This window comes from Muntiacus reevesi, chromosome 21 (genome assembly GCF_963930625.1).
Source record: "Muntiacus reevesi chromosome 21, mMunRee1.1, whole genome shotgun sequence".
NCBI lineage: Eukaryota > Metazoa > Chordata > Mammalia > Artiodactyla > Cervidae > Muntiacus > Muntiacus reevesi.
The window spans coordinates 50,265,602-50,337,373 of NC_089269.1; the positions used below are offsets into that span (position 1 = coordinate 50,265,602).

The following is a 71,772-nucleotide window of genomic DNA, read 5'->3' on the forward strand; positions in this document are numbered from 1 at the left end:
CTGGAACTGTGCAATCCCAGGAAACCGGGAAGCAGTGGACGAAGATGGGGGTGGGGTGAGGGTCGAAGGCTCCGCGCGGGGCCCACCCGGGGCTCTGGGTGCCCAGGGGTCTTTCCCGAAGGATCGCAAGTCGCAGCCCCTCGGCCCCAGCCCAGAGAGCGGCGGCTGGCGGGGTTCCTTCTCCCCCCGGCTCCTCTGAGCTAAGGTCGGGGCCGGCCGGCTCTGCGCTCGCTGGGTGACGCCGGCCCCTCGGGGAGACCCCGCCTCGCGCGGATCCGCGCGGGACGCTCTGGCCGCGGGAGGCCGGGAGACCCCCTGGGCCGCGGTTCCCGAGAGCGCCGGCGCGGGTTGGGGGCGCCAGGAAAGTCCCGGCGGCGGGCGGGGTGCAGGGGCGGGGCGCGCGCCGGGAGGGGCCGGGCCCGGGCGCGGCGGCCGCGCGGGGCGCTCCTCCGCCCCGGGACGCTCTGCCGCCGCCGCCGCCCGCGCCGCTCGGGAAGAGGCGGGCCCCGCGCGTGCCCTGGGGTCGCCATGGCCGCCAAGGCGGCGACGTGAGCGGCTCGGCGACCCCGCGCCGGGGCCGGGCTGCGCCCCCAGCGCCGCGGAGCCTGCGGCGCCGGGAGCTCTGGGCCATGCGGCGGCCGCCGCCGCCACTGCTGCCGCCGCTGCTCGTGCTGCTCAGCGGCTTCGGCGCCGCGGCGCCCCCCGCAGGTAAGCGGGGTCGGAGAGCCCCCGAGGCCGGCCGGAGGCGGCGTCTCGCGGGTGGGAGTCCGCGGGGAGCCCGCAGTAGCTGGGAACCCACGGGAATCCCGATTGATTGGGGGGGGGGGTCGGTAAACAGGGGTGTCCCGATCGGGTGTGGTCCGCGGGAAGGCAGGATCAGTGGAGGGGCTTCATGGCCGCTCCGATCGGGTGGGCTCCGCGGGGAGCCCTCGGGGCGTGGGAGCGCGAAGCGGGTGTAGGATGGTCGCGGGGGGGAATTCCAGGCAGTCTCGGGCGGCGAGCTGGAGCGGCGGGAGGACCCGCGGGGCCCGGGCCGCGCTGCCCTGCACGAGTCTGGACACTCTGTAGCTGCTTCCCTCCCATCCGCGCGCCGCCGGCCCCAAAGCTAGCGCGACTCGACTCCGAATGTCTCCAAATGAGCAGAGGAAAAACTGGATTCTGGGGTCGAGAAGAGGCCGCTTCCGCCGGCCACAGATTCCTCTTCCCGACCGCCTGAATGTAGCGCTGCCTGGCCTGTCCTCCCTGGGGGGGCCGCAGCCAGAACCAGGTCCTGGGCCTGCTTTCCTCGCAGCTTCGTGCCAGGAAGGCCGGCCACCGGCAGGGACCTCTGTCCTGGGGAGGGTGACTGTACCTCAGTCTTAACTGGGGCCAGATACATCTGATTAGCGGGTGTGAAGTCCAGGTGGTCATTCCCCCGGGATCGGATGGACTGGCAGGCGGAGGTGGGGGGGAGTGGGGCGGCGGCGCAGAACCCAGAAATGTTGCCTTGCGGTGGGCAGGGGATCAGCTGGGGATCTAGCTCTGTTCCCATCTGGACAGCCCCTTACCTAAGCTCAGCCTCCTGCCTACCTCTGACGCTAAGTGACCATACCTATGAGCCAGGGACAAACTACCAAGAGAGAGAGACAGAGACAGAGAGAGACAGAGACAGAGATAGTGAGAGACAGACAGAGACAGACAGAGACAGAGAGACAGTGAGAGACAGAGAGAGAGACAGAGACAGAGAGAGATGGAGAGACAGAGATGGAGAGAGAGACAGAGAGAAACAACAGAGGTGGTTGTGTGAGGACATTCTCTGTGTGCATGTCCAAGAGTTTGTGATTTGCTGGCTTCTTTCCCATGGAGTGACTAATATCATAGTTTGGGTAACACTTTAAAAGTCTCAAGAATTTAGAAGTTTTCTCCAGCTTTGATTGTCAAGGTGTTGTTTGGGTTTGTTTCTTTTTATCAGCATCCATTGCAAAGCCCTTAAACTCCACAGATCCTGGATAAGGGAAGCATTGCGTAAGGAAGAGTATGTGTGTATGTGTGTGTTTGTGTGTGAGAGAGAGAGAGAGTGTGTGTGTGTGTGTGTGTGTGTGTGTGTGTGTGTACTCGCGTGCTCCCTGATGTCCGGCTCTTTTCAACCCTTTGGACTGTAGTGTCTTTTGCATTGCAGGCAGGTTCTTTACTGCTAAGTCATTGTGGAAGCACTAAGAGTGTGATCAGTTCAGTGCAGTCGCTCAGTCGTATCCAACTCTACAACCCCATGGACTGCAACATGCCAGGCCTCCCTGTCCATCACCAACTCCCAGAGTTTACTCAGACTCATGTCCATTGAGTCGGTGATGCCATCTAACCATCTCATCCTCTGTCATCCCCTTGTGTGCTCCTAGTTAAATGGCTCTTTCCTCCTGGGAGCTGGACAGATAGGTTTGTATCTTTACTCTGCTCCTTAAGCTTCGAGTCTTGAACAACCTACATTTGCTCCTTCCCTAGGCTTCCTTCAAATGAGATTTGTGCTTAGTCACTCAGTCGTATCTGACCCTTTGTGACCCCATGGACTGTAGCTGGCCAGGCTCCTCTGTCCATGGAACCCTCCAGGCAAGAACACTGGAGTGAGTAGCCATTCTCTCCTCCAGAGGATCTTCCTGACCCAGGGACTGAGCCCAGGTCTCATGGCTCCTGGACCGCAGGCAGCTTCTTCACTGCTCAGATGAGAAGGCAAAGGGCAAGCCCAGGGGAGCCCTCAGATGAGGTTCGGGCGTTGGGAATTGCCCAAGGTGGACCTCTATACTGGGCTGCTTCTGACTAGTCTGTGAATTGTTTGTGATTTGTCTGCTGTTGTCCAGACGTTGACAGAAGTATTTAGAAAGTTTGTAATTTAATATTGCCACAACACCCACAGACAGGTCCATCTTTCTTTCTTTTTAATATTTATTTATTTGGCTGCACTGGATCTTAGTTGCAGCATGTACACTCTTAACTGCAACATGTGAGATCCAGTTCTCTGACCAGGGGTTAAACCCAGGTCCCCTGCACTGGGAGCCCAGAGTCTTAGCCACTGGACCACCAGGGGAGTCCCAGGTCCATCTTGCTAGTGATTATCTTTTACTGTATTCTGTGAAAGTTTGGGTCTGTGTGATGCACTGGAAATAAGCTAGTCCTTCATCTTTTTGCAAAGCACCACCATGCTATACTAATCTTTTTTTTGTGACTATTTGAAATTTTGCGTAATAAACAGTTAAAAACTAACTGGGATATTTTTAAGAGGAACTCTTTGTTAGCCCAAACACAAAGTGAAAATATTAACAGTGATTATACAGTAAAAGGATAGTTAAGCAGAAAAACTTCCAGACCTTTCCATAACTTAATCCTGTGTCCTTCAGTAGGCATGTAATCGCATTTATTGTCAGAGGGGAGAAAAATACAAGTATTGGAAAGAAAAGTTTTTAAAGGAAACTTGCGCTATCTACCCCTTAGAGCTGTTATGGGCTCCCTGGTGCTCAGACTGTAAAGAATCTGCCTGCAGTGTGGGAGACCTGGGTTTGATCTCCTGGGTCGGGAAGATCCTCTGGAGAAGAGACTGACTACCCACTCGCGTATTCTTGTCTGGAGAATTCCACGGAGAGGGAAGCCTGGCATGCTGCAGTCCATGGGTTCACATAGAATCAGACACAACTTAGCCACTGAACTACAACAGTAAGAGTTGTTATAAGGATGACATATGCAAAATGTCAGACCTGACCCAATTTGTAGTAAACGGTCATTTACTTTAGATAGTAATTTGCTTTAGATAGCATTTAAAGTACAGTAAGTCAACACACTCTTTAACAATTTAATTACCCAAGTGTTGAAGAATGAAGGCTTCTGTTTGTAATTGTTCTAGTTGCTGCTTATTTTCTAGTGGATCTGAATGTACTCAGGCCACAAAATTCTCTTACCGTGACTTGCTGACTTGAACATCCAAAGCTTCTCAGAACTTAGAGGCCACTGAGAAAGACAGTAAATCCCCAACCACAGAAAAAAAAAAAAACATTGCAAATTAATGTATATTAAATAACTTCTGTTTGTCCATAACCTCAACAATGGAAAGTAATACATAACAGAAATGTTTGGGGGCAAACTCTATAAATGAGCATAGTGGCCACCATTTATTGGGCTGCTCTTTTAACTCAAACAAGCTGTTAAGTATTTCCTATACATTTTCTCAGCCCTTCTTTTGAAGTAAATAATAGTCCCATTTTGCTCCCTAGGAAACAAAACCATTCTTTTTAGAAAGAGACAAATGGTCTAGGTAGATAAGCTGATATCCAATATTTACAGACAAGACCAACTTCCAGGTTATGGATGAGAATTCAGGGAGTTTTTTGGTTTTGTGTTTTACTTCTCCTCACCTGCAAGGTACTAATTGGAGACGGGATCACTGATGTTCATCATGATGACCCATCCATGGAAGGATCCAGAAGGGTCTTTTTTTTGTTTTGCATGTTTTTATTGGAGGGGAATTGCTTCACAGTGTTGAGTTGGCTTCTGCCATACAACAACAACACGAGTCAGTCACCCTTCTGGGGGAGGGGTTTCAGGAGGGAAGGGGTCTTTGATTGTCAAGATTAAATGATTAATTCTGATATTAGTAGTACTATATTATCTGTGTGTGATATGTGTTAATCAAACTATGCTATTAAGACTCAGGAGAGCCTGTTCTTAAAAATGTGTCAAGATTAAATGATTAATTCTGATATTAGTAGTATTTTATTATCTGTGTGTGATATGTTTTAAGCAAACTATGCTATTAAGACTCAGGAGAGCCTGTTCTTAAAAATGTATAAAATCTCAAATACCTGGATCCAGGGTGGATCGGATGTAGCCAGCTGGGGCAGGAAGGTGGAATAGGAGGTGTGATTTTACAGTAATTGTCCGGAAGATACATTTGGAATCTCCCCAGGTCCTCTCTTCTTACCATTAACAGCTAGTGAACCATTGCCCCAAAGACCATGGAGGAGGAGGCAGAGTGGGGCTGTGTACACCCTCCTTAGGACTGTGAGCTTTATCTTGTAGGAGCTGGGGTGCCACTAAAGCCTGGTGTCCCCCTCCCTGGACTGTGTTAGTTTCCTGTTGTTGATGTAACAAATGACCACCAACTTGGTGCCTTAATATAACACAAACTTATTTGTGCCTGGCATCTTTGCGTGAGATACCTTTGCCACAAGCATTTTCAACCTCAGACGTTTTCGCTGCATGACTAATTGGCCATCAGGCAATTTTGTCGTAATAGATAAAATAACTGGCTGACAGCTTGGTTTGACGGTTTGGTTTCAAGTGGTTGAAATGTGAAAGTGTATCTTAGTGAAGTTGCTGATGGCTTTATCAAGCTGACAGATGATGATGACGTGGGTGTCTTATGAAACACACTACCCTAGAAGAGAAAGAGGCTAATGGCCTTAATTAAAGGTGCAGAGTTGAACCAACGCTTCCCATAGAACTAAATATTTATCAACAGACATGTGACAATATGCCAGGACACACAGTCCAAAGCTCAGTTACAAATATGTGTCCTAGTGTTTAGAAGCTGACACCTTGCTTAATAAAAGAAGAAATGTCAGTGAAAAAGAAAAACCATGAGACAAATCAATAAGCAAAAATAAATTTATATCTGTATATATAATATGATAAACAAAAGACTTTGAAGACTAGTACTTCTTAAAGCCCACAAAATAAAATCAGTTGTTTGCACAGTATTGCTATTAGTCTACATACATTTTAAATGTATTCAAATATTTTTCATTTTGCAATAGTCTTTTAAATTTTGTTTATTTTTCATGTTTCATTATGTCCAATGTTATATCTCTCTTTTATTTTTCATTATTTTAGATAAAATTTACTTTTATCAAAGTAAGATTTGTCAAATTTACTTTTACAATTTACATAAGCTAAATTGCCTTATGGCCGATTAGTTATTCAGTGAAAATGTTTGCAGTGAAAATGCTTGTGGTAAAAAAGCTTATGGTGAAGATGTGTGTTACTCACTCAGTCTTGTCTGATTTTTTGCAACCCCAAGGACTGTAGCCTGCCAGGCTCCTCTGTCCATGGGATTTTCCAGGCAAGAATACTGGAGTGGGTTGCCAGTTCCTTCTCCAGAGGATCTTCCCGACTCAGGGATGGAACTCGGATCTCCCACATTGCAGGCAGATTCTTTACTGTCTGAGCCACCAGGCATATCTTAAAAATCACATTTAGGCAGCAGTGTATGGGTTGGTGTCTGGTTTGCCTTTCATTTGTGGTCCTATATTTGCCCCTCACTCCATCTCTAGGAGAGATGGTATCATTTCATTTTTCATGTGGAAACTGAGGCTTAGGTGTGTTGTGTGGCAGGATGCTGTGGCATGGCTCTTGGTGGCAGGATCAGGATTCCAACTAAAGCCTTTTGTCCAGAAATTCTCTTCTCTTCCCACAAATCCTTTGTTAACACCATCGACTGCAGGTGATATGGCCCTAAATATATGCACCCTTTAGAGCCATCCAGATAAGTCCAGAGTTATTCAATCCTTAAGGAAATCAACCCCGATTATTCATCGGAAGGACTGATGCTGAAGCTGAAGCCCCAGTACTTTGGCCACCTGGTGCGAAGAACCAACTCATTAGAAAAGACGCTGACGCAGGGAAGGATTGAGGGCAGGAGAAGGGGGCGACAGAGGATGAGATGGTTGGATGGCATCACCAACTCAATGGACACGAGTTTGAGCAAAGTCCAGGAGATAGTGGAGGACAGAGGAGCCTGATGGGGTACAGTCAGTGGGGTCACAAAAAGTCAGATACTTAGTAAGCGAACAACAGCAAGCAGATTGGACCCACTCCCTGCCCCAGCCTCTCCGAGACCAGAGGAAAGGCAGGACTTACACATAAAGTAAGAAAGAGAGCTTGAGCTTAGCCTGGGTTTCTCCTGGACAAATGCAGAAAGTGGCCGCTTAATCCCTGAAGGAGAGACAGCAGGTTACTGGCCTGCAGCCCCGGAGTTCCCCAGGCCCGAGGAGCCTGCTCCTCTAGCCCTGGGGGATGGGACAGCCCCCAAGTCTGGCTACACCCAGCCTCCGAGAAAGAGGAACCGGTCACGTGGTGCTCCTGCGGGTCTCGGCAGCGCACAAGAAATTAACCCGCTCGCTCCTCCTAAGAACCCTTTGAAGTCTGCACGGTGGTCATTGCCCTTTCTCAGATGAGACGCCCGAGGCACAGAGAGGTGAAACAAGGTTCTGCCGAGAGCAGGAGGTTCCGCACCCTAAGGCCCTGCAAAGAGCACGGGGCTTTGAACCCAGGCAGTCAAGTTCTGGTCCTCCTCACCCCCGCCGCCCCCCGCCCCCCGCACGGTGTTAAACACAGGACCCAGGTGGCGGGAAACCCAGGGGAAAAGGGAAGGGGGGATCGGGAGGTAGGAAAGTGCCTTGATAGGCTCGCACTTGCGCAGAGCACTGAAGGGAGTGGGGGAGAAGCGTGGCACAGGGAGAAAGAAGGCTTCAGAGAAGGGGGGTGCGAGCCCCCCACCCCCGGCCCCACCCCCGGCGATCCCCTGGAGCGAGGAGGGGCCAGGCGGGGACGGGCCTCCCTCCCGAGATGATGCGTGCGGGGCGGGGCTGAGGCCGCTGGTGTGAGTGAGTGGGCAGCCTCGGTGCTTCACCGGGAAACCCACAGCCCCGAGAGTCAGTTTCTTCTCTGAATGCGGTGAAACAGGGGATGCCAACAAACTCAAACATGAGAGCCAGCCTGCAGGTCCCCTGGCCACACCTCCATGAAATGAAAGGTGCAGAAAGCGGAAGGCTCTGATGGAGACTCCCGCCGGTTACTGAGAAGGCTGTCTTCCGGTCTGCCTGCCGGGTGGGCTGGAAGACATCGGTGGTCCCTGGTGCTCCGCTTCTTAGTTGACTGTCTAGGTGGGGACGGGGAGGGGCGTGGAGAGAGTGGGGACTCCTTCTGACTCCTCCCCAGGGAGGGGGAGACAGGCAGAATGGTCCCTAAAGAAATACAGGGCCTGACCATGTTGCCTTATGTGGCAAAAGGGACTTGGCGGACGTGATTAAATGAGGAGTCCTGGGCGGGGGGCGGGATTTTCCTGTATTATTGGGCTCAGTGGGCCCAGTGCAAGAACAGGGATCCTTGGAAGCTGGAAGAGGAACTCAGAACCAAAGAGATGGCAGCATAAGACACGCTCAGCCCAGGATTGCTGGAGCAAGAGGCCAGGAGCCAAAGAATGTGAGCAGCTTCTCAGCCAGGAAAAAGGCAGGAACCATTTCTCCCCTGGCTTCCGGAAGGACGGTAGCTTTCTTGACCTTAGCCCGTGAGACCTGTTGTCTGACCTGTAGGAACAGTTAAGAGCCTAAATCCGGGTTAAGACACTACATTGGCCTTCCCTGCTGGTCCTATGGTTGCGATTCTGCCCGCCTATGCAGGGGCCATGGGTTCAGCCCCTGCTCTAGGAAGGTCCCACATGCCGTGGAGCACCTAACCCACACGCTGCAGCTACTGAGCCCTGGCACCCTAGAGCCTGTGCCCTGAGACCAAAGAAGACACCACAGCGAGAAGCCCGTGCACCACAGCTGGAGAGTAGCCCCCTCTTGCCACAACTTGAGAAAAGCCCGTGCAGAGCAGGAAAGACCCAGCACGGCCGAAAGTAAATTAATAGATAGATAAACAGATAAAATGTAAGGCACTATGTTTGTGGTCATTTATTTCAGCATCAGTAGGAAACTGACATAGACAGGGCAATGGGGGGGCTTCCCTGGTAGCTCAGCTGGTAAAGAATCTGCCTGCAATGCAGGAGACCCCGGTTTGATTCCTGGGTCGGGAAGATCCCCTGGAGAAGGGATAGGCTACCCACTCCAGTATTCTTGGGCTTCCCTGGTGGCTCAGCTGGTAAAGAATCTGCCCGCAATGCGGGAGACCTGGGTTCGATCCCTAGGTTGGGAAGATCCCCTGGAGAAGGGAAAGGCTAACTACTCCAGGATTCTGGCCTAGAGAATTCCATGGACTGGATAGTCCATGGGGTCACAAGGAGTCAGACACGACTGAGCAACTTTCACTTCACTTCAACATAGACAGGAGAGAAGGTCTCTGAGATGCTTTGACGGGTGCCCAGCCCTAACCAAGCCCTCACCCCCTGAGACCCTGCACAGCACCTCCTGGAAGCAGGACTTCATTTCCTGAGCTCACTTTGGGATCCACTGGTCCATAGCAGCCCTGGTGAGCAGGTGGGCCAGTCTAGAAGAGCAGCCTCCCGCCACGCTGTGCCCTTGGGCCGGCTTCCATCAGGCCTGGCATGAGTTGGCTGGAGTGTCAAGGTAGCTGGTTGAATTAAGATCTGGGAGGAAGGTCAGCCCCAGGCTTGGCTGTGAAAGTGATGGGCATTCTGTGAGTGAACAAGTGACCACAGACTCCAGGCCAAACTCCACAGACTCCATGGCTGCCCAGAGCAGCCATTTCTGCTGCTCTGGGCATCCTTCTTTAAGACTGGATACATTTACCCAACATGAGTGGTTTGGATTTCCTGCTTGGAACTCTGGAACAGCCTGTTTTTCAGACTTTCCGGCTCTGGGTGTTTCTCAATCCTTTAGTCTCAGAGAAAGTCTTATCATCACCGTGTTTCCTCACGAGAGAAAAGTCTTCCCTGGTGGCATCTAGGCCCATCCTGTAAATCACAGGTCATCCCAAGGAGGGGGGATTCTAATATTGGCAGTGGTTCCCTGCAGAGTGTGTTCTTCTGTCATTTGTGGTTCTCAGACATCTCAACGTGCTTGGGAATTAGCTGGGAAGCTTGTTGAAAATTCAGAGTCCCTGGTCTCAGGTGGGGCATGGGAATCTGTATTTTAGCCTCAGTGGTTATGACATTGGGGGAGTCTTTGAGTAACACATGAAGCCCAGAAGACAAGTCCTCACCCTCCCAGGTGTCTTTGGGATTTGCACACCTGGTTTGGGATGTGTGTGTGTGTATACACATTTGTGGAGGTTTCCCAAATATTCCTTATATCAAAGTCAGGGTCTCATGCTTGTCTAGTAGCCATCAAGTTAATCTTCCCCAGAACCTTCTCCAGTGTACTATGGTTTATTCCCTATTCCTGAAGAAGAAACCAAGGTCCAAGCTCTTATGTTACCCCCACGTACTACAGGCAGTCTCACCGCTATGACCCGGGTTCAGTTCCCGGTCAAGGAAGCCTTTCTCCTTCCTCTCCCCCTGCCACCTACCAACTCCCCTGCAGGACCATACCAGCCTCTACTTCCCTGTAGCTCAGATGGTAAAGAATCTGCCTGCATTGCTGGAGACTCGGGTTCAATCCCTGGGTTGGAAAGATCCTCTGGAGAAGGGCATGGCAACCCACTCCAGTATTCTTGCCTGGAGAATCCCATGGATGGAGGAGCCTGGAGGGCTAGAGTCCCTGGGGTCACGAAGAGTCTTTTGTTGTTCAGTCGCTCAGTCGTGTCCGACTCTCTGCGACCCCATGGACTGCAGCATGCCAGACTTGCCTGTCCTTTACTGTCCCCCAGAGTTTGCTCAAACTCATGTCCATCAGGTCAGTGATGCCATCCAACCATCTCATCCTCTGTCGTCCCCTTTTCGTCCTGCCTTCGGTCTTTCCAGCATCATGGTCTTTTCCAACGAGTCGGCTCTTTGCATCAGGTGGCCAAAGTATTGGAGCTTCAGCTTCGGCATCAGTCCTTCCAGTGAATCTTCAGAGGTGATTTCCTTTAGGATTGACTGGTTGGATCTCCTTGAAGCCCAAGGGACCCTCAAGAGTCTTCTCTAACACCACAGTTCAAAAGCATCAATTATGGAATTAACAAATAGTTAAACCAAGATTAGAGAGTTGAGGGTACCCTTCATGCAATCTCCAGGGAAGAGAGCAAAGGGAACCCCCATGTGCCATTTCTGGGGTGAAGGGCTGTCTGTAGTCAAAGGCTAAAGGCATAGGGGACGTGCGGGGAGAATGGGTAATATCAAGACCCCAGCCATATGAATGACATATTTTTGTAATCGACTTTTCTCCCCTTGACCCTCCCTGTCTCTCCCTCGTCTGCCCCTTCTCTTATTCTTGGTCCCTTTCAAGACTCCCTGGCCCCACTGCCTGCTCCTCGAAACCTGAAGGTTCACCTGTACAACGCCCAGCAGGCGCTGAGCTGGGAGCCGGTGTCCCTGGACGGCGACCCGAGGCCCGTGGTCTACCAGGTGCAGTATAAATAGTAAGCGATGTTTCTGTTGGCCTTCTTCCTGGGAGCTGGGAGCGGGGTTGTTACGGAACCTGAGGCCAGCTGCCTGTTCTTGCTCCTTGGCAGGACTGTAAGCAAAGTCGTCGGAAGCAGGTAGTCCTCTTGGACTTTTTATTTTTTGGCCGCACCCTGTGCAGCATGTGAGATCTTAGTTCCCTGCCCAGGGATTAAACCCACACCCTCTGCATTGGAAGCCCAGAATCTTAACCACTGGATCACCAGGGAAGTCCCTCTCTTGTACTTCTCAAATCTCCAAGGATGGAGATTTCGCAACTTCCCCTCCAACCCCTCTGCTCATCCACAGGCTGAAAGGACATTGACCCTCAGGGAGCTCAGCTGTCTAACCGCAGGGCAGCTTAGTTCTGTGGAAGTTGATTCATCAGTTTAAGGTGGAGATTGTATGAAAGGGCATCCAGTCGGGAAAGGGCTTCCTGTCTGGAAAGGGCCAGAGGCATCTTTTGGTCTTCATCGTCTTTAGGCTTCAAAATCTGGTTTATTTAGCATTCTGGGCCAAATTTGGCCTAATAAGAAAGCTCTTCACTTAATGAACAATTAATTCCCAGCTTCTAAGCTGGTGTTCCATTTTGCATTTTATTCTGGCCCCTCATTCTGTCTCTCACCTCTTGTTCAAGCCTTCCTACAGTTGGCTATCACTTGATTTACAGTATAGACCCACAGAGGAAGGAGAAAGGCAAAATCCAAGTCCTTGTTTACCTTGGTAGATGCATTAAGTGAAGACCAAGTTAAAATTATTGTGAGACTCCCTTTGTGGTCAAGTGTCTAGGACTTCATGCTTCTAATACTTGGGGCAGAGATTTGATCCCTGGTCAGGGAACTGAGATCCACTTGCCCTGAGGTGCAGTCAAAACAAACAAACAAATTGTTGGCTAAGTCATTTTTAGATTACTAAATAAATAACAGTTTTAAGAGAGGGAATGCCTAGTGCTGGTAAGAATGTGGCTGGTGGACACATGCTGAGTCAGACTCAGTTATGAGCACAGCCCTCTTGAAAAGTCAATTCTACTCTTCATTTAGAATCGTGGGAATGTTCATACTACTTTTTTATCCTAGGCAGACAATACAACCTCCTATATCAGAAAAAAAGAAACCAAACAAACTTACATTCATAAAGATGTACATTGAAGTGTCTATTCATGTCCATTGGCTAGAAGTTGGCAAACTGTGTCAGGTTAACTTGTGAATGATCCCTTAGGCGACCACTGAAAAGGATAATTATGTATCATATGACAGCCGGTGCAACAGTATCCAATTTGGAATGAATCTATGGTCAGAAGAGGTAGGGAGTGTGGAAAAATTACAAGTGGTTAATTTGTTAGAGGAGGAGGTTTCCAGATGACTTCTTTTTCATCTTTAACTGTTCAGTGTAACAATATTTGCTTTAAAAAATGATGGCCTTCCCAGGTGTCACTAGTGGTAAGCAATCTGCCCACCAGAACAGGGGAGGCGAGATACCCTGGGTTGAGAAGGTCCCTGGAGTAGAAAATGGCACCCAGCTCCAGTATTCTTGCTGGAAAATTCCATGGCCAGAGGAGCCTGGCAGGCTACTGTCCATGGGACCACAAAGGTTTGGACATGACTGAGCACATTATAAAAATGAATTCTGAACTGAGATTTGAGGCCTGTCTCTGGATTGCATTTATCTATTTCTATATTTCTTTTTTTTTAAGAGAGATTTTTAAGGTGGTTTTAGTATTCTAAAATCTTTATTAAATTTGTTGTAATATTGCTTCTGTTTTACATTTTGGTTTTTTGGCCTCAAGGCATTGGGGATCTTAGCTCGCAGACTGGGGATTGAACCAACCTCCCCTGCATTGGAAGGCAAAGTCTCAACCACTGAACCACCAGAGAAATCCCTATCTACTTCTTAAGAGATTGTAAATCTCAAACATGCTGCTGCTGCTGCTAAGTCGCTGCAGTCGTGTCCGACTCTGTGCGACCCCATAGACGGCAGCCACCAGGCTCCCCGTCCCTGGGATTCTCCAGGCAAGAACACTGGAGTGGGTTGCCATTTCCTTCTCCAATGCATGAAAGTGAAAAGTGAAAGTGAAGTCGCTCAGGAGTGTCCGACTCTTAGCGACCCCATGGACTGCAGCCTACCAGGCTCCTCTGTCTATGGGATTTTCCAGGCAAGAGTACTGGAGTGGGGTGCCATTGCCTTCTCCTTTCAAACATGATCATCTGTAATAAACAGACCCGTCCATGAGGACCAGCTACATCATTTTGTACCCAGTACCAAATGAAAACGTGGGGCTCCTGGTTCAAAAACTTTTGGGAATTCAGGATGGCAGCTGCAGAGCTTCAAGTCAGGAGCCCTCTTAGGAGTACAGCTTCGTGCCGCTGCACAGGTCACATGCCTAAAGCTGGCCCTGCTCGACCTTCAGTAAACAGTCTCCTACAGCGCAGCCTGAAGACTTCAGTAAGAGGAAGTCCCAACTGATCTACTGACTAGTGTTCGTTAGCTTTGATTGGGGAAGTACATTTATGAGTTGACAGAGTGCCTCTAGACACTAGAAGGATTTGTTAAAGCCTTTGACAGTCTCACATCACAGACTAACCTGTTCCACTCTGTTTTCTATTGGGAAAGTGTTCTGTAAGATATTTTTTCAGGTTAGAGGTTGGTTTTGGTAAAGGAAACTGCCGGGGTCCAGCCCCAGCAGGATCCACAGGAACCCTCAGGATGAACGGCGTCGGCGAGAGAGGGAGAGAGACCAGACTGGAATGTGCAGCAGAGTCTGGCAGTTGCTTTATTTTTCACTAGCCTTTATACCCTAAGTTGGTACATTTCTAAGGGGCAGATAAGCACACAGACTTACTTTAACATTACATCAGCTCGTCCTTCCTGAAGCCAGGTGTGCTCTGTATATTTTTTGTTTATGAGAGTCTTTTCCCATAGATTTTTTGTACATTATCTTCTGGCCTTGAGCTTAGCAGAAAACAGAAAAGTGTCAGTCTCATGATACAGCAGGTTGTAACAGTAGAAATACAATCCTGTTAACATAAAAGTCTTTTTGCAGAAATTCTCAGCTAAATTTATCTAAGAAGTTTAGCACACAAGGACTCTGTGGCTCTGGTGAGGCAGCCCCTGTTTAACACTCCTGGTTAAAATTAACAATTATCTTATTGTTTTTACACTAGGGCTAAACTCTTGCTTTTCTAAATCTTTAACCATATTAACAATAGTTTCCACTGCACAACCTCAGCACATTAACAGCAATCAAACGTTGATCCAATAACCACTTTTAAAACAATATTTTTTGTGTTCTCTAATAGGGCTTCCTCACCCCCTGAAGGGCTCTGTGCCTATTAGGGCCTTTTTTATGGTTAATCTCTGTGTATAATATCTTTTGGCTATCAGGCCTGTTGACAATTTATGGCTTGCAACTGGTGCAACTTTAAGCAACTTCAGTAGCCGACCCTGTCTTTTTTGTGGTTAATCTATTTTCTTTCTATTAGGTGTCATCTCCATGGGAACTAGATAGGATTACATTTTTACAGAACAGAAATGCAAAGGATTGCAAAAACAGCAGATATGGCACAAAACAGGCTCTTAGTCTGAAAGTTAATTACCTGCAAGAAGTCGCCAGCTAATCTCTATCTAAAGTATTTTCTATTAGGCACATTTGTGGCTATAATATTTGTGGAGCCTTTCTCACCCCGCGGAGGGACCTATGCGTAATAGTTTCTTTTGTTAGCGTACTGTGCTTAGGATGTTTAGAACAATCATGAGCATTTTTTGCAATGGGAGCACATATTTATCAAACAGGCCAGAATGCCAGCAAAAAGGTTCGAATTGAAGCATTTCCTTCATCCCTGGCCCCTTCATAGGGTACCAGCGTCCAGGAGATTTCTTAATTAGGGTTTTCAGTTGGTCTTTAATCAGTGAAAGAGGAGCAGGGGAGCTCTCGGCAGGCAACACAAGAATCTGCAGCAGGGCGAACAAGAACAACAGCAGAAAAGGGGGGAGGATACAGGGTGGGGTAGAGGCTGGGGCCAACCTGGAGGGTCCCTTGTGTCCTGAACGGCCTTGCGTGTCAGGTCTTCTCCTCCTGACCTCGTCGTGGGTGGCATCTCCCACAAAGGCTCCCGGCAGGAAACAGAGTTGAATGTGAATGTCCCTCTTGAGGGCTCCAGTGGTAAAGAACCCGCCTGCCAATGCAGGAAACATAAGAGATTTGGCTTTGATCCCCGGGTCGGGAAGATCCCCTAGAGGAGGAAACGGTAACCCACTCCAGTATTCTTTTCTGGAGAATCCCATGGACAGAGGAGCCTGGTGGGCTGCAGTCCATGGGGTCACAAAGAGTCGGACATGACTGAGCTACTTAGCATGCGCACACAGGCACACATCATCCCTGTTCGAAAAAGCTGAGGGGTCCTGAAAACTCAAACAGAGGCTAATTTTCATGTTTTCTTTTCAAATTACAGACTTGGTTGTGGAAGAGGGCCTTTGATTTTTTTTGCTGGTCTGGTTTTAGATACTTTCACACGATTAGGACCTTTTAGTTACAGGAAGTAATTTAATTCTGAGGCTCGTGAAACTTTAAACTTTTCATTCTGTTTCTCTCCAGGAAACATTGCTATAACTTTAAATGAACATGCCTCTGTTTTTTTGACAGTCAAAAGCCAAAATTTGGCCAGCAAAGCCAAAATTACATAGAACACATTGTGGGAAAATTTTAAGTTCAAATCCAAGGTGGCCGATCCTCTGGCCTAGAGTCCGTGTTTGGCCCACAATGGTTTTTTGTTGTTTTGTTGTTGTGGTTTTTTTTCCCCCTAATTAATGTTAACATTTACGGAAATGGAGATTTCACTTAAAAAAAAAACAGAACTGAATTTCTGTTTTTTCTTAAAAACAGAGGCAGGCAGAGAGCCGGGACCTTTCTAGGTCACACCCCACCTGGCCTCTTGCCACGCCAGGGCCTGCCCACCCCAGTCTTCCCAACCCTTTTTTTCTTAACTCCACTTTTTCCTAATTTTAATAGGAAAGCACCTTCTTTATAGAACATCTGGAAAACCCAGAAAAGTAAAAAATACAAAATTAAAGCAACCTGGGGGCCAAGACAAATCACTCTCTCTAGACTTTTTTTCTAAATACATGGACTTGTTTGCAAATATGCCAGCAATCTGTGTGAGACTGAAACAAGACTGGAGTCACGCGTCTGGGTCCTGCTTCCTTGTTTTTTTTTCCCCTTTTAACTTAATGTAGTTAAGCTTGTGAACATTTTTTTCATACAGTTATTTCAGTGTGAACATTCTTATTCTGTTTTGTTATATGATGTATCACTCATGATTTTTTTTTTAACTTCTCCCCACTCATGAGTGGTGTAGTTGACAGTTTGTGACCATTAAAAGTAATGTCCTCAAACTGAAATCATCAATGATTGTTTTCATCCCTTTCTGGAAGAGGAGTTGCTGGGTTCACAGGGGACAGACTGACTTAGTCATTTCTGGACATGATGTAACAGAAGGTGAGCAGGGAAATCACTGGTTGCTCAGGTGTTTAATAAATATTTTTAGATGGTGCTTAAGTAGGCACCCCTACCTTTTCATTTGAAAAGACCCTGATGCTGGGAAAGATTGAAGGCAGGAGGAGAAGGGGACGACAGAGGATGAGACGGCTGGATGGCATCACCAATTCCATGAGTTTGAGTAAGCTCCAGGAGCTGCTGATGGACAGGGAAGCCTGGTGTGCTGCAGTCCATGGGGTTGCAAAGAGTCAGACACGACTGAGCAACTGAACTGAACTGAGTAGAAACCCCAGGGCCTGGTCCAGGCATTTTCCTCTTGTCCACCAGATCAACCTTCAAGACAACCCTAAGAATCAGATGCTATAGCTCATCCCCATCTTATAGATAAGGAGACTGAGGAACAGAGAAGTGAAGTAACTGGGTTTGAACCTGGGTAATCTGGCTCTAGAGTTCATGTGTTTAATCACGAGGCTGTGCTCCCCCTCATGATTGAGGTTGCTTTCAAAATTAGACAAATTCGGGGACAGAGGCTGTCCATATGAACACATTGCCAGGAGCCAGGACCGCTTCCTGGGTAATGCTTAGACTGGCTGATTCATCATAGGCTTGGGCAAGAGACTGGGGCTCCAGGCCTGGGTGGTGTCACGCCATGAGGCTGTGTTCATTGCATTATCCATTTAATATGGATAATTTGTGGGGCCCACAGCAATTTATTTTTACCCTTTGGAAATAGATGGGGAGCCAAACAGTGTCAGCTGTCATTTAAATTTGGATAGTTTGTGCTGTTTTAAACCCCCTTCTTAAGAAACGCTTTTAAAAAGTAGTTCTGAATATACAGAAATGCAACAGATTTCTTTGCATTAATTTTGTAATCTGCAACTTTACCAAGTTCATTGACGAGCTCTAATAGTTTTCTGGTAGCATTTTTAGGATTTTCTGTGTGTGATATCATGTCATCTGCAAACAGTGACAGTTTAACCTCTTCTTTTCCAATTTGGATTCCTTTTATTTCTTTTTCTTCTCCGATTGCTGTAGCTAGGACTTCCACAACTGTGTTTAAAAAGTGGCGAGAGTGGACATCCTTGTCTTGTCCCTGATCTTAGAGGAAATGCTTTCAGCTTTTCACCCCTGTATGTGATGTTAGCTGTAGGTTTGTCATAAATGGCCTTTATTGTGTTGCCATATGTTCCCTCTATGCCCACTTTCTGGAGAGGTTTTTTTTTTTTTTATCGTAAATGGGTGTTAAATTTTGTCAAAAGCTTTTTCTGCATCTATTGAGATGATGGTATGGTTTTTGTTCTTCAGTTTGTTGTTGTTGTTTTTTTTTTCAATTTGTTTCAATTGTTTATTAACGGACCAGGTTACAAAAATAATCCTGGTAGATACCTTAGTTCATCCTTCTAATAAGCCTGTTGATCTGGTCTTGTTCTTCAGTTTGTTGATGTGGCATATCACACTGATTAATTTGCAGATATTGGAAAAAATCCTCGCATCCCTGGGATAAATCCAAAAGGGACAAGTTTGGAGGAGAGGGGAGAGGTGGAACATGGTAGGTCAGTTCCCTGGCTAATCCCAGAGGGGGCCTTTGCCCTAGTTCAACAACTGGAATTGGCAGGGAGAAGGTGAGAGTACCTTCAGGTATCTGTGTAACTTTAAAAAAAAACCCACTCGCCCGCTTCTGTAGCACGTCCCCCAGTCTGAAGAGGGGGTGCTGTGGTTTGTGATCCCCTTCCCAGTTAGGTCCCAGGACTCCAGGGTATGGTGGTGTGTGAGCCTGGTGGAAGGCTTCCGTGGAAGCCTTGGGCACACGTGTTGATATCGCTTTCATCGGGTTACCTGCCACTTCAGCAGGAGCTGAGTCTCCAGACTGGGTCAGAGAGACCCTTAGAAGCCCACGTGGTGGGGAGACCCGGGGCTGTGACCCCAGCCTCATCTCTTCTGTCTCCCCGGCCCTGTTTTCCAGGCCAGAGTTGCTGTCCAGGGCACAGCCTGTGTCTCGGGGGGACACTGCCTGCTGCCCCCACTGAGGCTTCTGGAGTCCCCTCTCTGCCTTTCTCAAGTCTGTCACCCAAGGACAGAGCTCAGGGTCGGGGACTGTTACCAGAACCCCGTGTGGACACGTGGCATCGGAATTCAGGGGGTGCATTCTCACTTACAAGGACGCATGGCCTCACAGGCAGCGAGGCTTTCTTATTTATTCCTGTCTGGTTGCACTGGGTCTTCGCTGCTGTGCAGGCTTTCTCCAGCTGCAACAATCAGTGGGCTGCTCCTCGTTGCATCGCGTGGGCTTCTCATTGTGCTCGCTTATCTTGTCGGAGACCTCGGGCTGTAGGCTTGCACACTTCAGTAGTTGCAGCACGTGGGCTCGGTAGTTGAGGCTGGCGGGCTCCAGAGCTCAGTAGCCTATGGCACACACAGGCTTAGTTGCTCTGCAGCACGTGGAATCTCCCCAGACCAGGGATCGAACCCTTGTCCCCTGCATTGGCAGGCAGATTCCTATCCACTGTACCACCAGGGAAGTCCATGACTCTTTTTAAACGGGCAGCTGTGGGATGAAAACAAAGCCCTACACCAGCGGGAAGCTGGGGTGTGGCTGCGTGAACACAGTATCATTCCTAAGACACAGGCTGCAGAGGCTGAGTTTGAAGCATTAATATTGGCTGTGGAACAAAATGGGAGAAAATATTTGCAAACCATTTATCTAATAAGGGACTTGTATCCAGAATATATCCTATTAAAAAAACTCTTACAACTCAGTAATCAAAAGGCAAATAACCAAATTAAAGTAGAGACACAAGATTTGAGTAGACAGTTTTCCAGCAGATATGCAAATAGCCAGTAAGTACATGAAAAGATACCCAGCATCATTAGTCACCAGAGAAAATACAGACACTTGAATGGCTTCAATAAAAGAGTCATAATAACTAAGCCTTGGTGAGGATATGGAGAAATTGGAACCCTCACACACTGTGGCCGGGAACATGAGATGATGCAGCTGCTTTGCAAAGCAGTTAAAAAGAGAGTAACCATGTGACCCGGTAAGTTCGTTTCTGGGTTTACACCCCAGAGAACTGGAAACATAATTTCACAGAGAAATCTATACGTGAATATTCTTAGCATTATTTACAGTAACCAAAAAGTGAACAAGCCAAAAGACAAAGAGCCAAAAGACAGCTCACATGTCCATCAGCACATGAACAGATATTGTGGAATGTGCACACGGTGCGACGTTAATTTGGCCATAAGAGGGGATGAAGTACTGATACATGCTCTAACGTGTATCACACATGAAAACATACTAAGCAAAACAAGCTAAGCGAAAGGCACTAATCACAAAAGACCATATAGTTTGTGATCCCATTTCTGTGAAATGTCCAGAACGGGCAAATTCGTAGAGATAGGAAATAGATTGGTGGTAGCCCGGGGCTTAGGGGTTGGGGGAAATCGAGAGTGATGCTCTAAGCATGGGGTTGTTTAGGGGATGATGAAAATATTCTAAAATGGGTGTGGTGAGGGTTGCAACACCCTGCGTGTATACAGAAAGCCATTGAACTGTCCCCTTAAGTGAGTGCAGTGTGTGGTATGTGAGGAATATCTCAATGAAAAAATTGTTTTAAAAACTCAGCCCTGGGGGAACTGTGATATGGGATCAAAGAGAGATTTCTACCAAGTGAAATCCTTTTTTCCATTTGCAGCAGCACCAGTAGTAACTGGTATGATGTCAACAAAGAAGATAGCAAGGTGGACTGTACGAACCTCACCAGGACAGAGTGTGACTTCACCGCAAACAGCCTCTCGGAGGGATTCCCACGGCGTTTCAACATCTCTTTACGTGTTCGCGCTAAGCTGGGGGGCCTCATTTCTGCCTGGGCAACAGCGCCTTGGTTTGAACACTATCGGAATGGTAAGAGGACTTGGGTACAAATTCCTTTAACGTTTGCACGTTGCTAAGCGGTACTGACTCCATGCCCCTAAGTCCTGCCTCTCAGCCTAAATAACCAGCACCCAGATGGGTGTGATGGTCAAACCAGAGTACTGTCCACAGAGGCTGGAGCTTAGGGGAGGGTGATTTGCTACACTGGGGAGTCGCCAAACCATAGCCTGCAGGTCAAATCCAGCCATCGACCTGTTTTTGTAAATAAAGTTTTATCAGAACTGTGGTATATGTGTATATGCATACATAATTGACTATTACTCAGCCATAAAAAAGATTGGAATAATGCCATTTGCAGCAATGTGGGTAGACCTAGAGATTATCACACTAAATGAACTAAGCCAGACAGTGAAAGATAGATATTATATGATATTACTTACATGGGGAATTTAAATCTATAATACAAATGAACCTACTTATAAAACAGAAACAGATTCACAGACATCGAAAACAAATTTAAGGTTACCAAAGTAGAAAAGGGGGAGAGAGAAATTAGGATTGTGGGATTAACAAATACATACTACTATATATAAAATAGATAAACAGCAAGGAGCTGCTCTGTAGCACAGGGGACTTAAAATAACCTATAATGGAAAAGAATCTGAAAAAGAATATATATACAGGCTTCCCAGGTGGTGCTAGTGGTAAAGAACCCAATTGATACTGCAGGAGACGTAAGAGACACAGGTTCGATTCCTGGGTTGGGAAGATCCCCTGGAGGAGGGCCTGGCAACCCACTCCAGTATTCTCACTTGGAGAATCCCATGGACAGAGGAGCCTGGCAGGCTGCACCCCATAGGGTCACACAGAGTTGGATATAACACAGTATTGTAAACCAACTCTTTGCCAATTTTAAAACTTTTATCGGAACACAGTTTCCCCATCTATTCATGTATTGCCTATTGCTGCTTCCGTGCTGCAACAGGCCAGATGAGCAGTTTCGCTGGGGGCTGTCTGACCTGTCAGAGCCTAAATTCGCCCTGGCGCTTGACTGAGAAAGTTGGCCAACCTCTCTGCTGAGTGGGATACTATTAATAGCATATTGGCTTCACTGGTCACCGTCCCCTGGCACAGCTTCTTCTCTGCTCAAGAAAGATCTTAGTTCAGCCTTGACTGGTACCTGTCGCATAGCAGAAAATATCCGTGGAATGATTGAATGAACAGTGCTCCCGGATATTGGAAGGGGGCATCAGAGTCATCAAACACTAGTTCATAGATTTGTTCCTTTTGTTGTTCAGTCACTAAGTTGTGTCCGACTCCCTGCAACCCCATAAGCCACAACCCACCAGGCTTCCCTGTCCTTCACCATCTCCTGGAGCTTGCTCAAACTCATCTCTATTGAGTCTGTGATGCCGTCCAACCACCTCATCCTCTGTTGTCCCCTTCTCCTCCTGCCCTCAATCTTTCCAGCATTGGGGTCTTTTCCAAGAGCATCAGGTTTAGTGATTCATTTTTTACATGGTCAGCTATGATTCTCCTGCATCTACATAGACACAAAGTATGGAACTCCTTGGGATCTTTACTCAAGCTCAACAGAAGTATAAGACAGTTGAGGAAATGTGATCACTGTCTAGATATTTGATGACTTACTAAGCAGTTGTTGTTCACATACTGTAGGTGTTATAATGGTGTTTTGTTTATTTTTTTCAAGGGAAGGGTCTGGTCTTTTCAAGATACATACCTTATAGATGCATAGATGTAATGTCTGAGATTTGTTCCAAACCATCCAGAGAGTGGGAGGGTCAAGGTGGTCCTCACAAGGTGAAGGAGAAACAAAACTGGCCAGGCCTTAACAGTTGATGTAAACTTGGGTGACGAGTACGTGACCTTTGGCTCCAGTCTTCTCTACTTGCTGTGTGTTTGGAAATTTCCTGTAATAAGCAGCTAAGGGGGAAAAAAAAAATCAGTGGTTTTTGCTAGTGGTTTGAGGATGGGACGAGAAGGCAGTGTGGTCCCTGCCAGCTGGTCATCTACTGTGGACCAGTCCTTTGTGCTTGAATGGAGCACCGCCAGACCTCTGAGCTGTGAAGCCTCACCTCAGTGGGATTAGTAGGGAACACAGTAATGGTGGCGACAGAAGCAGGGCCTGTCGTGATGTCACCAGTCCCCTGCCAGCCAGCTGCTGCTCTTTGTCTTCCCGGCTGGAGTCGGTGGCTCTGTCATTGGTTACGTTACCGGCAGAGTGTCACTTCCAGCCAGTCGTGTTGGCAGAGCCCACTGCTGCTTTCGGCACTTGTGGTCGAGTCATGATGGGTAAACAGTGCGACGATGCTTTTCTGAAGGCTCAAGGGGAGAGGAGTTGGGACGCTGGCCGAAGGGGGCAGGCTTTAGCATCACGTAATCCTGGGTTCAAACCTCAACGCTGCCCCCTAACTGGCTGTTAACTCTAGGCAAGTGGTATCCCTCTGGGCTTCAGTTGCCCCCTCTAAAAAATGGGGATGGCCTTCCACGGTTGTTACATGCAGATCCGTGTGGACACACATGTAAAATTCATGCTGCCAGCTTTAAGAGCGATCGCTCAGGCTGTGGACGCTGCTGTCGGTAGTGACTGCACAGATCTATCAGGTGCTTCTGAGCCCCGAGAGGAGGCAGACTGTCTGCCCTGGAGAGACAGACTCATCTCGTGGGTATCAGATTCCTGGGTGCTGACCTCTCAGTTGTGAAGGGATGTAGTCATCCGGGCACGCACACCCACTCCCTCGGGTGAGTCACAGAAAATGCTCAGCGAGGTGGGGCCTGGCCCTGCACACAGACAGGCTGACTGGTGCGCTGGCGACCTCGCCGTCTAAAGGGCAGCTTGAAGATGTGCGTGCCAGCGTCCGTGAGCGGGTGTGATGAGAGCTTTTTCTGTTCCTCCTGGCCAGTCTGCTAACAGCGCTGGGGCCTGAGACGGGCCCCGCCCAACAGTGTACGTGTCTGGACTTACTTCCTCCACCAGAACAAAGGCGGAGAGAGGGCAGGAGCGCAGGCCCTGCAGGGACCAGTCACTTTTACCTGGAGAGAAAGGTGGCCAGACCGCATGCCTAACCCCCTCCAACCCGGGAGAGCCCGGCGGGGGGGGGAGCGTGGAAGCGAGAGAGAAAGCCAGCCCCGCTCCCGTGAACAGGTGACTGTTCCCAGCGATATGATCGTCTGCGTGTGTGTGTCAAACGTGCAGAAACAGGCCCCTAAGAACCTGAGCACACGACCTGTTCTTTGATCTGAGTTCCTGTGGTTAATTATACAGTTTAGATGCTTGCTTAATAAATGCTATAGTCTTTCTTCTCTAGTGTACCAGAATCACAGTACTTGACTCTCTGGTGATATGTATTCCAGTACATGGAAAGTCTTAACAAATAGATTTATGACAGTGTTGTTACTGTTTAGTCACTGAGTCCTCAATCCCCTGAACGGTAGCCTGCCAGGCTTCTCTGTCCGTGGGTTTTTCCAGGCTGGAGTGGGTTGCCACTTCCTTCTCCAGGGGATCTTCCTGACCGCACGGATGGAACCCACATCTCCTGCAAGCCTCCTGCATTGCAGGCAGGCTCTTTACCCCTGAGTCACTAGGGAAGCCTTATGATAGGAGTGTTTCTCAGTTACTATGTTTAAGTGTCCTGTTGGAAAAAGCTAAAAGAGTAATGTATTTAAAGTTTATAAACACCAGTTTTATTTATAGAGAAAATATGTAACAAAAAGAAAAGATATATAGAGGTAAGAGCTAACAAAATCTTTTCCCTCTCTTCATGAAAATTTGACCTTTGGTTAACTTTCCAGCTCTCTGGAAACCTGATAAAACTGGCACATAAAACATGTTATTAGCATAGCATATGGCAGAAAGACCTCTGGTAAAGAATCCACCTGCCAGTGCAGGAGACGCAAGAGACACAGGTTCATTCCCTGGTTGGGAAGATCCCCTGGAGGAGGAAATAGCAACCCACTGCAGTGGTCTTGCCTGGAGAATCCCATGGACCAGGGAGCCTGGTGGACTATAGTCCCACAGTCCATGGGGTCGCAAAGAGTCGGATGCGACTGAAGCAACTCGGCACTGCACAGTATGTATATACACGTATCTGTACACACATGTATCTACATAGATTGATGGATCTCGTTTGTACTTCTATTTCAGCTACCATCGGGCCTCCAGAAAACATCCGGGTGATCCCAGAAGAAGGTTCCCTTATCATCAGGCTTTCTGCTCCCTTCGATGTCGCTGCCTCCGAGGCCTTTTTTGTGTATTATGTCTACTACTGGGAGAAGGCAGGAGGTAGACAGGCAAGAGTATGTTCTTCTTTGTTTTTGACGTTCTTTTCTTTGGAATTTCTGAGTAGCAAACGAAAGGCCAAGGAGGGGATTTCCCTGGCAGCCCAGTGCTTGAGACTCTGAGCTCCCATTGCAGTTGGTGCGTTCAACCCATGGTCAAGGAACTAAGATCCCACAGCTGCTCTGCTCAGCCAAAAGGAAAATAAAATGGCCAAGGACACTAGGATATCCCAGTGCACCCTTAGAGGCCAAGACCCATCTGCAGGGCCCTCTCTGCCTCGTATCACACAGTCCCCGCGGTCTGGGTCTGGATTCAGCCGGTGCCCAGGGAGTCTTTGCCACACTCCGGCGTTTGGGGAGGTCCCGTGGACCTATTTCTACAGCAAGGAATTTTTACTCCCTCAGTCTGCAGGGTTAAACTATGTGACATCTCTGATCTGAATGGTTTTCAAAGAAGGTGATGCGAATAGGTGAGAAGTCTCAGTGAAGGCGAGAAGAGGGCGTGTTCCAAGGAGAAGGGCCAGTAGGTTGGAGAAAGCTGGGCACGTTGGGGACCTGCACATGCCCGGATCCATCAGAAATGCGGGCCTGGGACTCCCCTGGTGGGCCAGTGGTTATGAATCCACCTTCCAATGCAGGGGACACGGGGTCAATCCCTGGTCGGGGAGCTGAGATTCCCACATGCCGTGGGGCAACCTAGCCCGTGCGCCGCAGCAAAGACCCAGCACAGCCAAAATAAAACTAAATTAAATAATTTAAATAAAAAAAGAAATGGGGCCACGTGAGGGGCTCGGGCAGGGTGAGGTTGAGAAAGGAGGGGTCAGAGCAAAGGGGCCTGGTCAGCCCTGAGTGTAGCACAAGAAAAAACTGATAGCGTTTAGTCATCTCCAGTGTCTGATCATCCAAGCTACATGTCCCCCTATTTTTTGGCCACGCTGTGTGACAAGAGGGAGGGTGAGGGTGGGGTTTAGTTTCCCAGCCAGGATCGAACCTGTGCCCCCTGCCGTGGAAGCCCAGCGTCATAACCACTAGACTGCCAGGGAAGTCCCTCCAAGCTACATTTAATGATGTTTCACTATGTGTGTGAACTTCCTGATTTCCTAAGTTCAGCATATCTCTAATTTTTATAAGAACTTTAAGAACTGTATGTTTATCTGGAGCTTTCTTTGTGTCTGGCCCCGGGCTGGGCACTTTGGACGCATCCTTTTGTTTCGCCTTTCCACCGGCCAGTTTCACAAGCGGGAAAGCGAGCGTGAGCACCGCCCATGGTGAGCGGCGGTGCCGGCCCCGGGCCCATGCTCGCTCTGCTGTTTCTCTCCCAGCTGCTGATGTTTGCACTCGCTCTGTTTTCTTGTGAAAGTGAAAGTCACTCAGTCACGTCCGACTCTTTGCGACCCCATGGGCCATACAGTCCATGGAATTCTCCAGACCAGGATCCTAGAGTGGGTAGCCTTTCCCTTCTCCAGGGGATCTTCCCAACCCAGGGGTTGAACCCAGGTCTCTTGCATTGCAGGCAGATTCCTTACCAGCTGAACCACCAGGGAAGCCCCTGTTTCTTTATGGTGAGTGTAAAAACACCGAGGAAGGCAAAACTCACTGAAGGGCAGACTCTCAGCAAATAGGGAAGAAAGAAATAATCATTTCCTAAAATCTGAGTTCAAAGGTCTGGTCAACTGGAACAGAGGAGGTCTGGAAGAATCCAGGAGGGATTCCCCTTTCAACCAGAGCATCTATGCTTTGGACTTCCGTGAGCAAGAGAGTCTGAGGCTAAAGTGACTGTGAAAGCCACTGATATGGTCTCTATACCAGCTGTGAGTCCGTGTGTCAGTTCTCCCCAAGTCCAACCCCTAGATTTGCTCCAAGGATCCTCGGGGACTCAGCGTCCAGTTGTACTTAAGGCTGTGACTTATTACAGAGAAAAGACGCAGAACAGAGTCAGCAAAGGGAAGAGTCACAGGGGGCAGAGCCTGAAAGAGTCCAGGCAGAAACTTCCGGGAGTCTTCCCCTCATCACACAGGCTCCACTCAATTCCCCCGACAACACGCGTGACCAAGTATGTGAAACTGCATCTCCTGGAGAAGCTCCTGAGAGGCTCAGTGCCCAGGGCTCGTCCTGGGGGATGGTCACACAGGCACCCTCGACCCACCAGACACCAGAGCTCCTGACTCCCAGAGGGAGAGCAGATGTTCAGCATCAGAAGCATCATTTATACATTAAAACAGCCTTATCATTAGGGATCGTTGGGATGCTCCTCAATGCCGAGTTCCCAGATGCCAGCCTTGGGTCAGCCTTGCAAACATGACCTTTCTAACTAAGGACAGCAGTCTCAGGCCTGAACAGTAGCTCTTCTCTGTAGTTTGTGATTCTTCTGGAAAAGTCAATTGGCTGCTGAAATAAACTCAAAAAAGAATAGTGTTGGGACTCCCCTGGCGGTCCAATGCTTAAGAATCTGCCTTCCAAGGCAAGGAACCTGGGCTCCATCCCAGGTCAGGGAACTAAGATCCCATGTGCTGCAGCTAAGACCCAACACAGCCAGATAAATAGATAATTTTTTTTTAAGAAAGGCATATTGTCCTTAAAATTACCTTTTTTAAAAAAAAATTATTTTTTATTTTAGAAATATTTTTGGCTGTGCCACACAGCTTGCAGGAACTTAGCTCCTCGACCATGAATTGAACCCAGGCCATGAGTGTGAAAGCACCAAGTCCTAAGCCACTGGACTACCACGGAATTCTCTGAAATTGCTTTAGGAGGCGTCATGAGTAAAAGTTGTTTCTTTTCTGCCCTAGCAGTCATCATCGTTAAACAGGAGGAGGAAAAGTTTTGAATCCTCTGTAATCCTACTGTTCAGATATAGTGCGATCATTTATATTTTTAAAAATAAGATCATGTCCTATAAACTGTTGAATGATCTGCCTTTTTTTCAGTCAACATACATAATAAGCCACTTTATCTCCGCATTCTGCAGTCAAATGCTCTATCTCCGCATTCTGAAGCATGTGTTACATGCCACCATCTCAAATGGTTGTAGTGTATTCTGTGTTGGTGCTCAGTCGTGTCCGACTCTGTGTGACCCCATGGACTGTAGCCTGGCAGGCTCCTCTGTCCATGGGATTTCCCAGGCAAGAATACCAGGGTGGGTTGCCATTTCCTCCTCTAGGGGATCTTCCCGACCCAGGGATCAAACCTGCATCTCCTGTGTCTCCTGCACTGGCAGGCGGGTTCCTTCCCACTAGCACCACCAGGGAAGCCCTAGTGTTTCCTACTGTATCTCCCGACAGGAAAGCGGTCCTTTAGGAGAAATCCCATATTGCCATGGTGTGTGGTATCTTTTTCTCATTTCCCCATAGAATAGTGACAGTTTGTCCAGAATGAGAGAGGGCCACTGACCAAGCATGCAGAGGTGGGAAACTGGAGGGAGGTAATGGCAGGGAGGGAGAGAGGGGACAAGATCCTCCAAGAATTTGGGACCCAGCTCTTCCCTGATGACATAAACCTCTAGGACCATGTTCACCAAAACTGTAAAGGGAATCAGCAGAACGAAACAGATTCGGAACCCGAGGAACTTTATTTCCCAGCATGCCCTTTTCTCCTTTGTTCATTGACTGACTTGAAGCTGTATGCTCATTTCAAAGGGTGAAATTTCGTCCTGGAAACTGGGATTTGCTAAATTCCAGCTCTGGACCCCGGAGAAGGCAATGGCAACTCACTCCAGTACTCTTGCCTGGAAAATCCCATGGATGGAGGAGCCCGGTGGGCTTCAGTCCATGGGGTCGTGAAGAGTCAGACACGACTGAGCGACTTCACTTTCACTTTTCACTTCCATGCATTGGAGGAGGAAATGGCAACCCACTCCAGTGTTCTTGCCTGGAGAATCCCAGGGACAGGGGAGCCTGGTGGGCTGCCGTCTGTGGGGTCTCACAGAGTCAGACACCACTGAAGTGACTTAGCAGCAGCAGCTCTGGACCCTCTGTTGCTGAAATGAGGCTTCAGATCTCACAGCCAAAAACACAGCTCTAATGCCATCAGCATGTTTCTCAACACTCCTCCCCAGTTTTCACATGTGAAATTTGTCGGCTGTAAGCGTTACATGTGTGAAATTGGTATTCTGGCTCTTTAAAAGCAGAACTGCCTTATTGTTTGGCTACTGTGTTTAGTATGAATTTGAGGAAACTGGATAAGATGGAAGGGTCTTGATCACACCTGTGTGGGTAATTTTCATGTGTGGTTGGTGATGCTTTTTACGCAGGTGCCACGCTGTTTCAGGAGCAACTACATCACACTGAATGATTTAAAACCCTTAAGAGTATACTGTTTTCAAGTCAAGGCAGAACTGTGTTTGACCAAAGAAAACATCTCTCGACCTGGACATTTAAGCAACATATCTTGCTCTGAAACAGCAGCAGATGGTAACGTACGCTTTTTAAAGTGCTTTCTGAGCTGGGAACAGAACACTTCTAAAATAGTGCAATCAGGAATTGCTTATCTGGTGAAGGGTGGTGAGTGTAGGGAGACCCAGAGAGGACGGGCTAAGACAGCAGTCCACAGCAGATATAACGAGGCAGTGATGGAATCTCCGGAACAAGAACTGCCAGATGGGTAATGCCTGCTTTGTTTTAGGATTGCCTTTGTTGTCTCTGTTGTTCAGTTGCTTAGTCGTGTCCGACTCTTCGTGACCCCAGAGACTGCAGTGTGCCAGGCTTCCCTGTCCTTCACTGTCTCCCGGAGTCTGCTCAAACTCATGTCTGTTGAGTCAGTGATGCCTTCCAACCATCTTATCCTCTATCGCCCCCTTCTCCTGCCCTCAATCTTTCCCAGAATCAGGGTCTTTTCCAGTGAGTCGGCTCTTCACATCAGGTGGTCAAAATATTGCAGCTTCAGCCTCACCATCAGTCCTTCCAATGAATATTCAGGGTTAATTTCCTTTAGGATGGACTGGTTTGATCTCCTTGCAGTCCAAGGAACTCTCAAGAGTTCAATAAAGCATACAGGGTTGGGTGGAAGAGAGGCAGTGTCCATTCATTTTCCTAGGACATCAACTGTATTTATGCAGTGGTGGATGAGAAATTACCTGATGTTTGTAACTTGTGTGAGTCATCTTGTTCATTTTTCTGTTGTCTCTTTAGCCTCTGTCAAGCTTCAACAAGACATCCTGGCCATTGCGACAACCTTTTTGGTGCTGTTGGTGGTGGTAGGGGTCTGTCTCTTCCTGGTTCTGAAGTACAGAGGCCTGGTTAAACACTGGTTTCACTCTCCGCCAAGCATTCCATCACAGATAGAAGAGGTATGTGTGTACACATCCACAGGGGTGACTTGTCAGTCTTTCTTGCCCCCAGTAACACCTAAGAGTAGGACAGTGGACAAAGCCACAGATACAGAGATCGGAGTTAAAAGTGGTACTTGGTTATTTGTATACTCATCTTCATAGCAGCATTATTCACCATAGCCAAAAGGTAGAAACTCCCCGAATGTCCATTGACGGATGAATGGATAAATAAAATGTGGTGGGTATTCCCTGGTGGTCCAGTGGTTGGGATTTGGCACTTTCACTGCCATGGCCCTGGGGTTCAATCCCTGCTCAGGGAACTAAGATTCCTGCAAGCCTCGTGGTTCACCCAACCTCCCCCGCCCCCCCAAAAAAAAGATGTGGTATATACATATGAATGCAATGTTACTCAGCCCTAAAAAAAGAAGGGAATTCTGAGACATGCTATGATAAGGATGAACCTTGAAGACATTACGATCAGGGAAATAAACTACTTACAAAATGACAAATGCTACTCGATTGCACGTATTTGAGCACTTAAGAGTACTCACGTTCACAGAACCAGAATGTAGAATAGAGGTTGCCCGGGTGTGGAGGGAGGGAGGGAGGAAATGGGGAGTTCATGTTTAGCGGGGACAGTTTCAGTTTTACTGTGAAAAAAATGAAAAAAGTTCTAGAGACAGATGGTGGTGATGGTTGCCCAACAACGCGAATAGACTTCACACTACTGAACTGCATGCTTAAAAAGGGTCAAGACGGTAAATTTTATGTTATGTGTTTGTTGTTGCTTAGTCGCTCAGTCGTGTCTGACTCTTTGCGACCCCACGGGCTGCAGCCCGCCAGACTCCTCTTTCTATGGGATTCTCCAGGCAAGAATACTGGAGTGGGTTCCATGCCCTCCTCCAGGGGATCTTCCCCACACAGGGATCGAACCCAGGTCTCCTGCACTGGCAGGTGGATTCTTTACACTGAGCCACCAGGAAAGCCCCTATGTTATATGTACTTTTCCAGAATTAAAATTTTTTTTAATGGCACAAGGTTGGCAAAAAGATGGCCTAGTCTGGCTCCGCCAGGAGATCAGCCTTGGTAGGCCCCACTGGAGACAACACATCAATCCCAGGCTTTTGGAGACTGCCCCCAGGGAGCCCGGCTAGAGCTCATGGACCAGTGGAGACTCTAGTCAAGAGCATGAGCTTTGGGTCAGACAGTATACACACAGGATTCTAGAGTAAACACACCCAGAGCTGTGAGCTCAAAGCCTTGCATGCCTAGTGCACAGGCCATGTTACTTTAAAGAATTTAAGAAAGAAAAGTAGAATGGGGGGACCTTGTTATTCAGTTGCTAAGTCACGTCCAGCCCTTTGCAGGCCCATGAACCACAGCCCACCAGGCTTCCCTGTCCTTCACTGTCTCCCGGAGTTTGCTCAAACTCATGTCCATTGAGTCAGTGATGCCATCCAACCAGCTTATCCTCTTACCCTCAGTCTTTCCCAGCATCAGGGTCTTTTCCAACAAGTCGACTCTGCATCAGGTGGTCAAAGTATTGGAGCTTCAACTTCAGCACCAGTCCTTTCAACTTTAGGATTGACTGGTTTGATCTCCTTGCTGTCCAAGGGATTCTCAAAAGTTATATCTAGCACTCCAGTTTGAAAGCATCAATTCTTTGGTGCTCAGCCTTCTTTATAGTCCAGTGGGTCTTACAGAATCTCTTGTTTTCCTGCCCAACAACCCCCCACCCTGATCCCACCCCAGGCTCAGTGAGGCAGCCAGGTCCTCTGAGGACAGAGCCACTGGGACATTCTTGGGATCAGAAGCTAGCTGATAGAAGAATACTTAAAACTGTTTGCCTCTGGAGGTTTATCATTCTTCAGTAAAATCAGGATAAAAGTACTAAAAACAGAGTCTCATGTTGTTATATCTCATCTTAAAGACAAAGTCTAGAAATAGCTGTAGTCGCTTGCTTCCCTTCATATGTCATGAGCTGTTTAAAGGACACAGACATCAGGAGAAATACATGTTGAACTCCCTACTGGGACCTGCATACAGATGCTGTAGGATTCTGCTTCTGTGAAGACTCTAAGTAGAATAATAGTCAAACTCAACAGAAGCAGAGAGTAACAGTGGTTACCAGGGGCGAGGAGGGGGCGGGGCGTTGCTTTCAAATGGTGGGAAGTTTCAGTTATGCAAGATGAATAAGTTCTGGTTCTGCTGCCCCAGATTGTGCTATAATTAGTGTTGTGTTGTGACATTACAGGGGCTTCCCAGGCGGTTCAGTGGTAACGATTCCACCCACTAGTGCTGGAAGCACAGGAGACTCGGGTTCAGTCCCTGGGTTGGGAAGATCCCCTGGAGAAGGGACTGGCAGTACACCCCAGTTCTCTCGCCTGGGAAACCGCATGGACAGAGGAGCGCGGCGGGCCACAGCCCGTGGGGTTGCAAAGTGTTGGGCATGACTGAGTGACCAAGCATGCACGTGCACTTCAGAATGTGTTCAGAGAGTAGAACTCGTTAGGTGTTCTTACCACAAAACTGCAGTAACGGCAATTTTCCTGGTTAATACTGACAAAAAAGAACAGCTGTCAGCTCGGAGTTTTACTTGCATTAATAATCTCCATCTTGGGACTTCCCTGACAGTCCAGTGGTTAAGACTCTGCGCTTCCACTGCAGGGAGCACAGGTTCAGTGCCTGATCAGGGAACTAAGATCCTCCATGCCATGTGACGAAGCCAAAAAAACTAAGAAACAAACCCCCCTAAAAAAAAAAAAACAACAACTCTGTCTCTCAGTAGAACTAGTGGCAGGGCCCCAGTGAATTTACTGCTTCTTGTTTCTTTGGGGCTTGAACCTAAAATACAGAGTCTTTTGATTTGCTTTCCTGGGAAAGTGTGAAAAGTCTATATCAAAGGTCACTGAAGTTACATGAGAAAAATGACTCATGTTTCGCTTGTATTTTTGAGGTTTCGCAAGTGCACATGGCACGTTGCTGTTGCTCTTGTCAGCAGCCAGCTCTGAGCTGCTGCAGTGCAGGATCTTTCAGCGTCTCCGGGAGCCACGCAGGCGCTTCTTGGTCACTTGGTTGTGGTGGTGGCTGTTCAGTCGCTCAGTCGTGTCCGACTTCCCTGCGACCCCCCCTGGATTGTAGCCTGCCAGGATATCCCCGTGGGATTTCCCAGGCAAGGGTACTGCAGTGGGATGCCATGCCCTCCTGCAGGGGATCTTCCTGACCCAGGGATTGAACCTGCATCTCCTGCTTTGGCAGGTGGGTTCTTTACCGCGAGCCACCTGGGAAGCCCTTGGTAACTTGCTAATTATGTCTAAGCCCAAAGAGAGAGGAGAGAAGAGGCAGGAGAGACACAGCATGTTAAGGGTGTGGATCAGCTGTTCGCATCAAGGACCTGCACTTGCTCATTCGCCCATGGCTGTGCACTGCAGGTCCTCCACACGCATGTCTGTGTTATATAAACCACGTGTGTGTTATATAAAGCATGTGTATTATACCAAGCGTTGTGTGTTAGATAAAGCACCTGTGTTATACCAAGCGTTGTGTGTTATATAAAGCATGTGTGTTATAAAGCATATGTGTTATATAAACCACGTGTGTGTTATACCAAGCGTTGTATGTTATATAGAGCGTGTGTGTTATATAAAGCATATGTGTTATATAAAGCATGTGTGTGTTATATAAAGCGCACATGTGTTATATAAAGCTGTGTGTTACATAAAGCATGTGTGTGTTATATAAAGCACTGTGTGTTATATAAAGCATGAGTGTTTTATATAAAGCATTTGTGTTACATAAAGCATGTGTGTGTTGTATAAAGCACGTGTGTGTTATATAAAGCACGTGTGTGTTATATAAAGCATGAGTGTTTTATATAAAGCATTTGTGTTACATAAAGCATGTGTGTGTTGTATAAAGCACGTGTGTGTTATATAAAGTATGTGTGTTATATAAAGTGCACATGTGTTATATAAAGCTGTGTGTTACATAAAGCATGTGTGTGTTATATAAAGCACGTGTGTGTTATATAAAGCATGAGTTTTATATAAAGCATTTGTGTTACATAAAGCATGTGTGTGTTGTATAAAGCGTGTGTGTGTTATATAAAGCACGTGTGTGTTATATAAAGCATGAGTGTTTTATATAAAGCATTTGTGTTACATAAAGCATGTGTGTGTTGTATAAAGCACGTGTGTGTTATATAAAGCACGTGTGTGTTATATAAAGCATGAGTGTTTTATATAAAGCGTGTGTGTTGTGTAAAGCACGTGTGTGTTATATAAAGCATGAGTGTTTTATATAAAGCGTGTGTATTATATAAAGCACGTGTGTGTTGTATAAAGCACGTGTGTGTTATACAAAGCAGAGACACCTAGCAGGTGGGGTAGCTGAGAGAAAAACTGCCCGTGAACTTTCCCTCTTCACCCTCACCTTGCAGGTGACCAGGAGGTTTCATCTCCTCCTTCCCTGAAAAGGTAGAATTCCAGAGACATTCCAGGTGAATAACCCACAAGCCCTCATCCAGTGCAGCAAATCAGACCTTCATTTCCCGAGTTACACAACTTACACACCTTCAGAGTATCCCCTTGGTTGGCCCTTGGATTGGTGTGAAAGCTATTGAGATGAGGGGCATGGAGGGGTTTTCAGGTTTTTGAAGCTGTTTCATTGATAGACAGAAGTGGAAGTTACACTGAAATGAAATAGGATTATGCCAACTCAAACTAAAGTCAAAAGGTCTGGTATCTGGAACTTACAGACTAATTATGGTTATGGTTTTCAATTTTTCAAGTATTTAAGGGATCCGGATCAGCCCATCTTAGACGCCCTGGACAAGGACAGCTCACCAAAGGATGACGCCTGGGACTCCGTCTCCATCGTGACGTTTCCAGAGAATGAACAAGAAGGGAGCCCCCAAAGCGCTGATCCGAGCCACCAGCCCACAGAAGGAGTTCTCTGAGCCAAGGAAGCTGCGACGTGCCTGTCAGGACTGGGTGGAGCGACTTGCTCCTTAGTCTCGTCACAAAAAGACCTGGGGGTGCCTGGGAAGAAGTCAGTTGTGGGAGACAAACTTATTTTTTTAACTAGTGAAAGTCATTCAGTCATGTCCAACTCTTTGTGACCCATGGACTATACAGTGCATGGAGTTCTCCAGGCCAGAATACTGGAGTAGGTAGCCTTTCCCTTCTCCAGGGGATCTTCCCAACCCAGGGATCAAACCAGGGTCTCCCGCATTGCCTGCAGATTCTTTACAAACTGAGCCACAAGGCTTAAATCCTGCAAGTTTCTAGACTGATTCTGCATACCAAAAAAAAAAAAAGATTTTGCTAAAACACTAAAAAGGCATGTAATTATTAGCAAACAGGCTGTGACACCCCTGTGATATTTCAGACACTGTTTCCTGGGCTGGGTGGTCAGGAGACGGGGTCCTCTCCTTGGTTCTGGCAAGGACTTTGGGCCCTTTGGGCAGGTCACAGAACCTGTCCCACCCTCTCCCAACAAGGGACACTGAATGGCCCTTGACACCCAGTCTCCCTGCTTAAAATGTAATTAATCCTGTAAATACTTTTCTAGTAATTTAAGGGACTTTTTTTTTCCAAACTAGGAATAAAAGACTGTTTCATTAATTTTTATAAGCCTCTATAGGGACATACCTGGTGATCCAGTGGTTAAGACTCTGTGCTTCTGGTGCCGGAGATGGTGGGTTTGACCCCTCGTCAGGGAACTTAGATCCCCGAACAGTGTGGCCAAAAACTGTAAATAAATAGACATTTGAAAGTCTGTGAAGGTTTTCCTCTCCACCTTCCTTATTTTAGCCTCTTTTCTGCAGAGTTTCAGCTTTTTGCTATGATGCTATCTAAAACTTTGTTTTCTTAGGTAATGCCCAGCAGACTCAGCCAGAGGCCACGCAGCAAGAACTTCTGACTTGTATCCCTGGATCGCTTGAAAAGTTAGGAAGGGGGTTTTGCAGAAGCTGCATCAGCACTGCATTCATAACATGATGTGTTGCGTTGAGCAAGGCGTGTCAAGGGAACAACCTCGTGGCCAACAGTGAATCCACTGGGCTGCTGGCCTTCTCATGGGACAAGTATTGATGGGCTAAAAATCCACTTACCTGATTCCTGAGGTTTAGGAAATGGATGCGTCACTTCACGCCTCCCCTCCAACACACACAGAAAGTGACATGTTGCCGTAAGCTCTGCCTCAGAAAGAAGCCCTCATGGGTAGCCTAATCTTGACAATGGGACGTAGGGATGCCGATGGCAGGTCCTTGAAGTACCTAGGACTGGTTGATGGAACCGCCTGCTGTCTCAGGTGGGCCCTATACCTCTGGTGAGGCACTGGCCCTTGGGCTGACTTTCTAACCAACCATTGTGACCCCTGCCGTCCAGGGTGACGAGGGGCAAGGACACCCACCCATAGCTGCCCCCCACCCACCCTAGGGGAGTCCCCTTATGAGATGTCTACTTTATAAATCAGCTTCACTTTGAGTTGAGACAGGGTTGGAGAGAGCTGTCATTCAACTGTTCAGTCGTGTCCGACTCTGCGACCCCATGGACTGCAGCACGCCAGGCTTTCCTGTCCATCACCAACTACCGGAGTTAGTAGAGGGCAATTGTAAAGACCGCCCTCAAACCATTTAGGAAATTGAGAATATGAGCGCTTCCTCTGCTGGGCCTTATGATGCAGCTAGTTGAGGTAAGGAGAACATGTGTACAGCAGGAAGAAAACTGGCTAAAAGTCAGTCCAGCAGGAAGGGGGCAGATACACTGTTGGGAATCAGGTCTTCTGTGCCACCCTCCACAAAAGGAGGTGCCAGCTAGTCAGGGGCAGGCAGGCTGGTCATGGGGACTAGATTCTGATGAGGCTGCAATGGGTTCAGGGCGGAGACAGTCCAATGTCCTGGGGCAGACTGGATGGGGTTCAGGCCCAGCTTCAGCGAGTGACAGACTCAGAGTTCAAGCGCAGGGCCAGCGCTCTGACTAGGTGCCGATCAAGGGCCAGGCTCGCGTAGGGAAGGGGCTATGCTGACACCCAACTGGCTTCACCGAAGGCCTCTCGGGGCCTCCCCGTCCTTCCTTAGTAAACATGGGACTGGCCTGTTATGCAGAAGGAGAGGACAGAAGTTATTTAAGACACTCCTTCCCCGGCAGCTCAGACAGTAAAGTATCTGCCTGCAGTGCAGGAGACCTGGGGTTCGATTCCTGGGTTGGGAAGATCCCCTGGAGGAGGGCATGGCAACCCACTCCAATATTCTTGCCTGGAGAATCCCATGGACACAGGAGCCTGATGGACTATAGTCCATGGGGTCACAAAGGGTCAGACACAACTGAACAACTGAGCACGCATGCACGCACGTCCATAGTGAAAGTGAAAGTGCAAGTCACTCAGTTGTGTCCAACTCTTTGCGACCCCGTGAACTATACAGTCCGTGGAATTCTCCAGGCCAGAATACTGGAGTGGGTAACCTTTCTCTTCTCCGGGGGATCTTCCTAAACCAGGGAGTGAAGCCAGGTCTCCCACATTGCAGGCAGATCCTTTACCAGCTGAGCGACCAGGAAACTTTTATTGAGACCCAGTGACACTTATTCAATTTATGTGTAGCCTGTGGCTGCTTTTGTGCTGCAAGGTGGAACTGAATCGTTGCAAGAGCTTGTTTGCCTGCAAAGCCAAAATATTCGCTACCTGAACCCTTACAGAAAGTCTGATGACCTCTGATCTGTACAGTGAAGTGTATGTTGTAGAGGAGAAAAGAGACTTACTCCCATTATTTAGATTTATACAGTTACAGAAGGTCCCTACAAGACCCCACCTCATTTGATGCTGAGACTGCTTAATTAATTCATATATTACATGGGAGGAGGGATACTTGATGCTTGCATGTATTCTATAAAGTACATTATGGAATATGTACTAGGAAAGGCTGGAGGTCATTTAGGCATAGGAAGATCAGTGGAGAAACATAGGCCCTAGATCAATGCTAGGTCGCCCAGAGATAACAGGCGAGTTGGATCAAGGCCACTACGAGTTCACACATGACTGCTACGTGCATTACATAAAGACCCCGTCCTTCAAGACTGTTTTGTGCCAAGAGTTTTAAGTCAACATAGGATGTCCTGGGCCTTCATTGTGAGTAGCGCCCCCTGGGGGTCCCGCAGTGCTCAGCATGCAGATTGCAGATGGGGGCGGGGGCAGGGGTAGGGGGATTTCAGGCGGTTTGGGGGGGTTGGGGGATGGGGGTGGGGGTACACCTTGGGGCCATGGGAGAGGAAGCAGCCCTTCTTGCTCTGGGTGGTACTAAGGCCAGCAGGATGAGGAGCTGATGGGCATGAGGGGGCAGGGGGAGAACCCCAGGTGGGACATGGGGGTGAGGGACGTGCAGAGAAGGGAGACTGTCCACATCCGTAGGTCACCCGCTGATGTTCGCTCACTTACTGCAGAAACCACAGCTGCCCTCTCACTCAGAAACTGCCAGTGTGGACAACAGCTTGGGTCCTAGCCTGTGCTCGGGGCGTCTGCCTTTGTTGACTTCTATTTCATTCACCATCATTTATCTCAGTTCACAGGGTGTTTAAAAGTCTGCATAGCCACTAAGTTACACTGCTTTCAGCTACTGGAAAACAACTGTGTATCCCTAAAGGGCTCCAGGGCTCTCCAGAATAAAGGTGCTTTACGCCAGAAAGCCTGTGTTTTAGGCAAGAACCTCCTAAACCATCCCTACTGTTTGGTGACAGTGTGAATCCACGCAGGCATCTTCCCCTGGAGCAGTCAGCCTCCGGCTCCTCGGTGTGCTCACGGGCCCTCTGATGGGAACACGGTGGGAGTCGCCTTGTCCTCCTTGCTTCCAGTTACTGGTGACTGAGGGTGGCCAGCTGCGTCAGAGGGCACAGACCCGCAGGTCCGAGAGGGTACCTGGGGCAGCACCCGACTGGTAGAGGGAGCTGGTCGGTGCCGTTCACAGGCACTCTAGGGAGACTGAGAAGGATGCCGCCTAAAAGCTCATCCTGCCAACAGAGTACAGGCAGGAGGGGCTGCTCTAGGCCCCCCCCCCCCCATTTATTTATTTAAAAAAAAGGAGGGTGAAGTAGACCCCCAGGGTTTCTTTACAAAGATCTATCTAGTTGAAACCTAAATGTCCACTGACAGAGGAATGGATAAAGAAGATGTGGTATATATATATATTGGAATATTCAGTTCAGTTCAGTTGCCCAGTAGTATCCAACTCTTTGCAACCCCATGGACAGTAACACACTGGGCCTCCCTGTCCAGTTTACTCAAACTTATGTCCATTGAGTCGGTGATGCCATCCAACCATCTCATCCTCTGTTGTCCCCTTCACCTCCTGCCTTCAAACTTGCCCAGCATCAGGGTCTTCTCCAATGAGTCAGTTCTTTGCAACAGGTGGCCAAAGTATTGGAGTTTTAGCTTCGGCATTGGTCCTTCCAATGAATATTCAGGACTGATTTCCTTTAGGACTGACTGGTTGGATCTCCTTGCAGTCCAAGGGACCCTAAAGAGTCTTCTCCAACACCACAGTTCAAGAGCATCAATTCTTTGGTGCTCAGCTTTCTTTATAGTCCAACTCTCACATCCATACACGGCCACTGGAAAAACCATAACTTTGACTAGACGGACCTTTGTTGGTAAAGTAATGTCTCTGCTTTTGAATATGCTGTCTAGGTTGGTCATAACTTTTCTTCCAAGGAGCCAGTGTCTTAATTTCATGCCTGCAGTCACCATCTGCAGTAATTTTGGAGCCCTCCAAAATACAGTATCTCACTGTTCCCATTGTTTCCCCATCTATTTGCCATGAAGTGATGGGACGGGATGCCATGATCTTAGTTTTCTGAATGTTGAATTTTAAGCCAAATTTTTCACCCTCCTCTTTCACTTTCATCAAGAGGCTCTTTAGTTCTTCGCTTTCTGCCATAAGGGTGGTGTCACCTGCACATCTTGATATTTTTCTTGGCAGCCTTGTCCCCAGCGTGTGCTTCCTCCAGCTGGCATTCCGCATGACGTCCCTGCACACGAGTTAAACAGTTAGACAGCATGCAGCTTTGACACACCCCTTTCTCGATTTGGAGCCAGTCTGTTGTTCCATGCCCAGCTCTAACTGTTGGTTCCTGGCCTGCAGACAGGTTTCTCAGGAGGCAGGTCAGGTGGTCTGGTATTCCCATCTCTTGAAGAATTTTCCACAGTTTGTTGTGATCCACACAGTCAAAGACTTTTGGTGTAGTCAATAAAGCAGAAATAGATGTTTTTCTGGAACTCTTGCTTTTTTGATGATCCAGCGGATATTGGAAATTTTATCTCTGGTTCCTCTGCCTTTTCTAAAACTGTTCGAACATCTGGAAGTTCACGATTCATGTACTGTTGAAGCCTGGCTTGGAGAATTTTGAGCATTAGTTTGTTAGCATATGAGATGAGTGCAATTGTGCGGTAGTTTGAATATTTTTTGGCATTGCCTTTCTTTGGGATTGGAATGAAAACTGACCTTTTCCAGTCCTGTGGCCACTGTGGAATTTTCCAAATTTGCTGGCATATTGAGTGCAGCATTTTCACAGCATCATCCTTTAGGATTTGACACAGCTCAACTGGAATTTCATCACCTCCACTAATGGAGTGGATGCTTCCATTTGTAGTGATGCTTCCAAAGGCCTGTTTGACTTCATATTCCAGGATGTCTGGCTCTATGTGAATGACCACACCATCATTAAGACCTTTTTTGTATAGTTCTTCTGTGTATTCTTGCCACTTCTTCTTAATATCTTGTGCCTCTGTTAGGCCCATACCATTTCTGTCCTTTATTGTGCCCATCTTTGCATGAAATGTTCCCCTGGTATCTCTAATTTTCTTGAAGAGATCTCCGTCTTTCCCATTCTATTGTTTTCCTCTATTTCTTTGCATTGTTCACTTAAGAAGACTTTCTTATGTCTCCTTGCTATTCTCTGGAACTCTGCATTCCTATGGGTATATCTTTCCTTTTCTCCTTTGCCTTTCACTTCTCAGCTATTTTTAAGGCCTCTTCAACCATTTTGCCTTTTGGCATTCCTTTTTCTTGGGTATGATTTTGATCACTGCCTCCTATACAGTTTTTTTGTTTGTTTGAATTTTTTTTTCTGTTTTGGTGGAAATATAACCCAAATTTTGTGTTTTTTTTTTTCATTTATTTTTATTAGTTGGAGGCTAATTACAATATTGTAGTGGTTTTTGCCATACATTGACATGAATCAGCCATGGTTATACAGTGTTATGAACCTCCACCCATAGTTCTTCAGGCACTCTATCAGATCTAATCCCTTGAATCTATTTGTCACTTCCACTGTATAATCATAAGGGATTTGATTTAGGTCATACCTGAACAGCCTAATGGTTTTCCCTACTTTCTTCAATTTAAGTCTGAATGTGGCAATAAGGAGCTCATGATCTGAGTCAGCTCCCAGTCTTGTTTTTGCTGATTGTATAGAGCTGCCCCATCTTTGGTTGCAAAGAATATGGTCAATCTGATTTTGGTATTGACCATCTGGTGATGTCCATGTGTAGAGTCTTCTCTTGTGTTGTTGGAAGAGGGTGTTTGCTATGATCAGTGTGTTCTCTTGGCAAAACTGTTAGCCTTTGCCCTGCTTCGTTTTGTATTCCAAGGCCAAATTTGCTTATTAGTCCAGGTATCTCTTGACTTCCTACTTTTGCATTCCAGTCCCCTATGATTTAAAGGACATCTTTTTTGGGGTGTTAGTTCTAGAAGGTCTTGTAGGTCTTGATAGAACCATTTGATTTCAGCCTCTTCAGCTTTACTGGTTGGGGCGTAGATTTGGATTACTGTGATATTGAATGGTTTGCCTTGGAAGCGAATAGAGATCATGATGTTGATTTTGAGATGGCATCCAAGTACTGCATTTAGGACTCTTTTGTTGACTATGATGGCTACTCCATTTCTTCTAAGGGATTCTTGCCCAATGGAATATTACTCAGCTGCTAAAAAGAATGAAATAAGGCTATCTGCAGCAACATGGATTATCTAGACAGTCTCATATTGAGTGAAGTGAAGTCAGACAGGGAGAGAGAAATGTAATATGACATCCTTAAATGTTGAATCTAAAAAGAAATGATACAAATGAACTTACTTAAGAAACAGAGAGAGACTCACAGAAAATGAACTCAAGGTTACCAGGGGGATAAGGGATAGTTAAGGACTTTGGGAAGGCTATGTACACACTGCTATATTTAAAATGGACAACCAGCAAGGACCCATTATATAGCACATGGAACTCTGCCCAATCTTATGTGCCAGCCTGGTTGGGAGGGTGGTTTGGGGGAGAATGGATGCATGCATATGTATGGCAGAGTCCCTTCACTGTTCACAACATTGTCAATCAGCTACACCCCAGTACAAAATGGTTTTGGTGTTAAAAAAAATAAAAATAAAACATAATCACTTGCAAAAGATATTAACTAGTGAAATTAATATAATCGATTAATGTAACTATATTGCACTTTAATTAGTGGTGTGAATTAATAATTTATAACGAACATGAATTAGACTGCTTCTCTGGTGGCTCAGATGGTAAAGAATCCGCCTGCAATGCTGGAGATCTGGGTTCAACCCCTGGGTTGGGAAGATCCCCTGGAAGAGGGCATGGCAGCCCACTCCAGGATTCTTGCCTGGAGAGTCCCCATGGACAGAGGAGCCTGGCGGGCTATGGGGTTGCCATGGGGACCCCAGTCCATGGGGTCGCAAAGAGTCGGACATGACTGAGCGATTAAGCACAGCACAGCAAGAGGGGGCTTTCCGGGTGCCTCATGGTAACGAGTCCACCTGCATGTGCGACAGACACAGATTCGATCCCTGAGCTAGGAAAGCCCTACATACCGTGGGACAACTAAGCCCAAGCGCCACAGCTACTGAGCTGGTGTTCTAGAGCCTGTGTTCCACAACGAGACACCACCGAAATGAGCAGCCGGTGCACCGCAACCAGAGAGCAGCCCCTGCTCCCCACAACTACAGAAAACCCTCGCAGCAACGAAGACCTAGCACAGCCAAAAATAAATAAATAGAAGTATTTTTAAAAGAAGAGTCACTAAAGGGCCATAAACAACTAAATGCAATGTGTGATCACAGACTGGATTCTGGAACAGGAAAAAAACCTTATTTTTCTAGCATACTAGTGGGGCACTTGCTAAAATTCAAATGAAGTGTTGAGTGCTATATCAAATGTTAACTTCCTGATTTTGGTATTGTAGAACAGCTTTGATTTGCAGAAATACACAGAAGTATTCAGGAGTAAAGAGGAATCTTGTCTGCAGCATTCTGTCAAATGTCTCAGAAAAAAATATAGACTAAAGCAGTTGTGGTAAAATGTTACCATCTGGGGAAGCTAGAATTCTCTGAGTTATTTTTATAACTTTCCTGTAAATCTGAAGCTATTTCAAAATAAGTCAGTCAATCTCTACACTCCTAACTTTCATAACAGGAAGTAAATATACTTTGCCTCACACTGAATCCCACTTTGTCACGTGGACAAGGTGTTCCCATGTCAAAGATTTGCTGATCTCTGCACTGGCATAATCCACAGGGTTCCAGAAGGCTTGTCTTGCTACTCTTACTTGCAGAAATTTAAAATATCCTATTTTCTGCAGCTTAAACAATTGAAGAGGGGGCTTCCACGGTGGGACAGTGGTTAAGAATCTGCCTTGCAATGCAGGAGACACAGCTTCGATCCCTGGACCAGGGAGCCCACATGCCATGGGGCAACCAGCTACTGAGCCCACACTCCAGAGCCCAGGAACTGTAGCTACTGAACCACATGCAGGAACTCCTGAAGGCCTCATGCCCTACAGCCTGTGCTCAGCAATCAGCAAAGCCACAATAAAAACCCCATTCACCGCAATCAGACAGTAGCTCCTGCTCTCTGCAGGGAGCAACCAAGACCCAGTGCAGCCAAAAATATATATATATATATGTATATATAAGAATTGAAGAGGCATATACTATCATCGAAAACCCTACATAAAATGACTTAACCTGTGTTAAATCTGCTACGAAAGAAAGAAAAAAAAAAAAACCACTGGCAGGCTCAAAAAAACAAAACACCGCCTCCAGATTCTTTTTTTTTCTTTTTTTTACTTTAAATTATGTATCTTAAAAATTTTTTTTAAATTTTTTAATTTTAATTGAAGGCTAATTACTTTACAATATTGTAGTGGTTTTGCCATACATTGACATGAATCAGCCATGGGGGTACATGTATGTGTCCACCATCCTGAACCGCCCTCCCATCTCCCTCCCATCCCATCCCTCAGGGTCATCCCAGTGCACCAGCCCTGAGCACCCTGTCTCATGCATGGAACCTGGACCGGGATCTATTTCACATCTGATAATATACATGTTTCAACGCTATTCTCTCAGATCATCCCACCCTCGCCTCTCCCACAGGGTCCAACAGTCTGTTCTTTACATCCGTGTCTCGTTTGCTGTCTTAAGATGGCACGCCACCTTGTGACCAAAGGCTAAAAAGCCATCCAATGACAAAGGGAAAACGCCTTTAGGCAAAGCCACCAGGGAAAGAAGGACCCAGCGTTATTGACCATTTACTGTTTCCAGGCACCACGAGGCATTCTCAAACCTAGAGAAAGACAAACAGCGTGGGGCTCACACAGCTAATAAGTGGCAGTGGCAGAATTAGGGAAAAGTAAAACACTCTAAACCCCTTCCATTGATCACAGCCTTGTGGCAAAGCGGCTTGCATAACTCAGTGAAGTTAAGAGCCACACCATGCAGGGCCACCCAAGACATGGAATACATGTGTATGTACGGAGGAGTCCCTTCACTGCTCACCTGAAATTATAACAACATTGTTAAATGGCTATACCCCAATGCAAAATGTTTTTGGTGTCAATAGACATTAAAAAAAAAAAAGACAGGTGGGTCACAGTGGAGAGTAATGACAAAACATGGTCCACTGGAGGATGGACTGGCAAACCACCCCAGTATTCTTATCCAGAGAACCCCAGGGACAGTGTGAAAAGACAAAAAGATATGACACTGGAAGATGAGCCGCTCCTCAGGTCGGATGGTGTCCAATATGCTTCCGGGGAAGTGCGTACTCAGTCCCTCAGTCGTTCCAACTCTTTGGGACCCCACGAAGCGATGCTGATGCTGAAGCTGAAACTCCAATACTCTGGCCACTTGATGGGAAGAACTGACTCATTTAAAAAGCCCCTGATGCTGGGCAAGATTGAAGGCAGGAGGAGAAGGGGACGACAGAGGATGAGATGGTTGAATGGCATCACCGACTCAACGGACATGAGTTTGAGTAAACTCCGGGAGTTGGTGATGGACAGGGAGGCCTGGCGTGCTGCAGTCCACGGGGTCACAAAGAGTCGGACACGACTGAGCGACTGAACTGCAACTGAGGCCTGCCAGGCTACTCTGTCTATGGGACAGAAGAATATGGAGTGGGTTGCTATTTGCTTCTCCAGGGGATCTTCCTGATCTAGGGATCGAACCTGAGTCTCCTGCACTGGCAGGCAGATTCTTTACCACTAAGTCACCACGGCAGTCCATAGAATTGGTAGTTCCTTCCTAAAAAATACAGGACACATTGTATAAAAAGCTCTAAGAAAAAAACTTTACAGAAAAAAAAATTTTAACCTAGTTCAACCAGATGTCTTCCAAGCTTCTCTGACCAGTGTACATTTTTTCCTAAAGAAATACCAAGGTTCTAGGGCAGTTCGGAAGTGCTGGCTGAGGAGAGCAGGACTTCGCACTCAGGAACACAGTGCCTGAGCCGTGACTCCGATCCGCGGGCAAGTCCCTTCACCTCTCCAATAAAGTTCCTGTCTCCAACTGTGAGGATGAAACAAGACCACACACAGGACATAGAAGGTTCTCCACACATGCTAGCAGGAAAAAGCGCAGGAGTTAGAAGCTTCCTTCAGGCATAAGGTATAGTGTTGCTCTGAGCTCAAGGTTGTGAATCAACTAGTTTAATGTAATTAAGGCGTTTTTAAGTATAAACACACATGAAGCAAGGTTATGTATTGATGGCTGAGGAAAATGTTGTGGTTGAAAGCTCACCTAACCCAGCATTTCCATCAGGAGCAAAGATTCAGAATTCACTAATTTGGTCTTGGGGAGGCTTTACAGATTCTACCTATAGCGAATAATGAGAACTGACTGGGGCTTCCCTGGTGGCTCAGTGGTAAAGAATCTGCCTGCCAAGGGAGGAGACACGGGTTTGGTCCCTGATCGGGGAAGATCCCACCTGCTGCAGAGCAACAAAGCCCCAGAGCCACAACCACGAGCCTGTGCTCTAGAGCCTGGGAGCCACAAGCCCTGAGTCCGCACGCCTAGAGCCCCTGCTCTGCAATGAGAGGCCCACGCACTGCACCCAGAGAGGAGCCCTCGCTCGCTGCAACCAGGAAAAGCCCACACGGCAGCCAAGACCCAGCACCGCTGAAAGTAATTTTAAAGCAAGAGAACTGACTGGATTTGGAAAGCTTGAAAGCTTAAAGCATGGCGGAAGGGAAAAGAAGAGGTGGAGAAATATTTTGGGTTTGGTCCAAATGAAATTGAGGGCAGGGGGGGGAATAGAAGAGTTCACTGTCTTTAGGTATGAAAGAACCAGGATGGATATATAGTTCATTTCAAGTGAAATGCACTATAATAAGGACTATTTTCAGGAAAATGGGGGTGGACTGTGAAAACAAAGATGGCATCACAGTTTCCTTAAAACAGAACCGTTCTGGGATTAAATAAGCACGTTCTGATTTTCCTCAGTCATTTTTCAAAAAAGCACTCAACTTATCCATCAAGTTAGGCTGCTCCTTCGTTTTCAAAGAAATAAGAAAAGCAATCAACAAAGGGACTAAAACAATAATTTCTACTTCAATCCTCCCAGTCTGAATAGATGATACAGTGAAGAGAGTGCTCTGAAATATGAGCACAGGCTGTTAAAACCAAATGTGACTGTTAGAGAGGGATAAAATTAGCATCAGATGTTTCTCCCTCAGGATTTATCAGGGTGTTATTTGAGATGAAACTGCCTAAAAGTAGCCCCTCATTTTTAGTTTTTATAAACTTTAAACAGAATGAGTGTGTGGTGATAGAGTACAGAAAAAAAAAAATGGGATAAGTCTATAAGGTTGGCAAAGATTTGATGTTTGATATGAGCCAATTAAATATAAAACAGAGCAACAGAATTGCTTTAAAAAAAGTGGAGCAATAGGTAAAAAAAAGGGGGGGGTCAGAGTTAACATTATGTTTGAAAACCCTCCCATGGAAAACTACAGCGAACCTGAGTTCAATGCATCTATGTCAAACACTGAAAAAAAAAAAAGGACTTCCCTGTAGCTCAAACGGTAAAGACTCTGCCTGCAATGCAGGAGATCAAGGTTTGATCCCTGGGTCAGGAAGATCCTGTGGATAAGGGAATGGCAACCCACTCCAGTACGCTTGCCTGGAGAACCCTATAGATAGAGAAGTCTGGTGGGCTATAGCCCATAGGGTCGCAAAGAGTCAGACATGACTGAGTGATTAACACACATGTCAAACACCCCAGGGTTTCTTGCACAAGCAGCAAATGCTATATGGCACTGATCTTCCAGTCTGCAATCTCCGCTACCTCATTACATTGATACACATCAAAAATTTATATAACAGAAAGACGCAGCATCTACAGCAACAACACAAGTATACAACGAGGACTCAGAAACAGTGTAATTAATACAATATAATGCTCTGGTAATGTTGGTCTCGCACAAAGCACCAAAAGACACTTGGATTCGATAGCCACTGAACCTGTATTAACAGGGAGATTTTAAGGGAAACACATGTACCTTTACAGGTTTATAAAGGACTCTATTCTGACTCACGGTGTCTGACAGGAGTGGATACTAACATTATCTTTTTTTTTTAAATGAGGAAACAAACAGGGAAATCAAGTGATTTGCTTCCAATTAAAAACCAAATTCATGACAGAGTGAAAAATGGAAAAAGCAGCCACTATTTCAGTCAGCCTTCCCTTCAGTAGCCTTCACGCTACCATTTCACAAATCTGAGCAGAATATATTTTTCCTGGGAATTCACTGCCGGTCCAGTGGTTGGGACTCCCCACTTTCACTGCCGAGGACCGAGGTTTGAGCTCTGGTCAGGGAACGAGAATCTCACAAGCTGAGCAGTTGTGTCCCCTGCACCCAACAGGGAAGGAAAAAAAAAAAAAAAAAAAAATATATATATATATATATATATTATAAAGGGAAACCACTTCTTTGACCAGGTACACTGGAAATGACTGAAAACTGAACAGCAAAGCAAATTTTAGAGTTTGTTTTCTCCAATAGATTTAACAATATTACAATGTGTGAGAAGTAATATTTATTGCAACAAGTTACAAGGGAGTGGAACCATGTAATTAGTCTTACAATTTATTGGAAGCAAGACGGTATTTTTAAAGGAAAAAACAACAAAGAGAAAGTGATTAAACAAGATGATATCTAGACAGAGGCACAGCATTCCACAACTGCTTCATACTCTGTGCATGGTAAAACCTCAGAGAGGAGAGACACATTAAGCAAAACACGGCTTATGTTAGAAGCTGCATATAATATCACTAATATTATTCTGTCTTACAACAAAAGGCTCTAGAAAAGTCCCTCTGGAGACAAAAAGTGCAACAACAGCAACAAAAACCTGTTGAAAAAAAGTGCAACAAAAAAACAAAGGAAAGCCAAAGTAGAGATAAAGACCCAGCTCTCCCTTTGAAATCTCTCAGGGGAATACACACAGTGCAAATACAGTGCAAATACTCCAGCTTTTGACTGGAGTAAGAACTTTCAGGTTAAAGATCTATTTTGCAGGAAGAGTTCACCTAAAGCTCTGAAAGCTAGAGCAAAAGACAGACTTGTAGTCAAGTCACTGAGCGGATGAAATGCCTAATTTTTCACTAGATCATAGTGATCCCCTTTGGGAAGAAGTACTTTTATCCTGAATCTAATTATTCCACTTTTTGTTATATGGTTCATGCTTTTAAACTGCAGTTGTCTTCAAACTTGCTTGATATAGAATTTTGTAACATCAGATAATAGTAGGCTGTCAAAAGACAACCATTTAAGCTGCTTTTGTTAAGAAGCATGTTGCTGAGCTGCCTAACAGTCTTTTTACATCAGCCATGTAAAACTGAGCTTATGTGATCATGTATTACCCTTTCTCAAATAAAGACTTATTAGAGGAATTGTTTTTTAGAAGAGATTTTCAAACTAGCCCTTCGGGCATTTTTAAAAATCTTCATGTAAAAGTCCACTTCTTTTATACATAAGAACAAACATTTTTCCTTTAAAAAAAAAATCTCATTTAAGCCAAAATAAATTACAACTTGCTAAAATACCCCTTTTAATGGCTCAGTGCTTATTTCAGATATGTGGAACTGTATTTTTTGCACATCTTTGAAAATCAGGCAAAGTAGTTAACGCTACAATGACCATGATGATAACAACCCTGGCTCAGGAAACAGATTAAGCTTTAAGTCCTCAAGAATAAAAAGACTGAACTCCCCATCTCATCTATATAGTCTTATACTATGTACATATTAACAATCTAATTCAATGGGGAAAAAAAGGACAGAAATTTCATAAAACTACTTAAAAACTCAGGGCGTAAAAGTGTAAAGAGACAAAAATTTAACGTACAATCTATTCCATTTGGCAATGTGTAAATTATACTGAGATAAAAACTTATCTACAGTTGGAATAAAACAAAAGGAAAACGTGATTTGAGAAGTGCTCTCAGGTCCACAGCTCTTCAGTTCTTCCAAATTTGTAGATCAGAGTGCTGGAAAGATATTAAAATAAACTGTGAGATAAAATCACATAGAAACACAATAGAGAATTCATTTTCTAAATATGCTTTGATGGGTACCTCACTGATCCATCCTATCAGTTTCTAAAATTTAAGACTGTGGTGCTGTTGGTCTGAATTTGCTTGTTTTATAAAGCAGTCTATGGACCTGATGGCTGAATTTAATATGTTCTTAAAGCCTGAAGTTACAGGATAGGACACTGGTAAGGAAAGAGCACATTTCTCATCGTGGCTAGCAATAAGGTCACTCACACTCTAGGGTTCTACAGTATCTGAACTACAAAAACTGAAGCATCCTAAAACAGACCATCATGCAATTCTTCATTCATTTACAGAAAGTTACTGTACAGAGTATTGGCTGGGCACGAGGCACCTGGCTGAGCAGTGGGAATGTGACTGTGAGCCAAGACTAGACAGATGTGCTCATCAGCAGAAAACCAAATCCCAACTCAGTGACACACACGGTATCCAGAGAGAGAAACACAAGGCTCGGACCTAGTTAGAGGACAAGGTTTTCCTAAGGAAGTGATGACTGAACTGAAATTCTAAAAGAAAGGGAGTGTGGGACTTCCCTGGTGGTCCAGTGGTTAAGAGTCCACCTACCAGTGCAGCAGCACGGGTTTGATTCCCAGTTCAGGGAGATCGCGCATACCACGGGGCATCTAAGCTTGTGCTCCTCAACCACGGAGCCCATGCACCCAGAGCGCGTGCTCCGTGACAGAAGGGGCCACCGCAGTGAGGCCCACACACCACCACCAAGAGCAGCCCCCACTCCCAACAACTAGAGAAAACCTGCGCGCAGCATGAAGACCCAGGGGAGGGAGGAGGGAGGGGGAAGAGAGACATTATCTCAGCAAGGTCTGAGGGGAAGAAGGAAGGGGCAGAAAGACGGGACACTCTGGGACCAGGAGTCTGAGCTGTGGGTACACTGGCCGTGTTAGATTTCAAACGTCAGCCACTCAGGAGGGGATAAGTAAGAATCCAATACGTGGTTTAGACACAGAGATAGACATCTGTGGCTCCCTGAATTCAGGTACTAACTGAAGTCCCCAGCAAAAGGGATCTCATCGAGAGAAAGAACAAGTCGAGAAGAAGCCTAGAAGAGAAACTTAAGAAATGTCAACAGTGAGTGGCCAGGGCATGGCGGACCGTGGGCACGCAAACCGAGGAGGAGCTGCCCTCCACACTCAGAAGCGGCCCGGCACACGGGAAGCACGGCTGGCTGAGTAACTTGCCCGCATCGGGGCGGAGCACACAGTTGACCCAGCAGCCACCACACATGAGCACAGGCCTTTACACACATAAGGTTTCTGCTCATCCAACTGTCATTTATACAGGCTCACCTGCCCCTGCAAAGGGCTGAATCTGAATTTAAATTTGATCTCAGAACAGTGCCTAACATGTCTTCGTGCAAATTCAATGTATTCCCAGAAGGCTGTGAGTCATGTGCCGAGAAATACAATCATAAGACGCAGAAATGGTCACACATCTTTCAAAACCAAGAGTGCCCCAGCTGCAGTGCAATAAGAGGGAATCCAGGCACAGGGTCTGCTGAGGTGAGGAAACAGTGTCATGCGCTCGGGGAGGCCAAGCAGCCAGAGTGCAAGGTGGAGGACAGACAGCTGGAGGGTGGGGCCCATGGGCTTCTGCTGAGTAATGACAGCAGACGCGCGGGCAGAACCCACCCGAGAAAAGTGAGAAAAGCGAAGGAGACACTGGAAAGGACCACTCCCAGAGCTCCCGGAGGGCTGGGACACCTCAGAACACATGCAGCATCCGGAAGAACACTCTAAAGTGCTCTCTGCCTTAGCAAGGGGGACCTATTAATCCCAGACTAAAGCTGCTCTGGGCCTGCCTAACAAAGCTTGAAAGTAAGATCCAAAGGATCAACCCGTTTGCAAATGACTGAGCTGCATTCAGAACAAAGCTCAAAAACATTTAAGGGAACACCCAACAGTCCAGCCTCCAGTCAGCCGCCAGCAAAGAGCAAATAGAGGAAGAGACTCAGAATGAAAAAAGGAAATGGAAGCAATCAGTAGAAACAACTGAGAACTGACACAATTAGACAAGGACACTGGAAGAGCTATAAACATACTTCATGTGTTAAGGAAGACAGGAAGAGCATAAGCATAAGACACGGAAATGGTGGGGAAAAAAGCCCAAATCAAGTTAACAGAGATGAAAAATACAATGTCTGAGATGAGAACCACACTGGATGGGAGTAACAGCAGATTAGACGTGATAGAAGCAGACATCAGTGAATTTAAAGATGTAACAATGGAAACTAACCTAAATGAAACACAGAGAGAAACAAGAAAGGAGAAGACTTGGTGGGCAGAAGAGCAGCGCTGGAGAGGTAGGAAAAAAGCACGCAAAGAACTAAGTGCCAGTGAGCTGTGGGATGACATCGAGCAGCCTAGTACGTGTGTGGCTGGAACCAGGAGGGCGGGGTGGATAGAAAAAATATTTGAGGAAATCATGTCTGAAAAGATTCCAAGTATGGTGAAAACTGTAACATATCCACAGATCCAAGAAACTCAGTGAAGCCCAAACAGAAGAAATATGAAGAAAACGACACCATAGCCCTCCATAATCCAACTCCTTAAAACCAGTGACAAAAACAAACTTCTTCAAGGCTTAGATCTTAATGCTTCTGTGAGTGAGGTGTAGGGTAAGGGCTGTAATTTTATAAATGATGCCTAAAGTACCTACCTATCTTTACATTAAAAGACATTTCATCTCAAAAAGCAAAGGATACAGGCTTCATTTTAGAAGCTTTATAGAAGATTACCCCTAAAAAACATTTCTGATCATTTATTATTTTATTTAAAGTTATCTTTTAAAACTTAATTAAAAAATTTAATTTCCTAATCAGGTTTTGTATATGACATGCATATTATGTATTAATTCTAATTTTTTCTTTTTACTGAAGGTACATGAAAGCTTCTCAACAAAACACAGCCTATGGAAACAGCAGTCTGGTGGGTCCAAATCCCTGTTCTGCATTTGCTTACTAAGTGAACTTAAGTAAGCCTCTGAGTCTTATTTTCTCATTGATAAAATAGGAACACCATCTGGTTTACATACTTAAGACAATTACACAGGAATTTAAAAAGTTAACATACATAAAGCATCTAGCTTAAGTCTTGGCATATAGCAGGGCCCCTAATTAAGTGGTTTATGTATGCTTTTATGCAATAGTAGAACTTTTACTTTTTAAAATAAGTTTTACATATTGTAGATTTATACATGTTTCATTGCATATGCTGCTCTTATAATAAAGATAATGTTTCTGTAAATGGTATACACGTGTAGTTTAACAATTAGGCAACTTACCTAAAAAATATAAGTGCATTTTGAAAAAACACAGCTAGTCCTGGATAAACATCAGTATCTGCACATACAAAGTAAGACAGATCACAAAAGGCAAAGGTCAGCAACAAAGTATTTGTGACATTTATAATGCTCTGCATAATTATAAAATACTACTATTATCCATTAACTCTAAGAAATCCACAATGCGGGAAGCCCCTCTGCATTTCTGCTCTCAGGGCTCAATCTCAGGTTCAGTCAATTCACGGAACTAAGATCCCACAAGCCACACGGTACAGCCAAAGAAGAAAACGAATCTACAGCGAAACTGAGGTAAGAAAGTGCCCACCTTGTTCTCTCAAAACAAGGGGTTACTTTCATTCTGGATAAAAGACAAAGAACTTACAAGACTTTCTTTTTGTCTTAAGTATTTGCTATGGTTTCAGCTACATCTGAACTGCTGAGGAAGCAGCAGCTTATCCGTCACTTCCCATGGCCAATAAATACACGTCAGAAATGCACAATGTTAGAAGTACAATGATAGAAATACACAACTTTAGAAATACGCAATGCTAGAAAGATGCAAATTACATTTTTGATGATCTAACAGTCTGTTCAGCTTATTTTCCTTCATGAATTTAGGAGTTTTATTTCATAAATCTGCCACATATGCAAAAAGAATCATTATAATTCATCATCATATTCTCCTGGAGAAAAGAGTCACTATCTTTCTAAGGAAAAAGAAAACATTGGAAATGACTCAAATTTTTGTGGATATTTAACTTTTATAAAACGATCAATGCTGATTAAAAATACTAGGTAGGATGAAGAAATATTCAACTTGCAGCCTTTGAAATCACAGCAAACAATACAGCTACATGGTTAAAAGCTCCAAGTTTGAGCCGTACCCCCGGATCTGAATCCCAACTCTACCACTGACTAAATGTATGATCATGGGTAAATTATTTCACCCATCATCCCTTACTTTCCTCATCTGTAAAATGGGCATTGTAACGACACCTACCCCAGGGCGTGAGAGGTGTAGACTATACACAGCACTCGTGACAGTACTCGCTCATGAAGTACTGAGTAACTGTTAGCTGCTACTGTTATTAACAGGTTCAGAAAACCTGTTCAGTAAAAGACTTGAAATACGTGTTAGAAAGGCTCTCTGAAGTAAATGCATGTTCAGTTTGCAAACTAAGATGTAGACATAGGGAATTCCTTGGTGGTCCGGGGGTTAAGACTCCGAGCTTCCACTGCAGCGAGTGCAGGTTCAATCCCTGGTCAGGGAACCAAAATCCTACAGGCTGTGTGGTTTGGCCAAAACACTCTAAGTATATGTAATGAGCAGTGCTGTAGGAATATGAAAATGAGATCCATAATCAATAAATTTCTCAATATGTACTGGATCTTTAAAGATTAAGATACAACCACTAAAGGGGATTCCCTGGTGGCCCAGTGGTTAGGATTCTGCACTGTGACTGGTGGGGGAACGAAGATCGCACATGTTACACAGTACAGCCCAACAACTGCAAGCTCCATGGTATTTTTATTTATTTGTTTGTTTCTCATAGTATTTTTAATAAACTAAAATAACACATTTTAGATATATGTGCTGAGTGGTATTATTTAAACATTAGTCAACCACTCACCTCTTAGACCTATTTATTTTGCACAAAATGAAAGATGAAGGTATTCCAAAATCTAATACTGATCAACCTATGATACTTAAGGGATCCTATCATGATATTAAAAGGTTAGCTGGGGGTCAGGACAAGGAGATGTGACAGTTAAGCAGAGTGACAAAGAGATTCCAAAGACAGAGGCATCAGAAGATGAGTAAAGTGTTATCTGAAACTGATGCTGTCTTTGGAGTGAAGGGAGAGAGCCAGTGAAAGGTTCTTCTGATGCTTCCCGGAGTACAGGGTACAACTGCGTCCCGATTTTCAAAACCTCTCACCACCTCCCTGATGAAAAGCTGTGGGGACTGAAACAGTCCCAAGACTCAGAATGATGTACTAAGAGCTCACTCCACGGCATCAACCGTTTCTACATGAAGGCTACACACATCTTCAATCTTGCACTTAAAAGACTCCCCTTGTACCTATGAATGAAAAATTAGAGACTGGAGTTGGAGAGGAGATATATCAGTGGACAGAAAGATACAGTGTCCATAACACCTTATCTTGAAATCCTTGGGGCCAGACATGTTTTAGAACTCAGAATTTTTCAGATTTAAGGATGATAACACAGGGCATAATATGGCATAGCACCCGCAACTGGGTTTGGTCCAGTATCCCACAACCAAATGCAACATATTCCCATAATAAAACATTTGAATGCTTATTAAAGTGAATAAAGATAATAATGAGCCCCAGGTCAGTTTAGGTCAGGTTTTGCTGCCAAGCTGTTTATGAAATTCTTGACCTTCAGCACTTCGTGGGTTTTCGATTTGTGTATAAGGGGCTGTAGCCCTGTGCAGCTTTTAAGACCACAATCCTCAGTAAAAGGCCTCTAGTGTAGAGCCTGGCTGCCTGGGGAAAGAAAGGAATGAGAACCTCGAGAGATGGCTGAGAGTTACCTGGTCTTGTCAGTGGCTTGGATTTCCCAGCGGGCCTACCCTACTGCACTCAATGACCCCCAGGGAAGCTATATTAAACAATTTATATCTTTACACAGAGTCTTAGCTTGAAGCTGAGTAATTACACTAAAGTTTACTCCATGGGGAGATAACAGACTAAGCCACATAGAAAAGACATATCTGAATGTCTCCTATGAAAGAAAAGAAAAATAAATACTTACTTTGGGTGACATAGGCACCAAAGAGTATCCACATAGAAGCAATCAGTGACCCAAACATCAACATGAAACCAATGAAGAGCCAAACTCGAGCACCTGTGTGAAAAACTGGCTTTATGATTTTGCTCATTTCTGCAGCTCTATTTCTCAGGAATACACAACATTAGAACACATAACTTAATATACACTATGCCTATCAAAGACAGTCACATATTTATATACACCTGCTTTAACAATTAACTGAATGAAGATTTTAAAAAATAAACTAAAACAGGTAAAGCAATACTTGTAAAGAGAAAAAGGGTAAGCTGTCGTTCTACTGGCTAAAAAAACAGTTGAGTAAATTAAAGTAGGCAGGCTTCATAAGTCATTACTTGACTAAACTGATTAATTGAACCCTAACTGAAAAGTTATCCTGTTACGTATTAACAAAGTAATTGTTTTATTAGAAGTAACATTTATTTCAGACAGCCATTACCATACAGGAATGAGAGATTGCAAATGAACAAGGACCATATGTCCCCTCTTCATCAGTATTAACATCATGTTACTACTCAATATGATACTAACAGCAGACTGCTTATAACTAAGCAGTCTGTCTTACGGCTGAGGCAGCAACTTGTGCCACGTATCCTTGAAAAGTTCAAGGACAAAAGCATCTCTTCAACCCCTCACTATGTAGAATTTTTGAATTTATACAACACAGAATCTCAATACAGTGATCACGTGAGTAGATTCAACACACTTTTAGAAAAGCAAGTTATCATCTGTGCCAGACCCTGATCACAGGTATATTGACAGCCTGTCACCCTGTGGAAGGGGAATGAAGCTCCACTGGAATGAAAATAAAACCCAAGCCGATTTCCATAATAGCTAAACTTGCTTTCACTGAAGATATTCTGTTACCAAGTGAACAGAAATTCATATATTTCGGACACCAGATAAGCAGGAAGCTCAAAGCTCAGCATGGCTGGAACAGCCGATGTTTGAAAAAAACAGGTCTCTAGATTATCTCAATTTTATTATAATACTAAGCAGATCTCCAGAAGTATACAGAAATGTTTAGCTCCTTGGAGAAAGACATCTTCCAAATTCAATCGCAGCTTTTTAAAAAAATAAATGAAAAGGAACTACCAAAACTCCTTGTAATTATTTTCCTTCATGTCCTTTATATGTGACCCCACAAAACTCTTCTGATAGAACAAGAAAAAAAAACTTCCCTTAAAAAATGAGTATGCTTTTGTTTAACAAAAAATGAAAAACTAATATTTTCCCTTTTTTACTTTACTACAAGGAAGCTCAGAGTCAGGTTAATAAACAATTAATAAGAGCATCCATCTTATCCTCGATTCTGAGTACAATATCTCCTTTCTACCTGGTTCCTGTGTCTTTTTATTTAACATTCCCATTTGTTGTATATTTATTACTTTGATAACAGTCTCCTGCAAATTACTCTGGGAATTAAATAGGAAGAAATTACAAATAAACTGTTAAAGTAGTATGAAAGTGTGACAATAACTGAGCATGCCTATAAGACAGTTTGCCCTTATTTTCTGAAGTACTAGACAGAAGTTGCACTAAAGGCACCATGTATAAACTGTACTATGAACTTGAACTTAGTAGAGAATAATCATGGAATAAAATGTAATAGTCACTAAGAGTAAAAAGTACGGGCTTTGGAACCACACAGACCCAAGACAAATGCAAGTTCTACCTTTAAGCTAAAAAGTTTTGGGTAAGTTACAGCACAATTTTCTATACAAAACAGATAATAGTAACGTAATCCACAGCAATGTCTGTGGAATATATTTTTAATGATCAAATAAATAAATGTGTGCTCTATGCACAACATTTTCACTTGCTAATACATGCACTTTTATTCTTCATTCTCACTCATTCCTGACATTACCTGCCAAAGCTGGGGCACAAGACATGCAAGTGAGCATACACACACAATGCACTTTTTAAAATAATTTTTATTTATTTTTATTTTGGCTTGTGCTGGGTCTTTGCTGCTCTGTGGGCTTTTTCCTAGTCGCAGCGAGAGGGGGCTACTCTCCAATTGGGGGGTGGGGGCTTCTCATTGTGGTGGTTTGTCTTGTTGCAAAGCATGGGGTCTAGGGTGCACAGGCTTCAGTAGTTGCGGCTCCCAGGTTCCAGAGCACCAGCTCAATAGCTGCAGCTCACGGGCTTAGTTGCTCCATGGCATGTGGGATGTTCCCAGGTCAGGGATCGAACCTGCGTACTCTGCACTGGTAGTGGATTCTTTACCACGGAGCCACCAGGGAAGCCCCACAATGCACTTTTAACTTAGGTTTGTCTGTCATTTGTCACTATCCCCAGCCTCTCCAATTCTTCAAGGATCACAATGGAAGTGAAATCATAAAATCTGCATCAGCACTTAAAGCATCAGGTGCAAAAGAAAGCTTACTTGTCCCCCTATAACTGGCTTAGTTCACTTAGCATCATGTCCTCCAAGTTCATCCCTGTTATCACATACGGCAGGATTTCCTTCTTCCAGGCCCATGCCCTTTATGTGAGGTATCTAAGAGAGTCAAGCTCACAGAAACAGCGAGTACAATAGCAGTTGCCAGGGACTGAAGAGGGAAAGTGGGAGTCACTCAATGGGTACATGAGATTCTAGAAAGGGTGAAACTACAGTGACAGGAGGCAGATTAGCGGTGGCCAGGTAGGGGAAAGGGGATTAAACTTTCTGGAGTAACGGAAATATTCTATACTACGACTGCAGGTATAGCTACACACTACAATAATATAAAATTATCCTCAATTACACTGAGTAAATGGTAACAGACAAGGACACTGAACAGTTCTCAACAAGCATGACACAGTGGCTAAGAGCATAGGCTCTGAAATCGGCCTGTCGGTGTGCAAATCCTGGCCCCACCACTTACTTGCTTTCTGACTTGGACAAGTTACTTGAGCTCTCTGTGCCTTAGTTCCTTCATCTAAAATTGAGGACAAGATCACTTATCTCCAAGGACTATTGCAAAACTGACTGAGTTAATGTGTGTAGAAAATTCAGTCTTTGGTACACACTAAGTATTCTACAAGAAGGGAATGGCAAACCACTTCAGTATTCTTGCCTTGAGAACGCCATGAACAGTTTGAAAAGGCAGAAAGATATGACCCTGAAAGATGAACTCCCTAGGTCAGTAGGTACCCAAAATGCTACTGGAGATCAGTGGAGAAATAATTCCAGAAAGAATGAAGAGATGGAGCCAAAGCAAAAACAACACCCAGTTGTAGATGTGACTGGCAACGGAAGTAAAGTCCATTGCTATAAAGAATATTGCAAAAAAAAAAAGAACAATACTGCATAGGAACCTGGAATGTTAGGTCCATGAATCAAGGTATATTGCAAGTGGCCAAACAGGAGATGGCAAGAGTGAACACTGACATTTTAGGAATCAGTGAACTAAAATGGACAAATGGGCGAATTTATATCTACTACTGTGGGCAAGAATCACTTAGAATAAATGGAGTAGCCCTCATAGTCAACAAAAGAGTCCAAAATGCAGTACTTGGGTACAATCTCAAAAACGACAGGACGATCTCTGTTCATTTCCAAGGCAAAACATTCAATATCACGGTAATCCAAGTCTATGCCCCGACCAGTAATGCTGAAGAAGCTGAAGTTGAACGGTTCTATGAAGACCTACAAGACCTTCTAGAACTAACACCCAAAAAACATATCCTTTTCATTATAGGGGACTGGAATGTAAAAGTAGGAAGTCAAGAGATACCTGGAGTAATGGGCAAATTTGGCCTTGGATTACAAAACGAAGCAGGGCAAAGGCTAACAGAGTTTTGCCAAGAGAACGCACTGGTCATAGCAAACACCCTCTTCCAACAACACAAGAGAAGACTCTACAGATGGACATCACCAGATGGTCAATACAGAAATCTGACTGACCATATTCTTTGCAACCAAAGATGGAGTAGCTCTATACAGTCAGCAAAAACAAGACCAGAAGCTGACTGTGGCTCAGATCATGAACTCCTTATTGCCAAATTCAGACTGAAATTGAAGAAAGTAGGGAAAACCACCAGACCGTTCAGGTATGACCTGAATCAAATCCCTTATGATTACATAGTGGAAGTGAGAAATCGATTCAAGGGACTAAATCTGATAGACAGAGTGCCTGAAGAACTATGGATGGAGGTTCATGACATTGTACAGGAGGCAGTGATCAAGACCATCCCCAAGAAAAAGAAATGCAAAAAGGCAAAATGGTTATCTGAGGAGGCCTTACAAATAGCTGAGAAAAGAAGAGACACTAAAGGCAAAGGAGAAAAGGAAATATATACCCATTTGAATGCAAAGTTTCAAATAACAGCAAGCAGAGAGAAGAAAGCCTTCCTCAGTGATCAATGCAAAGAAATAGAAGAAAACAACAGAATGGAAAAGACTAGAGATCTCTTCAAGAAAATTATATACCAAGGGAACATTTCATGCAAGATGGGCACAATAAAGGACAGAAATGGTACAGACCTAAAAGAAGCAGACGATATTAAGAAGAGGAGGCAAGAATACATGAAAGAACTATACAAAAAAAGATCTTCATGACCTCATGACCTAGATAACCATGATGGTGTGATCACTCACCCAGAGCCAGACATCCTAGAACGCGAAGTCAAGTGGGCCTTAGGAAGTATCACTATGAACAAAGCTGGTGGAGGTGATGGAATTCCAGTTGAGCTATTTCAAATCTTAAAAGATGATGCTGTGAAAGTGCTGCACTCAATATGCCAGCAAATTTGGAAAACTCTGAAGTGGTCACAGGACTGGAAAAGGTCAGTTTTCATTCCAATCCCAAGGAAAGCCAATGCCAAAGAAGGTTCAAACTACCACACAATTGTACTCATCTCACACGCTAGCAAACTAATACTCAAAATTCTCCAAGCCAGGCTTCAACAGTACGTGAACCATGAACTTCCAGATGTCAAGCTGGTTTTAGAAAAGGCAGAGGAACCAGAGATCAAATTGCCAACATACATTGGATCATCGAGAAAGCAAGAGTTCCAGAAAAACATCTACTTCTGCTTTACTGACTACACCAAAGCCTTTGACTGTGTGGATCACAACAAACTGGTAAATTCTTCAAGAGATGGGAATATCCGACCACCTGACCTGCCTCCTGAGAAATCTGTACGCAGGTCAGGAAGCAACAGTTAGAACTGGACATAGAAAAACAGACTGGTTCCAAATTGAGAAAGGAGTATGTCAAGGCTGTATACTGTCATCTTGCTTGTTTAACTCATATTCAGAGTACATCATGCAAAATACCAGCTGGATGAAGCAAAAGCTGGAATCAAGACCACCAGGAAAAATATCAATAACCTCAGATATGCGTATGACAACACCCTTATGTCAGAAAGGGAAGAACTAAAGAGCCTCTTGATGAAAGTGAAAGAGGAGAGTGAAAAAGTTGGCTTAAAGCTCAACATTCAGAAAACAAAGGTCATGGCATTTGGTCCCATCACTTCATGGCAAATAGATGGGGAAACAATGGAAACAGTGACAGACTTTATTTTCTTGGGCTGCAAAATCGCTGCAGATGGTGACTGCAGTCACGAAATTAAAAACACTTTCCCCTTGGAAGAAAAGCTATGACAAACCTAGACAGCATATTAAAAAGCAGAGACATTACTTTGCCAACAAAGGTCTGTCTAGTCAAAGCTATCGTTTTTCCAGTAGTCATGTATGGATATGAGAGTTGGACTATAAAGAAAGCTGAGTGCCGAAGATTTGATGCTTTTGAACGTGGTATTGGAGAAGACTCGAAAGTCCCTTGGATTGCAAGGAGATCCAACCCATCTATCCTAAAGGAAATGGGTCCTGAATGTTTACTGGAAGGACTTATGCTGAAGCTGAAACTTCAGTACTTTGCCACCTGATGCAAAGAACTGACTCCTTGGAAAAGATCCTGATGCTAAGAAAGATTAAAGGCAGGAGGATGAGGATGAGATGATTGGATGGCATCACCAACTCAAAGGACATGAGTTTGAGCAAGCTCCTGGAGTTGGCGATGGGCAGCAGCTGGTATGCTGCAGCCCATGGGGTCGTAAAAGAGACGGACATGACTGAGAAACTGAACTGAACTGAATTCTACAAGTATTATTCCCAATCATCCTTCAAAATTCCTTTCCCACATGCTCCCAATTTCTGACTATAATTACAAGTTACCCTCCCTCACCCTTAAAGGCTGAAAACAGGATGTCTAGTCCTGTATTTTTCATATACAGCAAGAAAATTCCACTGGAAACAAACACCTGGATTCTATAGAATGTGTTATAGTCTGAATAAAAGAAAAATACTATTGGGTGACAAATCAAAAGATTTCAAACAAAAAAATGTGTATGTAGACAGCATGATTCTTCTACATACTTTCATTGTAGTCTATGGGTTGGTTATTCAGGTGATCAGAACTAAATGTGAAAAACACTGTAGCCCTAGGTTTGATCTCTTAATGTGTCTGTACTTTGCTGTTAAATAATCACAATCAGCCATATTGTAAGTAATACTATTAGTCAACATTTGGGATAAGAATAAATCTATCATTAGTATAGGAAGAATAACCTGGAGTCAAGATCCACTGATTCTGAATAATATATTTTATCTATATACTATGGGCAATATAACATGACAAAAACCAGTAACTTCAACTTTCTTAAAGTTTTAAATAACAGAAACTTTTTTAAAAGCAAAACTGCAAAAATCCTACATAATCATTACCATCCCTAAATAAAGACTCACAAGAGGCTTTGTTTTTCCTACTGATGAATCCCTCCTTCACCAGCACACAGTGACCGCTCGAAAGGGCCTTACCTGTCCTTCCTAAACAGCCGCTCTCGTAACTGTCACCTCTCACCTGAGCGTTGGACACAGCGTTTATCCTAGAGCAATGCAAATCATCCAATAAACTCTCAGGCTGCTAAAACAGTCACAGATATTTAGAAGAGAATATTTTCTTCACAAGTCATTTAGAAGAGAAACATTTTCTAACTAAAGTCAACATCTGAATAACCCGAATGTATCTTTTAACTTAAATGTCCTAATGGATAGAAATATTACAGTAGTCTTACTTTACTAAAATACACCCAGAAAAGATTTAATTTTCAGGGATTACTATCACTTGTCTCCAGAGATTATGAAAGAGACTCCCGTTCTCTGATTTCCTTGCCTATTTTACATGAGTGACCCACTGTGTGTTATCCCATTTTAAGGCTCTCACTATAAACAAGAGCTCAAAAGTTTCTCTTTGTGTTAAAAGTCAAGTGACTTTCTCTCATTCATTTCTCAAATTCAGAGAACATGTGGTTTATGTATAATAAGTAGGCTCACTTTATTCAGCTTCTCTTTCCACTTTTGTCAGAGCAGGTTCATTTGTAGTAGGAATTGTCTTTACTTAGCATCCTGAATGAATATAAGTAGATCCATCTTCTACAAATTTAAAGATTTTTAAAGCTCCTGAATACAATAAAATTATATAATCTTAATGTTCAACCTATTTTTTAAATTATTACAAGACATCCATGAAAAACTTCTAAATTCTTAGAAGTGACAGAATGGCTAAACCTGAAAATGATTTAATAAAAAAGAAAAGCCATAGATCAATCTCTTGATTTAAGGTTAATCCTGTCCTCCCCCAAATACTGGCAAATATAGTCAAGTAATACATTTAAATAATACCCCATGGTAAAAGATGAATATATGAGAATATTCAAGGATTACTCCCGTCCTAAAAAATCTACATATGTACAAACTTGATTAAATCTAAAATGCCAATGATTTTTAAGATGCACCATTAATTTTCATGCTACCAAGGGAAAAAATTATGAATTATAAGATACCAATGACTATGTGAAGCATGCTGATATTCAGAGATGTTAAAATACAAAAAATAGTCTTAAGATCTATAAAACATAGTAATTTGTCAGTTAAACAAATATAAGATCTCGAAAATCACATGCTGAATCATTATAGAGGATAAAAAGATTATCTGACTAAATTCAACAGTTCTTCTTGATTTAAAAAAATTTTAATAAAATGGGAATATAGATATACACACACACACATATATATATCATGTTAAAGAATCAACAGAAATTATTCCAGATAGCATTAAACTTTTGAGAAAAAAAAAGTTTTTAGAAAAATAATCTTGAATTGAGAGTTACCTCATACTTACATGAAGAAAGCCAATGTGGAAAACACTCCACATGTGTGAAAGGCATGGTTCAGCTGTTCTGGCTTCGGATACACCACAGCTGCATCGATCATTATCCACCAACCAGTAAAAAACTTGAGAAGGAGAAAGAGCCCACGTCGTTAAAACAGCACTCACACCAACACTTTGGCTTACCTGTTCCTTCACATCTCATGTTTTCTATGGACAACATAATTGAAACATACAATGAAATATGTCTACTTTGAGTTTCAGATGCTGAAATATAAAAAATAAGAATCCCTTGTTTACTTCTTTATAGTATATGAGGTAAATTCAACTAATCAAATTGGTATAAGATTCTGATGTTCTGCTCTCAGTGCAAGATGAAAAATTTATTATCTAGGAATGAATTATCTGCTTCTTTCACCATAAATTTATATACAACCATAAAATACACCATAAATGCACCATAAAATTATATATAACCAAAGCTCTCTTAACTAACTAATTCCCTGATTGCCTGGTTTCACTCCTTTGTTCATATTAAAAAGCACTTGGACACTCCCTTTTAATGTGATCAAGTACTTTCGCTTCCACAAATGAGTCGCCATGTCCCCAAGAAAACATCTAAGCTTGCTATGATTTTAATTAATAGGCAATTTGATTAAATACTGTAAAACTGATTAAATATGAGTTTGCAAAATGTAAAGTTTCTATGTAAACTAGGCTGAATAGACAAAGTAGAAAAGTTACTAAGGAATTTCATAGGCAAATTAAGTGCAGGAGAGATGACCATAGACAGCAAGAAAAATAGAAACACCTAAAAGACTTCTGCATGTATACTGCTTCACAGTTATCTTTAGTTCTTATCCTACTTATTTTTTTTCTATTGGACTTCAGGTGTAGAACTATACACTGAAAAAGAGAAATTTACATTAAGTGTAACAGGATCTTTCTGGTCCCAGCTCAAGGTGGTTGTGGTTTCAATGATCAGCTCCCGGAAAGGGAACGTAACTCGTTCCAGGCCTTGGAGGCACCAGAATACATTTAGCTTCAAAATGACAAGTTTTATAACAAGAGTGTTCAGACAAAGAAAGTAATGCAAAACTTCATGATGGAGTATGCCAGTATCGTAAGGAAGCTCTTGAATGACGTGTAAAATACAGCAAGTATCTTATTCGGTGGGGGCAGGGGATGCTTGATTTCCATCACAAGATTGGCCATAATCTGATTTTTTTTTGGGAGGGGGGGCTGTGCCCTGGGGCTCCCCTGGTGCCTCAGAGGGTAAAGCGTCTGCCAGCAATGCAGGAGGTTCGATCCCTGGGTTGGGAAGATCCCCTGGAGAAGGAAATGGCAACCCACTCCAGTGTTCTTGCCTGGAGACTCGCACAGACAGGGGAGCCTGGCGGGCTACAGTCCATGGGTTCGCAAAGAGTCGGACACGACTGAGTGACTTCACTTTCACTTTCATTGTGGCACGTGGGCTCTTAGTTCCCTGATGAGGGATCAAGCTCATGCCCCCTGCAGTGGAATCGTGGAGTCTAGACCACTGGCCCTTCAGAGAAGTCCATGATTTAATTTTTTCTGAAGCTCAAAGATTAAGTACCAGGGGTGAGAAGGGACTCTCTATACCATTCTATTTTTGTCTGTATGTTTGATATTTTTAGTAAAAAGCATTTTTTTTTTTTTTTTAAATAAAAGGACTTCCCTGGTGATCTAACAGTTAGGAATCTGCCTGCCGATGCAAGGATCGCAGGTTCAATCCCTGGTCCATGAGGATCCCGCGTGCAGAGGAACAACTAAGCCCACGCACCACAACTGCTGACCGAGCACTGGAGCCCTCGAGCAGCAGCTACAGAAGCCCATGTGCCCCAGAGTCTGTGCTCCTCAGGGAGGGACATCACTGCAATGAGAAGCATGGGCGCTGCAACTAGAGAAGGCTTGCATGCAGCAACGAAAACCCAACATGGCCAAAAAAACAAATAAATAAATATTTACAACAGAAACCAAAAAACGACTGCCTACAAAAACTGTATTATCTTGGTTATTCACAGTGCAAAGGAATCGAGATCAATTTTCAGGGGAAAGGTGAGGCACAAATGTCGCCAACCACGCCTCTCCACTTACCAATATGCCTGCAACCACAGAAGCCACTGCGTTTCTTCTCTCGCTCCAGTCAATGCATTCACATTCTGGCCAACGGAAATTATCTAGGAAGCCTGCCATTTTCACCACTTAAGCATGGATTTTTCATTAAATACTATATTCTACAAAAAAAAAAAAAAAAAAAAGACAAAAAAAAATCCATGTAAGGAAATATTTTTAGGAACTGAAATATTTTACTCCTTTCTTACTTCCAGCTTTAAACACCAACTTACTTCGGGTCTTTATCTCCTACAGGTAAGAAGAAAAATTCAGTACTACAATGAGTATCTATTGAGATGTACCTAAGACTGCTAGGATACAAGAGGCCACTTACTAACAGTGTCTGTTAAATGAGCAGGGTGTTTTTATTTTTTAATTTTTTTTTTTTTGAGCAGGGTGTTTTTAAAACAAATCTGCAGTCTCTGACACCTCTCCCATCGAAAGGTGGATCTATGTACCTTCCTCTGAATTGAGGCCAACAATAAAGGTGGGTTGAGGGCTTCCCTGGTAGCTCAACTGGTAAAGAATCCACCTGCAATGCAGGAGACCCCGGTTTGAATCCTGAGTCAGGAAGATCTCCTGGAGAAGGGACAGGCAATCCACTCCAGTATTCTTGGGCTTCCCCTGGAGCTCAGATGGTAAAGAATCCACCTGCAGTGCGGGAGACCTGGGTTCAATCCCTGGGTCGGGAAGATCCCCTGGAGGAGGGCTGGCAACCCACTCCATTGTTCTTGCCTGGAGAATCCCATGGACAGAGAAGCCTGGCGGGCTATAGTCCAGGGGGTCACAAAGAGTCAGACATGACTGAGCGACTAAATACAGCACAGCAAAGGTGGAGAAAGCGATGCCATGTAACTTCTCAGACGAGATCATACAACGTAAGGAACATTAAGACGAGAGTCCTGGTTCCTTCATGAAAAATCCAAGGCCACGGTACTGTGAGGAGACCACATATAGGTGTTCTGGCCCACATTTCCAGGTGGCGGCCCAGCCAACAGCTAGCCCCAAACACTGCAATATAAACACTCTTAAATACCTGACTAAACCCTCACTGCAATTAGAGAAAGTCCTCACACAGCAACAATGACCCACTGCAGCCAAAAATAAATTAAATTAGACAATGAACAAAAGAATCTTAAAATGCATTCAATATCATTAGTCACCAGGGAAATGCAAATTAAAGAAATATCACATCCACTAGAAAAGCTAAGTTTTTTTTTAAAAGACTGACTGTTGGCGGTAGAACAATTGGAAATCTTACACATTTCTGGTTGCAATTTCTTACAAAGTTAAAAATAAACATTCCTATAACCTAGCAATTCCATTTCTAAATATTTACCAAGGGAAGTAAAAACATATGTCCACATACACAAAAAGACATTTACAAGGAAGTTTAGAGCAAGTTTATTCATATTGGTTCCAAACTGAAACAACCTAAATGCTTAACAGAACAAATGGATACACAAATTATGATCAATCCATAGAACAGAATACTATTCAGTGACAAAAAAAGATGAATAATACATATAACCACACAGAAAAAAAACTCAGAAACCTGATTTATGTGAAAAAAGGCAGACATAAATGAGTATATACTGTATGATGCTATTTAAATGAAGCTTAAGAAGCGAAACTAACCAATGTTCCCAGAAATCAAAACAGTGATTGCCTATAGGGACTGAGAACTGACTACAAGGGAACTTTTGTTTGGGGGGGTGGGTGATAGAAATGGTCTATATCTTGGTTGAGATACTGATTATTCAGGTACATGTATTTATCAAAATTTACTGAAGTGTACGCTTAAGATCTGTGTATTTTACAGTATGTAAATTTTACCCACAAAAGGTTTTTTTTTATCATTTAGATATGATTTAGCTGCACTAAAGACTTACTCTGTATGCATTATGGGTATGTTTTATCAAGATAGTCTGCAAACATGGAGATGAACTGTTATCAAAGATTAAATATTACCTAGTTAAAAAACAAGTTTAGGGGAAGGTCACCACGATTTAAGACAATGTCTGAAGGTTAAAACAAAAGTCATACTTCCTATTGTAAAATTCATTTCCCAGGACTTACCCACTGGTCCAGGGGTTAAGAATTCACCTTTCAATGTAGAAGATGTGGGTCTGATCCCTGGTCCGGGAACTAAGATCCCATATGCCTCAGGGCAACTAAGCCTGCATGCTACAACTACTGAGCCCATTCGCCCCAGAGTCTGTGGAACCACAGCTAGCGAAGGAGCACACCACAGTGCAAGATCCTGAAAGGTCCCGAAACTAAGATTCGACACAGCCAAATTTAAACAGTTTTTTAAAAAATTCATTCAGAAAACATACAGTCATCCCTCAGTATATACAGGGGGTTTGGTCCCAGGACTCCCCTCAGATACTAAAATCTGTGGACACTGAAGTCCCTTATATAAAATGGCATACTATTTGCATATAACCTCGTTATATACTGGAACATCATCTCTAGATTACTTAAAATACCTAATACAATGTAAATACAAGGTAAACGGTTGTAAATACAATGTAAATGCCATGTAAGTAGTTGCCAGCCCTCAGTAAATTCAAGTTTTGCTTTTTTGGAACATTCTGAAACTTTTTTTTACTGAGTATTTTTGATTCGAAGTTGACTGAATTCATAGATGTGGAATCCAAGGATACAGAGGGTTATTTCCATACACTGATTTCTGAAATGTCATAGTCTTCTCCCTCCTGGGGCTTAAACTGGAGGGTCAGGGGATAGTGTAAGGCAGAGAAACATCAAAGTAATAGAAACAGTTACTATGAAGAAAATGCACAGGAGCCCAATTCAAAATAAAGGGGAGACCTATTTCAGAAGTGTCAGAGAAGGCCTCTAAAGAGCTAAGGTTTGCTACAATTTTAAAATACACTAAAATTTTATTTTTTTTTCCATTTATTTTTATTAGTTGGAGGCTAATTACTTTACAATATTGTAGTGGCTTTTGTCATACGACATGAACCAGCTATGGATTTACATGTATTCCCCATCCCGATCCCCCCTCCCACCTCCCTCTCCACCCGATTCCTCTGGGTCTTCCCAGTGCACCAGGCCCGAGCACTTGTCTCATGCATCCAGCCTGGGCTGGTGATCTGTTTCACCCTAGATAATATACATGTTTCGATGCTGTTCTCTCGAAACATCCCACCCTCGCCTTCTCCCACAGAGTCCAAAATTCTGTTCTGTACATCTGTGTCTCTTTTTCTGTTTTGCATATAGGGTTATTGTTACCGTCTTTCTAAATTCCATATATATGCGTTAGTATACTGTATTGGTCTTTATCTTTCTGGCTTACTTCACTCTGGATAATGGGCTCCAGTTTCATCCATCTCATTAGAACTGATTCAAATGAATTCTTTTTAATGGCTGAGTAATATTCCATGGTGTATATGTACCACAGCTTCCTTATCCATTCATCTGCTGATTGGCATCTAGGTTGCTTCCATGTCCTGGCTATTATAAACAGTGCTGTGATGAACATTGGGGTGCACATAAAACACACTAAAATTTTAAAACTGAGTAAAGTTACTTAGATTAAGGGGATGCAAAAGAGGTAGAAAAGAGAGGGGAAATTATATACAAAAGTCACTGAGTCTCTTTGAAACTAGCAAAGAATTAGCTGGTACCAAAGAGAATCGGGATATAGTAAGTTAGGGGAGAAAGTGGCTTGGAAGAAATATAGAGGGAGACAGGTAGGTACCAGATCACCTTGCATATTAATGTGGACTTAATGATGGGTTTGGGATTTTAGCGAGTGCAACAGGAAACCAAGTGAAAAACGTGAGGATAAAAGGAGCAAAGACATCAAAAATAAACAGTCACTATGGTAAACATTTAGGGCTTCCCTGATGGCTCAGAGGTAAAGCCTCTGTCTGCAATGCAGGAGACCCAGGTTTGATCCCTGAGTCAGGAAGATCCCCTGGAGAAGGACATGGCAACGCATTCCAGTAGTCTTGCCTGGAAAATTCCGTGGGATACAATCCATGGGGTTGCAAAGAGTTGGACACGACTGAGTGACTTCGCTTTCATGGTAAACATTTAGGAGAGGGAAAGTGAGGGCTGGTACATCAAGAGCTAACATTCTGGGGCTTTCCTGGTGACTCAGTGGTAAAGAATCTGCATGCCAATGCAGGAGACATGGGCTTGATCCCTGGTCTGGGAAGATCCCACTTGCTGCAGAGCAACTAATCCCGTATGCCACAATTACTGAGCCTGTGCTCTAGAGCTTGGGAACTGCAACTACTGAAGCCCTCACACCTTGAAGTTCGAGCTAAGCAAGTAGAGAAGTCACTGTAATAAGAAGCCCGAGCACCACAACGAGAGAGTAACCCCACATGCTGATCCTGGAGGAAAGTCAGCACAGTGACAAAGACCAGCACAGTCACAAAATAAAAAAGAGCTAACACTCTAAACTGAGAAGACCAGCTTTCATATGGGCTTTATTATTGCTAACGTTTACCAAAAAAAAAAAGCATATTTTATCATGACTGTCTTGATTTAGTGGAAATTGACAACACTAACACAGATCCTCTGGCTTAGAGTGGAGATAAGTATACAATACTTAACAAAAGACGTAATATTTAATATAAAATAACAGGCCTTTGGAGACTTAATGAAGGCAAAGACTAATTAGAAAAAATTTAAATGTTCAATAACAGAGTAAATGTTTAACCAAAAGAGCTTACTTAATTCAGTTTAGTCGCTCAGTCGTGCCTGACTCTTTGCAACCCCATGGACCACAGCATGCCAGGCTTCCCTGTCCATCACCAACTCCCGGAGTTTACACAAACTCACGTCCATTGCATCGGGGAGACCATCCAACCACCTCACCCTCTGTTGTCCCTTCACCTCCTGTCCTCAATCTTTCCCAGCATCAGGGTCTTTTCCAATGACTCAGTTCTTCCCATCAGGTGGCCAAAGTACTGGAGTTTCAGCTTCAGCATCAGTCCTTCCAATGAATATTCAGGACTGATTTCCTTTAGGATGGACTGGTTGGATCTCCTTGCAGTCCAAGGGACTCTCAAGAGTCTTCTCCAACACCACAGTTCAAAAGCATCAATTCTTCTGTGCTCAGCTTTCTTTATAGTCCAACTCTCACATCCATACATGACTAGAAAAACCATAGCCTTGACTAGATGGACGTTTGTTGGCAAAGTAATGTCTCTGCTTTTTAATATGCTGTCTAGGTTGGCCAAGGCAGAGGAACCAGAGATAAAATTGCCAACATCCGCTGGATCATCAAAAAAGCAAAAGAGTTCCAGAAAAACATCTATTTCTGCTTTATTGAC

At 44.7% G+C, this 71,772-nt stretch overlaps 2 protein-coding genes across 3 annotated transcripts in view; one reads left to right on the forward strand and one right to left on the reverse strand.

The window, feature by feature from the left end:
- Positions 1-573: 573 nt before the first annotated feature.
- IFNGR2 (interferon gamma receptor 2) lies at positions 574-35,938 on the forward strand. 2 transcript variants are annotated; one of them, XM_065913657.1, is made up of 7 exons: positions 574-708; positions 11,070-11,202; positions 20,411-20,619; positions 24,755-24,906; positions 29,138-29,297; positions 30,015-30,172; positions 34,944-35,938. In XM_065913657.1, exons 1-7 carry the CDS (start codon positions 630-632, stop codon positions 35,109-35,111), a joined length of 1,059 nt encoding a protein of 352 aa, XP_065769729.1. In that variant the 5' UTR covers positions 574-629; the 3' UTR covers positions 35,112-35,938. The 2 variants fall into 2 exon arrangements, with proteins under 2 accessions (XP_065769729.1, XP_065769730.1); XM_065913658.1 differs by lacking the exon at positions 34,944-35,938 and adding an exon at positions 33,111-33,419.
- Positions 35,939-48,504: 12,566 nt separating this feature from the next.
- The window catches only part of TMEM50B (transmembrane protein 50B), a 39,411-nt gene continuing 16,143 nt past the window's right edge, over positions 48,505-71,772 (reverse strand). Inside the window, exons 2-7 of the mRNA XM_065913548.1 lie at positions 66,440-66,579; positions 64,334-64,446; positions 62,971-63,038; positions 56,124-56,216; positions 53,343-53,400; positions 48,505-49,979 (exon numbers count right to left, since the gene is read on the reverse strand). Coding sequence (XP_065769620.1) covers positions 49,934-49,979; positions 53,343-53,400; positions 56,124-56,216; positions 62,971-63,038; positions 64,334-64,446; positions 66,440-66,538 — 477 coding nt within the window. The 5' untranslated portion in view covers positions 66,539-66,579 and the 3' untranslated portion in view covers positions 48,505-49,933. The remainder of the gene's footprint in view (positions 49,980-53,342; positions 53,401-56,123; positions 56,217-62,970; positions 63,039-64,333; positions 64,447-66,439; positions 66,580-71,772) is intronic.

What these genes read in the sequence shown, in the direction of transcription:
- IFNGR2 (XM_065913658.1), top strand. Translation starts at nt 630, where the DNA reads ATGCGGCGGCCGCCGCCGCCACTGCTGCCGCCGCTGCTCGTGCTGCTC. An exon ending in TACCAGGTGCAGTATAAATA is followed by an intron (nt 11,203 to 20,410) that starts GTAAGCGATGTT and finishes TTCCATTTGCAG; the next exon opens with CAGCACCAGTAGTAACTGGT. An exon ending in CAGGAGGTAGACAGGCAAGA is followed by an intron (nt 24,907 to 29,137) that starts GTATGTTCTTCT and finishes CTTTTTACGCAG; the next exon opens with GTGCCACGCTGTTTCAGGAG.